Genomic DNA, 72,089 nt, shown 5'->3' with positions numbered 1-72,089 from the left:
ATAGATAGCACCTCAAGGTCCCAGTTTGCAGCTCTTGCTGCCCGATTTTAACAGCTGGACAGCTGCTTCCTGCTGGCCTCCCACCTGTTTTGGTCAGGTAGTTAGCAAGCAGCTTATTAATGAAGGCCAATTGTTAACATTGGCTGAGCAGTCTGCTGTGGCTCAGTTCATAGCACCCTCACCTTTGAATCAGAGGGTTGTGGGTTCATGTCCCACTCCCGGAAACCAAGAACTGTGAATGTACTCGAAAGAGTTACATGCGATCTGTTGATAACTTGAAAGAGTTACCACACCCAGACAGGCTGGCTACTTGCTTGACCACATTTCCCATACAAAAGTTAAAATCAAGTCATGTGCTTTCATCTCCCCAGCATCTTTTGTCCCCTTTTTCCTCCTGGTCTGTGTCCATCTTTTTTCTTCCCGCTGCTCTGCAAGGTGCTCAGAGACACTGTTTCTGCTCAAAGACCACAATAGAAATGGAAGTTATTGTTTTGTCACTTGCCTGTTCTTCTTCCACACCTGTCTTCCCACTGCCTTCAACAAGTTTTTGGAATTTGATACTTTCTTCAGATAATGGCTTAACACTTCCTGCTTTTCTGGTAATCAATTGAATTGCCTGCTGTCTTCTATGTAATCGATCTTCTAGGGCTTTCTAAGCTTCTTATTAAGCTCTCCAGTCAACACTTCTGAATGAATGAAGACACATCTAAATTTCTTCATCGTGAATGAAGATGAGTTAATGGAGCTAAAATTGTGTACCTTATAGAAATAACTTGCATTTATATAGTGCTTTATCATGTCCTTGGGACATCTCAAAGCCCCTTTGCATTCATTAAATATTTTTGAAATGTTGTATGAACAAACATGCCAGCCAATTTCTGCACAGCAAGGTCCCTTAAACGCTAAAATGGCCAGTGAATCTGTTTCTGATGATGTTGATTGAGAGAGGGATGCTGTTCAGGACACTGGGGGAAATTCTGCTCTTATGCAACAGCCCAGCACAAATTATTGGTAATTGAACATTAGCTTCCTTCAAAGGAAGCTTGAAAGATTTCTTGTATGGTATACCACTCTAGAGATTGTAAATGATGCTGCTAAGGCATTTCTAAATGTATGGGGTGAGCTAGTTGAGTTAAACCTGAACTTTTTAGGTTTTTATGAGTAAACTTCATAGCACATTTGTCAACTGATCTGGCACGCACCTTTTCATAAAAATCTGCTTCAGTGCTTCTTGACCTTTATAAGCATCGTCAAAGTGATATAGCTTGTTGGTGATGCATTAGGTAGCACTGTGCAGTGGGAGGCAGTGAGTTCAACCCACAATACTCCAAACCTCAAGTTTCAATCTTCACCTATTCCCTCCAAGCTATCTAAAGCAATGGAGGAACACAAATGTTATCACAATGTCCAAAAGATGATTTGGGGAATGTCGCCTAAACTAACAATGGCCTAGCTACCAGTTATCAAGAGGAAGAACAGACTGTAACAGATCCATAGATCACACTAAACTGTGTGGGAAAGGGTACAAACTTGGAGAGAATGGTGACCATTATTTTGAAGTCTAGCTCCTATCACGAGGGACAATTGTGCAATACACTGAAGACAGTTGATAATGAAGATGAAGAATTGTTCTGGCAGTTTCAGTCCATTCTGAGTAAATTCAAAATCTGTATCCCAATCTGTGGTGCGTTCCATCTGAGCGGACAATGGAATGGTTTTTGGATTGAATCGAATTTGAGTTTTTTCCTGGAGACTGCTATAGCTCAGTAGACTGTAATTAGGTGAGCCTGGTTTAGCAGAGGAAAAAAGCAGGGATTTGTTTCTTCTTGCTATAAGACAAGAGGTATTCAAACCCTTTCCAACCCCACCCCCCTCACCCAGTGTGGATAGATTTTGACTCTTGGGTGGCTGACCAGCCAACTGGGTGTCCTGAGGCAGCTCGCCATTTTTGGTCAACAGGTAGCTGTGGGTAAATCCTGTGAGTTGGCCAGAGTCCGAACTGGCAACAACTGCAGTATCTTTGTGGCGATCAAAGGTGCACTCCTGCTCCTTCAGGCCCCACAAAAATAATGTAAAACTTAACCAGAACCACTTTAGCTCTGTCGCCAATGGCAATAGGTGGAGCCTGCACAGCAAACCCAATTTGCATATTAAAAAGGGCCATCTACCTAACAGGCAGGCACTTCAACTGCTCAGCTTTGAGAATCATTGGTGTTAATGGGACAGTAAATCTACCAATCCTATTCTGAGGCTATTACCACCCTGTTAACACCGATTTTGGAAGGTTAAAATCAACCCCATTCTATTTCACCTTCTCTCCTATGTTCAGACTTTTTCTACCCTGAGCCATCCTTAACATAAAAGAATTGATCTACATTGTTCCCTGGCTTCTGACTATGCTGATCTTAACCTGCCCACTAGTAGGAGTCTGAGGGTGGAAATTTCCACTCCCGTTGACGTCGGGCATGTTTGGCGGTGTGAGCGGACAATATGGCGAGAAGGCCAAAAATCGGTTTTACGCTATCGTGAAGCCAGCTTGCGATAGTTCACTTCACTCCCCAATGGCGGGCTGTGTTTCCCACTGCCACACGTCAGGAACCTAATTTCAATACTTTGGCATCTCATTATAAGCCCTGTTCACCGGAATCATCCCCCCCACACTGGATCATCTGGGCACCACGCCGACGTGTTTCACAACTGTACATAAGCAACATGCACCTGGTGAGCTGCACTTCACTCAGGACTTCGAGGTTTGTTTGTCTACCTTGCTTCGGGCAGCACTCACGGTCATCAGCACCAGGCTTTGCAGGCAGCACCACATCACTTTTAGGGGGCTCACGGGCAGGTCTCTTATGAGACCTTATGTCTTACAAGACCAGATATAAAGCGGGGGTGGCTTTTCAACAGCTACAGGGCTATGGCTCACTCGGGGAATGGGGAGAAGTGGCCTCAGGCAAGGGAAGAGGCTGCAGGGTGAGGGCTGTACTGGGGAAGGGGAGGTATCCCAGGTTGTGTGTGGATGCACATATTGATCTGTGCAAGTGGCCTCAAGACAGTGAGGGCTGAGGAGGCAGTCTCCAGAGGAGGTGAGGCCAGATGGAGATGTGAGGGTGTGTGTGAGAGAGTGAGTGGTGATGTCCCTTGAGCTGGCAGTGAGTGAGATGCCAGTGAATGTGTGGTGGGCTTGTGAGTGTGTGAGTTTAGAGTGATGAGATGGTTGCCTTACCCTAGCAGCACAAATAAGATCATTCAGCCTCTTTCTGCACTGGATGGCCAACATCTTCTGTGCAATGTTGGCACTGACCACCACTGCCACTGCCTCCCAAGCCAGAGTGGTGAGATTGCTGGACCTCCTGTGGCCAGAGTGGAGATGGAGGACATCACAGCGGCCTCCAGAAGGCATTCCAGTGATGGGTCACTGAACTCTTCTTGGCTTTCAGAGCCATGTCTTCACTGGAGCAGTCCAGGGCTGTAAGCATTGAGAACTGTGTGTGCGGCTGCAGTTTAGATACGGCACCTCGAGTGAGGAAACAGTAAGCTAATGGCGTGGCGGGCAATTCAGAGGTCACCCGCCAGTGAGACAGCATGTTTCCTGTGGCTGCATAATTAATGAGGCAGGAACAATGAGGTGTGAAAACCAGCCATTGTAGCCTGCGGGTAAAACGTTGTTTTTCACACCCACTACCACACTTAGTGCAATTCTGGGACGATTCCACCCTTAGAGTTCCCAAGCTGATTCGCCCTCCGATATTCTCCCCCCTCCATGTGGGGGAATACCTGACTCCCTCCCTACATCCCCATAAGGAGATCAAAACCTTAAAGACTCATAGACGTTTACAGCACAGAAGGAGGCCATTTGGCCCCTCGTGTCCGTGCCAGTTAACAAAGATCTGACTACACTAATCCCATTTTCCAGCGCTTGGTCCATAGCCCTGGAGGCTATGGCAACACAAGTGAATATCTAAATACTTCTTAAATGTTATGAGAGTTTCTGGCTCAACCACCCTTTCAGGCAGTGAGTTCCAGACTCCCACCACCCTCTGGGTGAAAAAATTTCTCCTTAACTCCTCTCTTAGCATTCTACCTCTTACCTTAAATCTATGCTCCCTGGTTATTGATCCCCCTACTAATGGAAAAAGTGCCTTCCTATCCGCCCTATCTATGCCCCTCATAATCTTATACACCTTTGTCAGGTCCCCTCTGAACCTTCGCTGCTCCAAGGAAAACAACCCCAGCCTATCCAATATTTCCTCATAGCTCAGACCCTCCAGCCCAGGCAGCATCCTGGTAAATCTCCTCTGCACCCTCTCCAGTACAATCACATCGTTCCTATAATGTGGTGACCAGAACTGCACGCAGTACCCCAGTTGTGGCCTAACCAAGTGTTTTATACAGTTCCAGCATAACCTCCCTGCTCTTGTATTCTATGCCTCGGCTAATAAAGGCAAGTATTCTTAACCACCTTATCTACCTGCCCTGCTACCTTTAGGGATCTGTGGATATGCACACCAAGGTCCCTCTGATCTTCAATACTTTTTAGGGTCCTACCATTCATAGTGTAATCCCTTGCCTTGTTAGCCCTCCCCAAGTGCATTACCTCACACGTTTCCGGCTTGAATTCCATTTGCCACTGCTCTGCCCACCTGACCAGTCCACTGATATCCTCCTGCAGTTTACACTATCCTCCTCACTATTTACCATCCTGCCAATTTTCGTGTCATCCACGAACTTCTTGATCATAGCCCCTACATTTAAGTCCAAATCATTTATGTACACCACAAACAGCAAGAGCCCCAGCACTGAGCCCTGTGGGACCCCACTGGAAACAGACTCCCAGTCACAGAAACATCCCTCTACCATCACCCTCTGCTTCCTGCCTCTCAGCCAATTTTGGATCCGATGTGCCACTTTGCCTTGGATCCCATAGGCTCTTACTTTCTTGACAAATCTGCCATGAGGGACCTTGTCAAAAGCCTTGCTAAAGTCCATCTAGACCACATCAAATGCATTACCCTCATCAACACTCCTGGTTACCTCCTCAAAACATTTGATCAAATTTGTCAAACACAACCTTCCCTTAACAAATCCATGCTGACTATCCCTGATTAATCTGTGTCTCTCCAAGTGCAGGTATATTCAGTCCCTCAGAATTCTTTCTAGTAACTTTCCCACCACCGAGATTAGACTGACTGGCCTGTAATTTCCTGGTCTATCCCTTCCTCCCTTTTTGAATAATGGGACAATGTTAGCAGTCCTCCAGTCCTCTGGCACCTTACCTGTGGCCAGAGAGAATTTGAAAATTACTGCCAGGGCTCCTGATATCTCTTCCCTTTCCTTCCTCAACAACCTGGGATACATCTCATCCGGGCCTGCGGATTTATCAGAGGGAGGGGAATTGTAGGCACAAATCCATGTCATATCCCCTTCCCAACCACCTAAAATCTGTGTCAGAGTACCAAAATGATAAGCGCCCACATGGTTAAATCCACTTTAATAGGGATATATAATTCTTGGCTGCGTTCAGTTATATATTTTTGTCAATCAGGAAGACCACCTTAAATAAAGCTCTGGTGCAACCTTCCTGTTATTTATATGTCTTTCTCGCTATAAGCAATACTTCGTCTGAACTAACCTAGTCCATGCATTGGAGGCTTTTGAAAACCTGATTATTTAAGCCTGGAAATCACTGTTTACATGGCATGTTGGGTTGGCATTCTTTTGCCTACCATTTCGACACAGGCATGTACATATCTATTTCAGATGGGTAAGTGCCCCCACTAAAAGAGCAGAGAAATAATGTCATCTAGAACCTGTGTTGTGCTTTCATCCATTAATTCTGCCCACAGTAAATTTGAGGCTTGAATGTTTTCAGAAAAAGGGGGGCTATTGTGGAGGTGTGATCCTCATTAACTGTGAACAAGGACAAGTAAAGGGTGCTGCTGTCTCTTTAACAGTGACCTTGGGGTCGTAGGGAGACCACCTTTTCTTCTTCTTCCTTTCTCTCCTAAACCTCTCATCCATCCATCATCCCTGCACCCAGGAGACTAGAACAGACATAACACATGCACACATGAATCTGAATGGAGCGAGCGGGCCCCAGCTGAAGATAAATTGTGAACAAGCTGTGAATAAAATTTATATTTACGAGGTGAATATCGCCTCCCCTGGCACTAGCCATTACTCAGTGTCAGCTCTAGAATTCAGATTGAGATAATTGTCCAAACAACTTTCTGTTCCTGTACTTGCTGAAACTGGAAGGGTTTAGATTTAGGGTTAAGTGAGAAAAGTGCCAAAATATACTAAGTACAAAGGGAATAAAAAAAGATTCTAAGGCGAATTGTGCATGTATATAAGAGAGAAAGAGGGACAGAGTGAAATCAGTTTGCAAAGACACAAAAAGACAAGCAAGCATATGTTCCGATATTCCTGTCTTGCAAACATGTTTACAAATGCTGCGTTTATATGGGTTTGTTAAAACTAATGCACACAGGAAAATATCAGCAATAATTTGAGTGAGAAAGCTCAAAATCTTTTACATGAACTAGTAGATAAAAAAAATACAATTCACTAGATGGACAATAGAGAATGCAGGCAGACACAGATACCTGTTGGTAGATTCATGTGAGAAATAGTAAAGCTGAGAGATAGACAGATAACTAAATTAAATACCTAGCTGGATAGATAGATTGCTAAATCTCAATTGAAAGACAGTAAAACATATCTGTATATGGTTAGACAGAGAGATAGTTGAATAAATAGTAAACGAGGCAGACAGATAAATAGTAAAACATTTTGCAACAGATGAACGGATAGATAGATAGTAAAATAGATAGAAAAGGAGATGGATGACAGATTAATGGCTGGTTGAATGTAGCAATTTGTATGCCACTGGGAGTCTGCATTGAATGCTGCACAACTGAAAAACAAAAGGCTTACAATTAGATGAAACCTTGCAGTCCCTTGCACGATAAATCCCCAAGTACAGGGGATTCACAGTTCTCTTGTCTTCAGCCAACACTTTTTTAATGGAAGCATTTCTCTTTTGATGAATGAGCTTTTCTTTCAGAATAATGACACACAATCCAAATGTTTGCTCTTTGCTATTGTATTTGATGCTGTTGAAAAAATATATTCCTGCACTTAATGTGATCCTGCATGTTATATACTAAATATATTATATACTAAAGAGACAACACTATCAAATCAAATCAATCTTTTACCTTTTTTGAGGACTGCAGTAATATTGTCACCCCAGTATGCATATATAATACTCCCTTCTCTCTCCAAATTTAATATGAATTTATGGTAGGTGAAATTTAATGGAGGCAAGCATACACTATTGCATGTAGGAAGGAAAAATGGGAACATATGTACTTCATGATGCAGTTGAAAGAAACCGAGGAGTCTGTGGAGACTCAATATGTTCAGTCAACGCAGATCCAGCATTCAACAAAGCCAATAGAATGTTGAGTGATATCACCAGAACAGTAGAGTACAAGTCAAAGGAAGTTATGATCAATATCATAAAAGCAAAATACTGTGGATGCTGGAAATCTGAAATAAAAACAGAAAATGCTGGAAAAACTCAGCTGATCTGGCAGCATCTGCAGAGAGAGAAACAGAGTTAACGTTTCGAGTCCGTATGACTCTTTGTCAGAGCCATTACAATCAAACTGTACAATGCTCTGATCAGGTTGCACATTGAGCACTCTGACTAGTTCTGATCATCAAGACACAAGGGAACAAATCAAGCACTGGTGTTAGGGGTCCAAGTGATGGAAAAAGACTGGGGAAACTTCAGATTGTAAGCCTGGAAAGTAGACATTCAAACGGTGATCAGGGAAAGGTTAATCTGGAATATAATTTTAAACATTGGGAGTTGGACAAAGGGACACATTTAAACTAGTAAGAGGTAATTTTAAGGATGATACCTTAATGCAGAGATTGATCAACCCTTAGAATGGACTCCTGTGCAGAATGGTAGAGGGAAAAACTGTGGAATCATTTAAGAAGCAATTAGATACAGCAATGTAGGACTGTTCTAGATGGATGTATTAAGATGGGCTGAATGATCTTCCTCAACTGTAAGTATCTTGTGAATAAATCTGGAATCGATTCACAAAGCGCTAATGTACGCTTCTAAGAAGGTGTTTCTTGTAGACTCTAATAAGTGACAAACCCTCTGGATAGAACCATCTGTTCTCTCAAGATGAAATTCTTTTTGTGGATAACCTGAGTTCTAGTTCAGACCCAGAGCTCATTGCATTTATGGCAGAACCAAAACCCACCAAGCAGTGTTACAGTTTTATGCTATGAGGGTTCTTTTATATGGTAAATATTCTATTTGAAATAAACAAGCTAATAGATATGTAAACAACCTTTAAATCTTGATAGGACAGGGGATAATGGCTTGAAATCTGCAGTTCCCACCTGATCCCCAAAAACTGATCTTCACCCTGATTATAACTGGAAATTACAACTTTGTCAATTCATACATATTATCAGTACAAATAAGCTGTTCCAGCCATCAAAGTGACTTTAGTTTAACTGGTTTTTGAACACAGACATTTGCTGCTTTCCATAGACTGATTGTCTGCTGACTGCCATTTTGAATCTTGCTAAAGGATGACAGTTTCTAGGTTAACCAGCTACTTAACAAAAAAATATGAAATGAAGACAGAAATTTGTGTCTCTGTGTGACTGTTTTTATGCAATTCAAATGTCAGTTTAGTTTTGCCCTCAGAGGCACAGGCCTAGTTCTGAATATTCAATGTGGACCACAGAGCGCTGTAAGGGAAGCCTGATCTTTTAATAAGAGCAAAAGAAAAAGTCAAGGACAAGAAAAGGCATTCAGCCCATCAAGCATATCCCACTACCATTCCAACCCTGTTAACGCTACCATTCCAGCCATGTTAATGCAAGATGCGTTGGTAGAACTTGCATTAGTTCCAGAGGAGAAAACAATTCACACTAAGGTTTATGTCATCCTAGGACCTGGTCAAACTACCTGGAATTTTTTACAGCACTGTATTTAGGTTAATTAGTACTGTTGAATTGGTGCCTCCCTGCATGATATGTTCATACCTCTACATTCAGTTAACTTTCATTCTAATTCCCACTATGCATCTGCATGATGCATTTACAATGATCTCCCTCTGGTTCCATCTATCTTATGGTCTATTTCTCTCCCTCGCTTTACCTACGTGTGGCATATTGACTCAAAATTGTTAAACAAATAAATTTTAGGAATAGCGGGGAGAAGGCAGGGGAACAATTGTTCTATCTGTAATACTTCATGTGTACCTGCTCACAGGACCCTTATCGAGACCCATCTTTCGCACATGAGACACTTTTCTAACAGCCAGAGTGGCAGGTGGAGGAAATCACTTCTTCAGCATTCCCACATAAACGAACACTTAAGCTGCTGGGTACGAGGGATACAAAGAAGGTAAGCTCGCAGCACTAGAAACAGGAGAAATTGAGCAGTTTTGAGTTTCATTTTTGGCCCCATTATTCCTTTTCTTTTGTATTTTTTCTCCTGGCACTTAAGTTCTCACAAGACTTTGAGCCAAGTGATTATTTTATTTGGCCACATCCCCATTACTATCATCAATAGGTATTCCAATGGAAATTCCCTCTGATCTGAGATATTTAGAAAAGAAGAAGAAGACCACAAGAGGTGCTCTGTGCCAGCCTACTGGCATCTAAACCTGCAGACAGAGGTCATTAGCTCTTACTTTGGTAGACAATTAGTGCATGTGGAGGGTCCAACTCTGAAGGCGACTTATGACAACAGGCCTGTTGCTACAAATGCATGTAGGGGCCTGAGTAATTATCATGCTGGGTGGTTCTTCAGAAACACTATACTCACAGCATATCATTCCTTGTATGGTACTGCATACATGAAGATGCTAGGGTGATCCTTAGCCAGCAAAGCTTGACTCGCCAAGGTACCCATGACCATGTTTGCAGGCATTGTAATAACTACCTTGCAATTGTTTTAGAGAATTGTCTTCATAGGATCTGGGTCAGAAAAAACGTCAGATTCAAAGTAACGACACGTGCTGCTAACATGCATCATTGGGCATGCATCCAGTGACGGAACTAGTCAACTGTGGCCACACTTGAGGTTTCTTTTCCCTTCATTTTTGTCTGTCACTTCTAAATCCACTGCCCCTTCAGACTTGACAAAGACTGCTGTTGAGCTAAGTTGCCCATTGAGCCTTTCGAAAGGCTTTCAGACCGTTTACCTCTTATAGTGACACACCCCTGTAATTATTCCTATACCTTCCATTTCAGTTGCACCAAATTTTTCACTAGTGTGCCCTCTCCACCTGCAAGAGTTAATGCAACTGAGCAGACCCAGGAAACTTGAGTGCTATGAGCACATTATTATTGAAGGGGTATTTGTGCCACTTTTTAAACTTGTTTACACCACTAGAAGAGAATCAGCAGCCCCTCCCCACCTGATCACCTGATCAAACAAAATACAGACTGGTAGCAACTTGGCCTGCTCTGGTGATACATAAAAAGTGAGAATGAAGCTTGAAAGGATAATGAATATGAAAGATCTATGAAATTGCATTACTGCTGTAAACTCACTTAGCTATGTAGTCTAATGGGTTGTTTTTGGCAGGAGGTATGTAGTAATAGGAGCACACTTAAGTGCTATAAAAGTAGCAAATGTGAGTCAAACGGTAATGAAATTGTAGTATTCTGTGTCCTTAAGGCATTTGGCATCATATTTTTTATTCCTCATTTTCCCTGACTGCAAATAATCAGGAAATAAACTGTTTTATTGATCTGTCTATCTCCTCTTTTTTTGTCTGTAGTGACCAATCATATTGTTGCTTTACATGTTCTCTTGCAATGACATTGTAGCTTTGCAATTTATGATTTCTGATTGGTTGTTTTATATCCTGCCTAATTTTATGTTCAATTATTCCCTGTCTTTGGTGATATGGCGGCATTGCAATTTATGGCTTCTGATTGATTATTAAAATGACCAGGGCATATGGTTAGAAACTAGGGTGAAAACATGAGTTACAATTAGCTGGATATCACACATGTCCTGCAGAGAGGTGTCCTATTGTCCTATCGACAATACCAGAGGCATGAAAATCTACCTGCACATCTACTAAGTCCCCTTCAAGATCAAACCATGTTTAAAGGAGCATCCCATCCTGGCTCCATCAATGCAACTGAGCAGAAATTAACAGCTGAAATATTTGAGTTGAGCATGAATGCTATTTAACTTTTAATAATGTATTTTATGATTTAAATACAGTGGTTTCATAGGTAAGATCACATCTAACCAGTGACCAAAGCTTACATTTAGTAAAAAGGAAAATAACAAATATAAAATGAAATCAGATTTCTCAAGATGAGAAATGTTAGGCAACTCGTTGTTGTTTAAAGTCAAATTACCTCCCACCTTCCTCCTTCCCATTTAACAGTAAATTCCTTAATTCAAGCACTGTGCAGTGGTTCTCACTGGAATTCAGCCCCAAGTTTTCCTATTAGTGTGAGCTTTTAACAGCAGGCAAATAGGTTTTCGACAGTAAATCAGCTGGTGAGGGAATTCCCATCACTGCAATTTCTCATTGGTATTAATAACCATCATAATCGGTTACTGCTCAAGTTATTAAGATCCAATTAAAATCCTAATTAAGTAGCAGAACGGTCGTAAAACTGCCCTGTTATAGTGTTTTCAATTGCAACTGCAGGGTTAAACACTAGTGATGCATGGTACTACTTGAAATTGGACTTATTACTATTAGACCAGTATAAAAACACTCTCTAATAGACAGAAATTGTTCATGCTGTGCAGCTGCACAGATGAAGAAGATGAGGAATTACCAATGGTCATGGCCTAAAGGATTATCTTTACTTTAACTGACAGGCAAATCCCAGAGCTTTTTTAGCTCAGTCGGCAACTTTTGAATTAAATATGTTGATAAAAGCAAAGTGTGTGAATATGTCACCATTATTTCTACCATGTGTCTGGTGTCTTTAAGACCACCAACAACTCTTTTACTACATCTGTCAAAATAGATCAATCAGTGGGCAGTACACCACATCCATGAACATACAGTAAACTAGACCGTCACTCCCTCCATCGCATATGCCAGATCTCAATTGAGTATGATGTATCGCACAGCCACTATCTCTGTGTTGAGTAGACATTTATTTTAATTTCAAAAGGGAATATTGTTAAACAGTGTGAAGGAAAAGCAGAAAGTGGTGTGGTAAAAAAAATCTGAAATTAATATTTAGTTTACGCTAAATTGTCCATACTGCTGTAGGCAACAAGTTGTGTACTGTGAATAGTCCTGGTTTCCATATTATAAAAACCACTGGAGAAGCTCCACAAAAGAGTTATTAGAATGATACCAAAACTGAGGTTATACCTAGCAGGAAAGACTGAACAGACTGGGGCTCTTTTCTCTAGAAGAGAGGAGGCTGGGGAATGACCTAATCGAGGTCTTTAAAGTTATGAAGGCATTTGATATGAGTAGATATAGAGGTGTTGCCACTTGTGGAAACCAAAAGTATGGCCATAAATATAAGATAGTCACTAATAAATCCAAAAAAGAATTGAGTGAAAACTTACTTATCCAGAGAGTGGTTAGAATGTGGAACTCCCTACTCCAAGGAGTAGTTGATGCAAATAGCATAGATGCATTTAAGGAGAAAGTAGATAAGTACATGAAGGAGAAAGGAACAGAAGGATATTTTGAGGGGGTTAGATGACGAGGGGTGGGAGGAGCCTTGTGTGGTGTATAAGTACCAGTGTAGACGAATTGGACTGAATGACCTGTTTTTGTGCTGTGCATTCTGTGTAATCTATGTAATTTCTCTAGACAATAGCTCAAATTTCCATAAGATCAAGCTGCAGGTAAGGATTTTGATGCTGGAAATATGTTAGGGTCATCCTGATTGTCAAGTGGCACTGCAACCACAATATGGCACATAAGGATGTTCCATCAAACCCTGCAACAAGGATGTTGAGTGTTTTAGAAGGTGGCTGAATGGGAGTATCCCTTAGCTGTATGAAGAAGGATGGCTGCAATGACAGTGGCCAATGAACTCACTTGCTTAAACAATTGCCTCTACCCATCTTTATTCCTAGCAATCTTATTGAAAGGTTTGAAAAATATGAGACAAGCCAAGTTGGTTAGCATCCCTTATTTCTGTTATATCCACAATAAGGTGAGCATTTCAAGGCTTCCAGTGTTATTGAAATAGCAAGTCCTGAAATGCCTATTTTTTGTTTCCAGTTGGGCAATGGAACTCTGCTTTGATTTTCAAGGTTCTCCTGTGGGCATCCCCAGGACTGATTTCTCCACACTTTGGATGTGTCCAACTTCATGTTATTCAAGGAACCATACCATGCTGATGGAGGAATAAACCTCCATATAATCTGCTGAGCAGGTTGCAAAGTTCCTTAAAATGAAGAGACCAGAACAGGCTTGTTTCAGTAATTACGACAAGCAGCCACTTTTAAGATAGTCACTCATTAGTGTGTTATAAGTAACATAACAACATGTCGTACATTGTTACATGATATGATATACTTAGAGGTAAAATCATTGCATATATATTGTTGAAAAGACAGACATGTTGCCGAAGCTTTTCATCTAGCAATCATCAGGACAAATGCAAGAATGCCAAATTTCAAATGATCACATAATAGGCAGAGTACAGGCCATACTCAATTAGCCTGCGCTTGCAAAACCTGAAAGAAAACATCTACTGTTAGATGTGATTTTGTGTTTGGACAGCACTTGCTGAACAATCCTGAGTGACCTATTAGCTACACTAACAACCAATTTAAGACAATCAGTTGAGCTTGTAATGTGGCTCATTTATGCTTGCTAGAAACAACACACATTCATATGCAGGGGCCCATTCTCTGAAAACAAATGGAATATGTTCAAACCTTGAGCCTTTATACTACAGGAGAAAAGGGTGCTGACTGGTTGTAAAGTTGACTCTGATTGGCCGAGGCATTGCCATGGAGAAAGTAACAAGGAGCTATAGGCTCCCCAACCTTTCGGGTAATTCAAAAAAGGCTCAAGGCTTGAACATATCTCATTTGTTTGCAGAGAATGGGCCCCTGCATATGAATGTGTGTCGTTTCTAGCAAGCATAAATGAGCCACATTACGAGCTCAACTGATTGTCTTAAATTGGTTGTTAATGTAGGTATTAACTCACTCAGGATTGTTCAGCAAGTGCTGCCCAATCGCAAAATCACATCTAACAGTAGATGTTTTCTTTCAGGTTTTGCAAGCGTAGGCTAGTTGAGTATGGTCTGTATCCTGCCTATTATGAACAGCCAAAGGAACATGTTGTTCGATTCAATCAAAGGATGTTTGATCCTCTTTCCCTTTACTTACCTGTCCTCTTTTTTTTTATTCGTTTATATGATGTGAGCATGAGTTTATCATTACTGAATCCCCACAATCAACATCCTGGAGGTTACCATTGACCAGAAACTGAACTGGACCAGCCATATAAATACTGTGGCTATAGGAGCAGGCCATTGGCTGGAAATTCTGCAGCACTGACTCCCGAAAGTCTGTCCTCCATCTACAAGGCACAAGTCAGGCGTGTGATGGAATACTCTCCACTTTCCAGGATGAGTGCAGCTCCAACAACACTCAAGCAGCCCGTCACCATCCAGGACAAAGTAACCCGCTTGGTCAGCAGCCCACCCACCACCGGCACACAACGGCTGCAGTGTATATCACCTATAAGATGCACTGCAGCAACTCGCCAAGCATTTTTCAACAGCAACTTCTGCAAGCTCTCCCTTCACAACACAGAAGGATAAGGGCAGCAAACACATGGGAACACAGCTACCTGCAAGTTCCTTGACTTGGAAATATATCACCGTTCCTTCCCTGACACTGGATCAAAACCCTGGAACTCCCTTCCTAACAGCACTGTGGGTGTATCTACACCATATGGACTGCAGCGGTTCAAGAAGGCGGCTCACCATCACCTTCTCAAGGACAACTAGGAATGGGCAACAAATGCTGGCCTTGCCGCGATGCTCACCTCCTGTGAATGAACACAAAAAGATAACAGAGGACCAGTAAGTAAAGGGAAAGAAGATCAAACATACTGAGAATGAAAAACAAATAAAGACAGGCAGCTCAAAATAGCAAAATATGAAAGTTACATCATTGCCATCAATCAAAATAGCTTAATCCTTCTTGCATTGTTCATGATGAATTCTCACCTCTGTGAAAACCATCAAGGAAAAATGCATTGTATATAGAAAAAGCCTGATGGTGATCTGGGAGAACTGCCTTTGAAAGTAAAGTGAAGTGAACATCTCTTGTTTAACACATCTCACTGTTAATTACACAGTGTTGTTTGATTAGTGAAGTATGTGATGAGGAGGGATTTGATTTAATTGCATAATCTGCCTGACAGATAATATTGCGTAGACTAGTTTGGAGCAGCAGTGGATGCTGGGAACACAGTATATGTAATGAAACATCAAGTTTCTGGACCTTGTCTCCAAAACATGACAGAAATTTTACGCCTGGTCAGGAGACCAGCAATTATGGAGTGAATTTTTAAAACACTATTGGCCTTTTCCTTTTTACACATTTATTCCTACAAATAATTTAGGATATTTGCATGTTGTGCCTTAACCTGGAATATTCCTTTATTTACAGTTTCCCATTTGGAGAAAAGGGATATCTTCTAACAGGTGAGCAATTCTACTTTGGAATAATATAATCCAGGTCAGCTTCGTTAAATGAATGACTCGTTACTTTGACTATTATCTTCGGAAAAAGGGCATCCAATATGTGTGTTTGAAATTCCGCAAGTTCCAGAAAACATCCCAAATCAAAATCAGCCCAATCATCCTTTAGTTTCAGTCGCACAAATGGATTTGAACGCTGTTCAGTCCAAATGTTAAAAACCTGGAATCAATGAAAGGGAGCATCTGACCGACTCTCATTCACTTGGGCTTTGCTGACAACCCCAGAGATATTAATCTATTATTATTTAATGCTCTTTGATCTCTTGTTAACGTTTTAAATGCTGAATATACTAGTAGTTTGTAGTTTACATTGCATGGTAAGTGCCACTTCATGACCATTCTGTTAATGGAGATCTTTGGTTAAAAGGGAATAGGTGGTCAAGTACATATTTATTTGATGTACAATGTAATTGAATAAGTGTTGTTTTATAAGAACAGGTTAGACTTGGGACTGTGTTTTTAGGTACAGTCGTTAGGTTGACCCATTACTGGGTTATCAGGGACCAGGTCCACATTTTTAACAAATGCAATATAACCAGTCTGTTTATTCTGGCTTTTCCATAGCCTCCTCCATATTAATTGTCATTAATTTGTCATAGCCAAAGGGAAGATGTGGGAGTCATGCGACATGAATGCACAAGGGGTTACATAGCGACACCCCCTCCCATGTTTTGTGTGTGTGCAGATAAACTAACTCTTTGAGTTCATCCTTGCTGTAGGGTTGTTAATAGAAATTGGATCACACCTAAACTGAGGGATTGGGAAATACGCCACTGCTTAAAAAGGGCGAAACAAATCAAAACACCTTTCTGTTTACGGATGGGTGGTGAGAGAGAAATTAGTGCTGTTTAAATTAACCCCCCCCTTCTGTCTGTAACAATTAATGATCTGGACTTGTGGATAAAGAGTATAATTTCAAAGTTTTCAGATGATACAAAACTCAGAAATATAGAAAACAGTAAAGAGGATAGTAGCAAATTTCAGAAGGACATAAACAGTCTGGTGAAATGGGCAGACGCATGGCAGATGAAATGTAATGCAGAGAAGTGTGAAGTGATGTATTTTGGAAGGAAGAATGAGTAGAAGCAATGTAAACTCAATGGTACAGTTTTAAAGGGAGTTCAGGAACAGAGACACTTGGGGGTTTTCATCCACAAATCTTTGAAGATGGCAGAACAAGTCAATAAGGCTGCTTATAAAAAGCACTCGGGACATTAGGCTTTATACATAAAGGCAGAGATTATAAAGAAAGGGTTATGCTAAAGCTTTATAAGTCATTGGTTAGGCTTCAGCTGGAGTATTTTGTCCAATTCTGCTCACTATATTTTAGAAAGGATGTCAAGGCCTTGGACAGGGTGCAGAGGAAGTTTACTACATTATACCAGGAATGAGGGACTTCAGTTAAATGGAGAGACCAGAGAAGCAGAGATTGTTGTCCTTAGCTAAGAGAAGGCTAAGGGGATATTTAATAGACTTAGAAGGCTTTCTGCATCTAGAGACACATAAGGCAAACAAAGCACATGCTTACATCAGTTTTCCGTAGCTTGTTTTTCCCTGGAACAGGTCACTAGCCTGAAGCCAGAGGCTATAGCTTGAGCAGCACCACTCCACATCAAGCATGGCTGACCAGGAATCTCCCTCACTCTTACCACCTGCCATAGGCATGTTTGAAGGATTTGCAGGTTAATAATCAACCTGCTTGGTTGTGTTATGAGCACACCTTCTGTGGCATCAAGCCTTGGAGTGGGGCTCAAACCCAGAGCTTCCTGCTCAGAGCAGGACACTACGCACTGCACCACAAGACCTCCTCGGATATTTAATAGAGGTTATGAAGGATTTTGATAGAGTAAATAAGGAAAAACTGTTTTCACTGATAATAGTGTCAGTAACCAGAGGACACAGATTTAAAGTAATTGGCAAAGGAACCAGGGGCAGATGATTTCTTTTTAATGCAGCAAGTTATGATGATCTGGAACGCATTGCTTGAAAGAGTGGTGGAAGCAGATTCAATAGCAACTTTCAAAAAGGAGTTGGATATATACTTGAAAAGGTTAAAAAAAGTGCAGGGCTACAAGGAAACAACAAGAGATTGGGACTAATTAGATAGCTCTTTCAAAGAGACGACACAGGCATGATGGGCTGAATAACCTCCTTCTGCGTTGTATGATTCTATAATTAAGCTTTCTTCTCTTGACAAGGAAGTATTCAATGAATGGCATGGCACTAGGAACTTCTGAGGAACAAAGGGAGTTTGGCGTATGTGTCCATAGACCTTTGAAGGAAGAGGGGCACGTTAGTGGGGTGGTGAAAAAGGCATATGGGACACTTGCCTTTATCAATCAAGGCATAGCTTACAAAAGTAGGGAGATCATGTTGGAGTTGTATAGAACCTTGGTGAGGCCACAGCTGGAGTACTGTGTGCAGTTCTGGTCGCCACATTATAGGAAGGATGTGATTGCACTGGAGGGGGTGCAGAGGAGATTCACCAGGATGTTGCCTGGGATGGAACATTTAAGTTTCAAAGAGAGGTTTGATAGACTTGGGTTGTTTTCGTTGGAGCAGTGAAGACTGAGGGGCGACCTGATCGAGGTGTACAAGATTACGAGGGGCATGGACAGGGTGGATAGGGAGCAGCTGTTCCCCTTAGTTGAAGGGTCAGTCACGAGGGGGCACAAGTTCAAGGTGAGGGACAGGAGGTTTAGGGGAGATGTGAGGAAAAACCTTTTTACCCAGAGGGTGGTGACGATCTGGAATGCACTGCCTGAGAGGGTGGTGGAGGCAGGTTGCCTCTCATCCTTTAAAAAGTACCTGGATGATCACTTGGCACGTCATAACATTCAAGGCTATGGGCCAAGTGCTGGTAAATGGGATTAGGTAGGTCAGGTGTTTCTCACGTGTCGGTGCAGACTCGATGGGCCGAAGGGCCTCTTCTGCACTGTGATTCTGTGATTCTCATACAGTACCAAATTTTCTGTCACACTTGTGCAGGAGTTGCACTGCAGAGTCATGTCTGTACCACTTATGAGAGTTATTCAGTCCCTTTCCCACGTAGGATAAATTCAGGATTCAATAGCTCGGCATTGATTATTTATATTGTTTAACACTGCAGTTTTACTGCATGTTTTGTATCTATGAAAAGCATAGTGCTGTCTCAGGCTGTGCAGTATATTCTGCCCAAGCTGCATCAATTTGTGTTTTTTTCCAACTGCGCAGGACCACCTGGGAACATTGGTGGTGCAGCATCCACACAGTACACCAGCCGCAGTATAACTGCGACAATTATAAAAAGAGAAAGAATTCAGATATTCCTTGAGTTACTAGTCAGAGGAAAGACTGACAACAGTTGCTCACCTCTTTGCTCACCTCTTTTTCTAACCTCAGAAATGTTGCCACCAATCAGAGGTTGACAAATAGAGCTGTCTACATTTTCAGTTCCATAGATAGGTTGGAGAAGTTGGGACTGGTTTCCTTGGAGATGAGAAGGTTGAGAGGAGATTTGATGGAGGTGTTTATAATCATGAGGGGTCTGGACAGAGTAGATAGGGAGAAACTGTTCCCATTGGTGGAAGGATTGAGAACAAGAGGGCAGCGATTTAAGGTAATTGGTAAAAGGAGCAATGGTGACATGAGGAAAAGCTTTTTCACACAGTGAGTGGTTAAGGTCTGGAATGCACTGCCTAAAAGTGTGGTGGAGGCAGGTTCAATGAAGGCATTCAAGAGGGAATTGGATTATTATCTGAAAAGGAAGAATGTGCAGGGCCATGGGGAGAAGGCGGGGGAGTTGCACTAGGTAAAACGCTCCTACGGAGAGATGGTGCGAATGCGTTGGGCCAAATGGCCTCCTCCTGAGCTATAACAGTTCTGTGATTCTGAGATACATCTGGTTGAGGTCAAATGTCTAAAACTACGTTTAGCCGATTAAAGAGCAGAGTGAGTAGGCAGCATGACTTAATTCGTGTTGGTTCAAAATTAATACCATCATCCCAATACAAACGGTATAATTGAGGCATGTACCTGCCACAGTGCAGCCCTCTACTGGAGAAAACCTCGACTCCACAATTCAAAGCAAACAGGTACAATTTGGTACGTTAATACCTACGCCTCTTTTAAATACTCTTGATATTTTATATTAAGCTAATAGATATGGAACGTTGTCACCAGGCGGGTGTGTTACCAAATAAACTTGAAACGTATCTTTCCATACATTTTGGGCTCTTGGAAAGAGTCCAAACTGCTTTACATAGAGCAAGTATTCGACACATACTTGGAAATTGGTAGTACCATGGGATCTTTAACATTTCCCTGAGTCACTGGAAAAGAGAGGCAGGTTTAATATAGCTTCTGAAAGACATTACCCCTGATCGCTAGAGTGCTAGTCAGGATGGCATTTGAACCAACAATCTTCTGGTTCATAGGTGAGAAGGTTACCAAACTGAGCTGGTGTATAGTGAAAGGATACAGTCGCGACAACATTAGAATGTTTCTGACCTTGTGTTGTGATTGTACTTTAACATATAAAACAGCCTCTCCTAAAGTAAATCTCTCAGACATTCAGCCAGATCGTGGCGTGCTGTAAATAAATATACCTGGGCGAGTCAGTCCAGGTCCTGAAGAAGTCTAGTTGCAGTCTGACCCACCAACACTGGACAGAAGAAACAAATATATTAAAATTAAAGCTCTAACATTTCTGCTACCTCACTCATGACATTAGAAAAAACACTGCTGGAGAATTGCCCCTGGAGTCGGTGCTTCATCTGAAGTCTCCTGGGCAGAAGGGGGAATAATAGCAGAAAACTGAATGATTTAAGCCACACAATTTTAGGAGTCATGATTGTCGCAGGAAATCCAGCAAAGGGAACATCCGAGCAAAGTGACTGACCGTAACAAAATAATTTTGAATGTGCTCCTAAACACCAGCCTAACGACCAGTCAGTAATATTTGCCACCGTAGTTTTTGATTCCAAGATTTGTACCGCTTATAGCTTTTCCGCGGCAATTTAGTTCGTTAAAGATAAAAAAGATTTAACTTCTTGCCCTGCATGTGGGCGAATGTCACATCCTGCGTGGGGTCGTGAATATCCCCTACTGAAGCCACAGGCTATTCTAGATAATACTGCATGTTACTGAGCCTACTATGGGCCTACTTTGTGTAAATTGACCATAATCATACATCCAGGGAATATCCTGGGCATGGATCTGTTTCCCCTTTTTTTTTTATCAATGTGGATGTATTCTACTCAACAATAGGTCTTTTAAACCTTCAATTTCCCTTGAATCGAATTGTATGTGTTGGTGTTCGGCGCTTACACGAAGGTTGCAAGTAATATTATTGTAACATATCTCTTGAGTGTGGACAACTCTCCAGGTAAAGCGACCTTCCCAGCCTCCTTAAAAACCTTCCTTCTCTCATTGCTGCGGAGGTTACGATCAGTTTTTAATTAGCTGGGTAACTACCCTCATCTGCGCCCAGGGAAACTCGCAGACAGTCCAGAGTATCCCTAATGCTCATACACTACTGTGGCCAAATATAGCTTTCTCCTTCCCATATTCTACATTATGCCAGTTCTTGATCCCAGTTAATTCTCAACCTTGATCCTGCTTTCTGAAACGATCTCACCAGACAGATAAACAAACGCCTCTTTTTTTACCTAAAGGCAGCTGCACTTAATCTTCCAAATGTAACTTTCCAACTAAGGTCACTGTTGTCGCTAGAATACATATTTTGATTTGTAGCAAGTTCAAAAACGATCCATTTAAGTCAGCTCCACGCTTTCAACAAGAAAAGAGGAAAGAATGAGGAAATAGGAAACTAGAATAGGCAGCATACCGTCTAACTGGTGGTCTATTAAAATTGAATTCTGGTTAATTTGGTTATTTAAAAAAATATTAATTTAACAAAACTTTCTGCGTCACTTCAAATGGCAGAGCCCTGTGTTGCAGTTTGGATGCCCATGATTAATTATGGTTAGCGATTGTATTGATTGCTATCTGTAGGTCTCATTTACGTGTTTATCAAGTTAAGAGGAGAATTGATAAACATGGTACATCGTCTGCAGCGCGACACAAGGCAGTCTGCACATAATTGTCTGATCACGCTGAAACACAGTGAAATTATATTTTACTGACCATCTCAGAGGTGTGTCAGTTATATCACGGCGTGGAAGAAACGTGGTTTAATTGTTTGTTTTATGAAGCATACGCCCCTGTAGTGTTTATCTGCAGACACATAAACAAGTTGGCTGAAGTAATTGTGCATTTATTTAGAAAAAAAAGACACTGAAAGGCTCGTTCGTTCATATGCGAATTCAGAAGAAAACAGAGCCAATACTGGCGTTCAAGTATGATTCATTCAGTTCATTTTGGTGAATATTGCGTTTAAGTTCTCCAGGCAAAACAGGCAGGAGTTACATAGGGAAGAAGTGCGTATTCCCAGGCTCCAAGTTGCAAGTTGGTTTCATTCGCCTTGTTGCTATGTTAGTTGCAATTGGCGCTGGAAACGGGATTATATATGTCAATAGACTGTGTTTCCTGCGAGTCCGAATGGAGATTGTGCTATTTTTAAAAAGGGGGAAACACAGGGGAATTTCACAAAACAGTCACAAAATGAGAAAGAGAGAGAGAGAGCAAAGATCGTCTTGTTGTTGAGCTTTGTCCCAAACGTGTGTTTTTTTTTCCCCCCACTGAAACGCTTCTTGGAAACTCGGTCTCCAAAGAATCCTTAAGGTTCTGTGTAAATCAGCAGCGGCTTTCTGTTCAAATCCGAATAAAGTAATTTGGGACGCAGCATTTCTCCAGAATGAATTCATAGATCGCGCTGAAATCGAAAGCTGTGTATATATTGTAGGAAACCTGATAGCAGAGGGACATTAAACCAATTATTTGTATTGTTTCCCTCATGCCATGGTTTCAGACAAGTGCGTGTGTATTGAAATTGTACTGGGTGAGTTCAGTTTCCACAGAGGTACAGACATGCTGTGATCTGTGCTTAAATTAGTGTAACCCTCCAGCTAGCCAGAGTGCTTAAAAATTACAAGTACGTTAAATATGAGTTACAGCTCTGTTTATTTAAATGCAAACTGCAAATGGTTGCGTCACTTTTTAAGTGTTGCGATATTGTCACCAACTTTAATGCTGTGGTGGTTGCCTTACTGCTTGATCCTTAAAAAAAAAAACCCCGCAGACCTGCCCGCACTTGTGTAAAGCAATCCCAGCCTAGGGCGGCTGGCGTCAGGAAGATGTGATTTCACACCATCTGAAGGCAGGGGTCGCTCAGATTGTCCACAAAATCCCCTTTTCCCTCGTCAGACCTTCTCCAGCAGCCTCTCGGAGCAGACACTTCGCACTGTTTTTCTCACTGACGGACATTGGATCTGGCAGGAGAGAAGGAGCCTAGAGCAAAACTTTCTCTGGCAAACCCTGTTCTCTTTTCCAGAAACTCCTTGTCTCTCGACAGATCAGATTTTTTTGTTTTTTCTTTCTCTGTTGCGGTGGTCTCCAGTAAATCGTTCACCATTACTTCCAAAAGTGAAGACGATTTTTTGACGCTGGCTGCGTCCAGGATCAGCCGGAGAAAGCGAGTGATTGGAGTGGCCATTGGGGTGGCCATGGTCTTGGTTCTGCTCATCGCCATCCCTTTGCTGGTCCAAAGCTCCAAGGCGTCTGCCCACTACGAGATGCTGGGCAGCTGCAGAATGGTCTGTGACCCCTACAGCCCAAAGCCCAGCTCCACAGCGGCAGAAGCCATCCAGGACCTCGCCGTTATGTCCCCGCCGCCCTTCATCCACGGGGGCAAAGGCGACCAGGGACGCCGAGGCAAACCTGGACCCAGGGGACCTCCGGGAGAACCTGGACCCCCGGGTCCAAGAGGTCCACCTGGCGAATGGGGGGATCTGGGTAAACCAGGACCACCTGGGCCACCGGGATCCGGGACAGGGACATTCAGCACAGCCTTTCACAGCCCGAAGATCGCCTTTTACGCCGGGCTCAAGAAACCCCACGAAGGCTACGAGATTCTTAAATTTGACGATGTTGTGACTAACGTCGGAAACCACTACGAGGCTTCAACGGGCAAATTCACCTGCACGGTCCCCGGGATCTACTTCTTTACTTACCATGTGCTGATGAGAGGAGGGGACGGGACCAGTATGTGGGCAGACCTGTGCAAGAATGGCCAGGTAAGTCCGACACTCAGAAACAGAAGCTTGCAAAGTTTTGCTCAGTAAGAAAAAGTTCCGTAGTTCTAGCCAGCAAACTTCAACAGAGATACTGGAACGACCTGGTTTGAGAAGTCAAGACACACTTAACTTCATATTCAGGGAAGGTTCGTTTGTTGTAGAGCAAATCTACTGATTTTCGGGGGGAGTTGTTGCTGGGGGGAGAGGGTGGCTGCTGGATGGATTTCCAAGTTTGCCTGTCGTTCTTTAGCTATTTCTCACTCTCCTTTCTCCCCACTTATTGCCTTTCCTTCCATGGTACGGGGCGATGTTCAATCACTTAGAAGAAGCCTGGCCCCATGCATCAGACAGAAATAAGGACACAGTTCTAAAGAGAGTTCAAAGAGACGAAAGGTCCGTGCGGTTAGAAAGGGTTGTGTGTGCAGAAGTGTTGCATATATGTATCATTAGAATCATACAGTACAGAAGGAGGCCATTCGACCCACCCTGCCTTTGCGGATCTCTTAAAGAGCTAGTCCCTCACCCCCGCTGTTTCCCATAACTCTGGAATGTCCTTCCTCAATATACATCCAATTCCCTTTAGAAAGTTACTATTGAATCTGCTTCCATCACTTTGAGGCAATCAGGCAATGCATTCTAGATAATAACAACTCATGGAGTCAAAACAAAATATCCTTAAATTTCCTCTGGCTTTTTTTGTCAATTAACTTAAATCTGAAATCTGTGTCCCTTGGTTACCAGCCCTCCTGCCAGTGGGAATAGTTTCTCTCTATCACACCCATTAAATCTTCCCTTAAACTCCTTTGCTGTAAGGAGAACAACCTCAGCTTCTCTAGTTTCCCCACATAACTGAATTTCCTCATTCCTGGTACGGTTCTGGTACATTCCTTTGCACCCACTCCAAGACCTTGACATCCTTCCTAAAATGGAGTGCCTGAAATTGAAGACAATATTCTAACTGATGTCGAACCAGTGGCTTATACAGATTTATCCAAACATCCTTGCTTTTGTATTCTATGCCACTGTTTATAAATCCCACGATCGTGTATACATTTTAATGTGTGTGTATATATTATACATCATTATTATTAATATAATTATTCTGCAATGACAAGCAAGAAATATGTTCAATGTAATTCTGCGTTAAAAGTGTAAAGTGTACATCAAACCTGTGTAAAGGAAGAGAAGTGTTTGCCTTTTTTTGTATTTGTCCCCCATAATCCAACTGTATTTTAGTTTGTTTTGCATTTGGGAAATCTTGCATGAGCCCGTGGTCACTTCCTATCAAAGTAGCATTCATTCCAGGCTGGACTACACACCTGGAAAAACGCAATGCTGTTTACTACTCAGCTCTAACGAAAAGCCATGGAGAAACATCTGGACTTTTAGTTTAACGTTTCATTAGCCACAATATCCTATTTCATAAACATTTGTGGATCCATCATCTTGCAGTCTTGCTACTCAGTGTAAACCTGATGTCATGCACTTGCCGCAGGACTGTGGTGAGTGTGTGGGCTGGCATATGTCATAAGCTGCTGATGTCACCCAAAGCTGCCACCTCGGTCAGCTGCATGTAAATTGGCAGTCACCTTATGGAGATAAGATTTTGCGCTTTTTGTTTAGGTTTCATTCACTTTAGACTATGACTGGTAGGCTGCAATTACCTATCAAAACCCAGGAGTGTTCAGACCTGTGGGTTACATTCAACTCCCGAGCTCTGGCAGTCTGGTCTGCAAAACCCACGCAACTCAACGCTATTGCTCTTACATATCTTATTTGCTGCTTTGGCCGGCATGGATTTTAAGGGTCTGGAATACTGTTTGTCACATTTAAATCCTAAATAGGAACACCAAGCTCTGTTAGTATCTGTAACTTGAGGTATCTGCAAATTAATGTGTTTAAACTTCATATGTTCTGTACCTTCTCTGGTAATGCACTTCACAAAGCTTTGGATTCCCCTAACACTCTCAAGTAAACTGATGAGATTCAGGCCCACATCAAAAGCTGTCATCCCGCACAGAGGGATTTCTCCAGTGCTGCAAAGAAAGAGATTGGCACAAGTGCAAAGCTCCAGGTACTGACCAGTCTTTGAACAAAACCTTTTAAGCAGCTTTCTACATACTTTTCCCCCATGCACTGTCAAGAACTAGTTACAGCCTAAAAGCATGTGGAAATATGGAATATCTACTAAATAATAGTTATTTAAATATAAATAGTTATTATTTACTGTTGATTGGTACTAGAAAATATGTCGCCTGAAACATTATCAGCAGCCATTGCTTCTGAGCTAGAGTGTTGGAACTAACTAACTGATTTTACTGGGAGCAGTGGGTGTAAAGGGTGGGGCCCCTGACACCATTGTAGGGACAGAGCCTTGTGAGCAGCTGAGGCACCTTTTCTCAACTTCAGTTCACAACTAACAGTCAGTGCGCTTTGGATAATATCTTATTCACCCAGGAGGGAAAGGAACTGAATGTTATTTTTGCCAATAATATTACACAAAAACATGTACTGGCATTCTAACATGGTTTAAATAAGAAAAGTGTAGTTAAACATTTTTTGGTAGAGATGATAATCCTTTAATAACTCCCAGTGACTTGACTACCTTGGCATAAGCCATACTGCAAGCCCTTTGGGGAATGCTCTTAACTAAAAGTATCCTAAATGCAACAAAATATGACATTTTTGGGGTACAAACTGCAAACAGAAGTATAGTGTCACTCACTTCATTGTATAACTCAAGTAACTGCATGAGAATCACAAGTTCTGAATCTTATTCCCCTTGTTTTCTACATAAAACATAACCATCTGAATTAAATGCAGTTACATGCATAAATTATTTGTTTTCAAATTTGTCCCATTCACTTATTTAAAGATTCCAACAATTTTCTGTCCTTATTCAATGTAACAGGAGGGCAAAAATGTTGTGAATAGAGATGAGCGTAGAAATAAAATCAAGAATTAAACTGCTTTGTTGATGCTCTTCCCAACATCCTTTTTGAAACAACAGATTTGATGTAGAAATACAAATGGGATGTGGGATTAATTATGCTTAACTACATAACCTACTTGATTGCATAAAATCTTTGGTCCCTGCATCATTTCTCATATATTTGGATAGTCGTTGGTTTTAATTTCTTTTTCACCTGCTCTTTCTCTCTTTCTAGCAATGTAACAGTGCTTTTCCCATTTTACTGTGATCATTGTGTTTAGTACTATTTTATTAGAAATATTGCTTCTTAAAAACAAACAAAAGCGTCTCTGTAAAGCACTTTGACCTTCTTGCTTGTTCCTTCCCATGGCCTTCAACCTGTGCTGGACTTACAATGTCTTTTCAGGGTCAACAGTTGAACTTTGCTCTCTCAAGCATCCCCTTTCCTCTTTATTTTCTTGAAATGTGAATTCACAGTGCGTGATAGTTTCTCTGCCCTCATCTGCTCTATAGTCCTGTTTTACTTTGCTCCACCTGATTGGTTTTGTGCTCTCCTATAAAACTGACATCGCTTTAAATTTAAAATATAAATCAAGGCAATGCGACGACCTGCTTTTCTTCTCCCCCATCCTTTTGTGGTAATTTTGCTGTTCATCAGGATGAAGATTGTCAGTGATTGAAAATGGGACAATTTTCCTCTTCCGGCAGCTAGTATCCAGCATCAAGGATTTTCAGGTTAGGTATGGTTTGGCTAGATGCAGAGTAAAGCTTCCTGTACTCTGCTCAGCTATGTGTATTAACCCCAATCTGAGACGAGCAGCCTCTAGCACACCACTGTAATGTTTCCACTTCCCAACACAACCACCTTTATGACCTCTCCAAGTAAGATTGTCAATTTGATGGCAATTAGTACTCCACTTGCACTGTGCAAGCATGTCTACAAGGAACAGGGTCATGACCATCCAACCTCATTTGGTATAGGCCCCTTATCAAGAGGAACATTTCAACCCATCTCTCGTGGCTGAAGTTGAACCCACCACACAGGTGAAAGGGTGATGTGCTAACTGCCTGTGGACCCAATCCTTGTGATTGCTATTTTTGACACCAAACACTGCAGCCTTGTATTGGCTTAAAACCTGTATGTACTGCACATTCAGCAATGTTACCCTTCTCAAGGACAATTTGGGATGGGCAACAAATGCTGGCCTAGCCAGCGACGCCCACATCCTATGAAAGAATTATTTTTTAAGTGTCACTAGAAGGGAATGTAGCTTAAGCTGTTACTTGATTATTAATTGCTGGGACACTTATATTGTGGAAAGAGGTTACAAGACCCATACATCTAACAATTTCCCCAATTTCAAAAGTAAGGTGCTCACAAGAGCATTAAATAAACTTTTAAAAGAAATCCAGAGTCCATTTAAAAATGTTCAAGGTATCAAATGACAGTACCTACTACTGGTCACCCAATTAAATATAGGAATAGTCAAAGCTAAAAGTAATATGTGCAGGATATGAAATCTAACACTATTCAGCAGCTGGAGAGAAAATAAATCCTTCAAAGAAGCTGGGCTTCCAGGATCCTAAATCTACTAAAGAATTGCAAACTCGGTTAAGACTGTACTGGTTTATACCTTTTGAGAGGAGCTGAATAAGTATGTGTTAAGGAATGGGATTGAAAATAAGCACAAATGGGGATGATCACATTTTGTGTGAAATATGATGATTCCTGAGCTAATGGGACCAATTAACTGTCACATAAAGGAAAGCAACTGGTGTGAAATGTATAATGTAATGTCATTTTAAATGGTCATTTTGGAACTTGAATCAATTTACTTTTGTGGTGGGGTTGGGAGAAACTTTGTCAAATGTTTCCTCAGTCCAAGGTACAGTAGATTGAGTATGACCTGCAGAGGGTCATTTGATGGGCTGTATTTGGAATATAGCATATTCATGGAAGAAAATCTGATTTCCTCCATTCATGAAGTCACAGGAAGGGTCTTTGTAGATTGCCAATAACCAGCAAATGTGAAGTGTAAAATATGGCAACAAAGTGATAACTTGAGAAACACCAGTAAGTATTGCGGTATCTCCCTCTTTAACATCTAGGATTATGTGGCATTTCATACTTGCCTTTTATCCTTATCTCATGAATGGATATGCTGACCATCTTTATTGGTACTTTCTCTGCAATTTGCAATTAATTAGGTGCATATGTTGAAATTTGCTGCACATATGGCTTTTAGTTGAGTTAAAGGCATTTATAAAATTAAACTGTTACTTACGGGGAGTTGGACTGATCTTTGAAAGAGCTGACACAGGTAATATGGGCTGAATAGTCTCCTTCTGGTCTGTATGATCTGTGATTCTACTTTAATTAGTTAACTGCGTTGTGAAAAATTGTGGCAATGTACAGTTGCTACAACTGCCAATGTTGCAGCACAGTAATAAGGGCTTACAAGTAAATTATTCTAGCTCTGCCCAGGAACTGAGCTTTCCTCCTCCCTAACCCTCCCCATTTGACACAATCACTGAAAAGATTACCAAAAATCCATAATGTAAGACTTTAAATGATAGCACAACATGTGAGCTGTGAGATGTTTGTCACATCTCCACAATTATCTTAAAATGAAAAACGTCTTTAAAAATTATATTGCAAACATGTGAAATAATTAAAACAGATCACAATCAGCAGTGATGGTATGATGAATATCATCTCAAGACATCAACAATAACTCATTTATGACTTTGTTACCTGCAAGTTATCCCTTCAGCCTTACTTGTGCAGGTATTTATCATACCTCATTGCTGTCTGTGACATCTTCTCTATATAATAAAATGCAATTGTCTTTTATTTATGAATTGATTGATGGGCTTGTCCTGGGTGAATACAAGAGAGGCTAACTTTACATGTGTGTGGACAAGAGCTGATTGAGGGGAGAAATTTGCTTGTGCATTGAAGGGTGACCTTTCTACGCATAAACATGCTGTCTTCTCAATTAGCTCCTGATCTATAAGTTCTGTTGTACAGTTTGGCTTTTTTTGTATTCAGCCAGGACAGGTATGATCAATTGACCTATAGCCCAAGGACAATAAAACATTTTTTTCTTCAAAGCTTGTTATTTTAGTAAGTATTCCTTGGAATAGAAATACGGTTTTTGGGATTAAAACCTGCCTACTGATGCCCAGCAGATGCACAGTGCTGCACAACCATATGGGGGCACAGAAAGGTTAATCTTGGGCTCATGCTTGTTATTCGCTATATGGTGAGTTCCCAGCATCAGCTGCGCCTTCATGGTGAAAGGTGCAAAAATGGAGGAGTGTGCTGTTCCTCATGGGGAGGGAGGGATGGAGAATCAAAAACCGAGCCAAGTTGGGCCTGAAGTATCCAATTCAACCCCCGTGCAACTGGCATAGTACTAGAACTGTCCTGGATTCCATGCACTAGCATGGAGTATAACCAAATATTAGTGAAAATATCTCAATTTATGGCAATTTAATAGGTGCTGTGAGAATTCTGTCCACTTGAGTATTAGATTTTGCTGTACAATTCAGAAGTCTAGGGCACTAACCAAACTCCTTTCATTTAGGGACCTTATAGTCAGGAGACAGAGATCAGTTGGACTGGATTCAAAAACAGATCCCTGAGATGGAACAACAGCTTACCAGTCCAATGTACAAATCATAAAACACAGTATTCTAGAAGCCCACACCATCCAAGAAAGCAATGAAACTCTCATTCTCTCTTGCAGGCTATATTTAAACCCAAGTAACAACTGTAAAAGGGTAATGTTTTGGTAATTAAGCGATCTAAACCTATAGTCCCACCAGTGTGTTCCCTCTACACAGAGAGAGCTTTACTATTGAGGGTTGATTTGAACCTTTGCCTTTGTCAATGACGTAGTGCCCCATCAGATAAAATAAGAGAATTGGGTACAAAGAGAAACAAGGAAAATGTTCTAATCTACTGGACCATCAAATCTCCATTGAAATTAGACTTCCATTGTTTTTTTGTTGCTTGGATTGAACCCAAATCTCTAAGTTGATGGGAGAACATTCTAATTTCCTGTTTTTAAAAATACTAAGAAGATAGTACAAAGTGCACGAAACATGACTTCTTTGACAACAAATATAAAATTCGGATATAGTATCATGATAAATGGCTTGAGTGTGAACTTCATGGGGCATATGGAAGTTACTATTCCCCTTGCTCCCATGAATTGAAAAGTAAATAGTACAATCCACTTGACTTGGAAAAAATGGTTGGTGTATGTCCCATCCTCAGTGAAAGAGCTGAGGATGACAATGCCCAATTAAGAAAAGAGCTGGTGTAAACAGATTACTACCTGGATGCTCTTCATTTATGACTAATAATATGGTCAACTTCAATTATGTACATAGTTTGTTCTTTGCTCTACTCTGTCCTTATACATTTCCAGTATATCCCCATTATCTCCCTGCTCTGTCTTTCTTCATCTGCTGGCCCTGACCTTCCTGGATCTATCCTTCCCTATCTCTTGATATTAACTGTACACTCTCCTGGCTGAGTTTTCTATCTGCTGGCCCATCCTGCTGTCTTCCAGCTTTGTCCTTTTTACTTCCGCATTGTAGCTCTGTAATCCAGGGGTTTCAGAGCACACATCCACCAATGCTATTGCTTTAGAAAAGCTACTTTTGTGCATTGACACTTGAAAAGGTTCCTATGTACTCTGCAACTACAATGAAAGAGCATTGATGTTGATTTATGTACCAATGATTGCTGATCTCTGCTTCAGCCTAATAAATGTAGCTTAATTTCCTTTACATGTGTGTGTGTGTTTGTGCACACATGTGTCTGCATCCATCCACCCCTCTCGCTAACAAGCATGCAAGGGCAGCTAGAAATGATTCACTCTCCAATGTTCTGTTCTCCTTTCAGAAGTAATACCTCCCGGCTCAACCTGGTACCTCTTCCTGACAGCCTATCTAAGATCAGGAACTCATTGTGTGGGGGAAAATGCAGATCTGAGCCCATATCCCACCATCCAATGGTGTACACACCACAGTGGCATTCTAAAGCATGTTGCTATCAGCCACAATTCCATATTTATTAATGTGATCGATACTGATATGATAAAAAATTGCAGAAAAGTGATGCACGCTTTCAAAGCTACAAGGGCACTCAGTGGCCAAAAGTTCACATTTCCAAACGGCCTTGTAATTCCTGCAGGAGACTGACAGAACCCCCCGGAAAAAGGAAAAGACTTGGTTGCAGTGAACTTCTATCCATCCTTTACAGGGCGATGAGGCAGATCCAGCAACTCTGATGCCATAAACCAGGAGTTCCTGCTCCTTGGGCTCTAGTGAAACTCTTATGTATCAATGGTGGCCAAAAGCTGAGTGAGTGGAGGTGTGGCAGCTTCCATCAGGATGGATGTGAACCTGAGCAGTAGAGTCTAGACCTGGGAATCTTTGTAGATACTAGTAGCAAGTCAGGTGGAGTTACTGGGAAGATGGAGATGGATCTTCCGTCTTGGATAAGGACAGGTATGGGCTTAACTCTAATGCCCACTATGGCTGAAAAGGCTGCTGATGTTCACTGTCTATGGTCAGACAGGAGGAATCTAAACTTGAGCAAGATACTGGAGAAAGGAGGGTTCATGTGGAACTATAATCCAATAATGCTTTGCACCTTCCAGGAGAAGAGGGAAACAAAGGAGCAAAAGTCCAGATTTTGTTGTTTATTGGCATTGGTTTCCAGTGTTGCAAGTGTAAATGCCAAGTTCTGGTCAGCTTCTCAATGTGCTTCACCAAAGAATGGCATCAAACCAGCTGTTACTGGCACAAAATACGAATGCAATTCTTCAAGTGTAAATTGCTACTACTTAGCAAACTATATCATCGTAAATTAAAACTTTATGCAGCCATTTAAATGGAAATAAGACAGGATAATTAGGCAATTTACTCTCACTTATACATAAAGTTTATGGGATAAATATTTAACATTTCCTTGGAAATTACTTGTGGTATTTAAACAGCGACTTAAATCAGTTTAACAGTAGTAAACCAGTGCGTCTCTTATGGTTTTAATACAAGTTACATAAAGATGAGTGTTAATGTTTAAGCAGCAAGTGGATTTATGGATTTCTGCTGCGTTTCACTCCAGCTAAATGGGATGAATTCCAAAGCGGTTTCCAGATGCTAATTAAGCCAATTGAAACCCAATCCCTGTTGAATTGATTGAGATATTTAAAAATACGAATGTATTTGAATTCGGATTCCCTTCACCATTTCCAAAAAGCTCAGAATCAGTGAAGAAATTTGGATTAAATCAATGTTCAGAAGGTGACTTGATCAGATTACACAGAGGTAATAGTTCTAATAGGTGGAAACTGCTGAGAGCTCAGTGTTAACTATGGCAAGTGATTATAAGGTATTACATGTTTGAATGCTTGTTTTTTGTGCCTACATTGATAAGTGGACATCATTGTCTACTTCTAGTATCTCTCAATTAATTAGATCTCGGGCTTCAAACATGACATTCTATTGCAGCACTATGTAGGGGTTTTGTTGCATGTACACATAGGGAGCACAGCATCGAGTAACAATGTTTGTACTTCAGCATTTAATTATTGGGGAAAATAATACATAATAGTACTGATTGTCATCTCTTGTTTGTCCCATGGCTTTGATTTATTTTATTTATTCATTAATTCATGCATGTAGTGTCACTGGCAAGGTCAGCATTTATTGCCCATCCCTAATTGCCCTTGAGAAGGGGGTGTTGAGCCGCCTTTTTGAACCGCTGTAGTGCATGTGGTGTAGGTACACCCACAGTGCTGTTAGGGAGGGAGATCCAGGATTTTGACCCAGCATGATGAAGGAAGGACAACATATTCCCAAATCAGGATGGTGTGTGACTTGAAGTACTTGTCAGGTGGCGGAGTTCCCATGAGCCTGCTGCCCTTGTCCTTCTAAATAGTGGAGGTTGTGGGGTTGGGATAAACCTTGGGGAGTTACTGCTATGTATCTTGTAGATGGTACATACTGCAGCCACTGTGCATCAGTGAAGGGAATAATTGTTTAAGGTGGTGGATGGGATGCCAATCAAGTGGACTGCCTTGTTCTGTATGGTGTTGAGCTTCTTGAGTGTTGTTGGAGTTGCACTCATCCAGGCAAGTGGAGAGTATTCCATCGCACTCCTGACTTGTGCCTTGTAGATGGTGGAAAGTATTTGGGAAGTCAAGAGCTGAGTCATTCACTGCAAGATACCCAGCTTGCTGATGGTGAGGAATTCAACGATGGAAATATCATTCATTGCCATCACTGTTGGAGATGTCCACTCTGTGGTACTTGTGTGACGTGAATGTTACTTGCCATTTATCAGCCCAACCTGGATGTTGTCCAGGTCTTGCTGCATCTGAGCATGGACTGCTTCAGTATCTGAGGAATTGCAAGTGGAACTGAACTCTGCAATTACCTTGCCCCGCTTGTCTTTAATCCTTCCTCCCTCTCTCCATTCCTTGGGTACCTGTTCACGTATATGAGGTCTCCCTCTGTGTACTTCATTTGCCGAGTTCCCTTCACCATGTAATCTAAGTCACCTCATGTGCATCCTGAGACAAAATAGGAAAACAGGGCTATCTCTGTCACCCTTTTACCCTGAAACTGGTCTATTATCACTATAACAAGGTGTATTGCCTCTCAGGAGATCTCCTGGATCTGTCTCTTGCAACAGGAGGAATTCATGGTATATTACAGACATGCATCACAGGCTGAACTGCATGAATTCACAGACATTTGGGATAGGTGAGAGGCAAAACTTAGAAACACCATCAGGCAAGTGCCTTGTGCACTCCAAGTATCGTAATGCATTTTGGGTGCGTGGGGCCTGTGAATAACCCACAGCCTGTGCCAAGCTCTGTAACTTGAAAATAGAAAGATTGGAGGAAATTTTAACTTGCAATGGGGATGGGTGTAGGAGGTTAAAACAGCAAAAAAAAATGATGGTGCGTTGAAAACTCAACAATATTGTGCTCACCTCCACATTTAACCAGTGCACATTTGGAGGCCCCATGGGACTGGCAAGTTGGCAATTATAATATGTGAAGTAGCGATTGAATTAAAATTTAACCCTGTATCCTGGCGTTAACTGCAATGCAAAGGTTCCCCGCGCTGTCTAAAACATGCCAGGGTCAATAAGGCGAGAGCACAGCAGGGTTTGTTAGGGCTGTGAAATTGACAGGCTGGAAAGTCTTTAAGTAACTGAAGGAAGATAGCTCCTCCTTTGCCTAAGTGAAAGACTTTCACTCTCAGGACTTGTGCTGAGAGTGTGCTTTCATTGCTTTAGAGATGATTTTCAAGACTTTGGAGATAATTTCTGCTATAGTGGATTTTTTTGACTATGATCTGCACTTCCCTACTGTCAGCCTTCACTGCAGCATGGGCTCAGTTTATGCGCTCTGCTTTGAACCTCTCGTGAGGACCTAGAGGAGCAGCACCAGGAGCAACATCACCAGCAACAGGTACAGCCTTCTCCTCAGCCACCTGCCACTCCACAGGACAGAGGGGATGACACAGAGCTCCAGCTCGTAGGAGGTGATACACCTGACTTAGGGTATGATTCAGGCAGAAGGTCAGTTTTCTCAACATGACAAAGGCCTCAGGACGCTCAGGCTTTCAATGCAGGTCACTGCTGACATCTTCAGGTTCCTTCCAAGTGGGCCAGCTGGGCATGCATTGCCAGTGGGCATCAAGGTCACCACAGCCCTGCACTTCTTTGCCTGCAGCTCCTCCCAGGGATCTGCTGATGATATCCGCAGGATTTCACAATTTGTTGCTCACAAGTGCATCTCCCAAGTGACCACTGCCATGTTTGCCAGGGTTGCCACTTACACCCACTTTGTTACACATAAGGCCAGTTAAAATGAGAGAGCTCTCAGATTTGCTGAAATGGTTGGAACCCCACAAGTCCGGGGGTCACGAATTGCACTCATGTGGCAATCAAGGTGCCCTCGGATCATCCAGGAGTATCTGTCAATCAAAAAGGATTCCACTCCAGCAATGATCGGCTGCTATGGAGCCACCAGAAAGTATTCATGCTTGTCTGTACAAAATAGTTTGGTAGCTGCCAGGGTACCTGCAGCCGCTCACCTAGCTGCTAGAAATGCAATCAATAGACTCATACATAATTTAGCTAACCTGAGTCTGTGAAGCCATATGACACACCAGTGCTGAAGCCACTGCCAATACCTACCCCGCCATGCTAACAGCCACAGCCCGCTAACACAAAGCATTCCCAGTCAATAATCCTTTCATCTCATTGACACCCATGTCTTCTACTCTGCTCATTTCCTCAAGATTGGTGGCCATTTGCCAGGTGAAAGGCAACAATGGAGATGACAACAACAACAACTTATGTTTATATAGTGCCTTTAACATGTTAAAACATCCCAAGACGTTGCGTTATAAAGCAAATTATGACACTGAGCCACATAAGGAGATATTAGGTCAGATGACCAAAAGCTTGGTCAAAGAGGTATGTTTTAAGAAGTGTCTTAAAGAAGAAAAGCAAGGTAGAGAAGTTCAGGGAGGGAATTTCAGAACTTGGGACCTAGGCAGCTGAAGGTATGACCACCAGTGGTGAAACAATTATAATCGGGAATGCACAAGACGCCAGAATTAGAGGAGTATGGATATCTCGGAGGGTTACGGGGCTGGAGGAGAGCACAGAGATAGGGAGGGGGCGAGGCCATGGAAGGGTTTGAAAACAAGGATGAGGACTTTAATGTCAAGAATTTGCTTGATGGAAGTCAATGTAGGTCTGCAAGCACAAGGGGTGTTAGGGGAACCGGACTTGCTACAAGTTTAGACATGGGCAGCAGACTGGAAAATGGAGATTTGAAATAAAGTTTATGGTTCTTTAACATTTAAATTGACACAGTGACATATTTGTAAACACCCAAGTGATTTCTCCTTGTGAAACTACTTCTACATAATGCTACCCCTGTGCTTTCAGCAGAGCTAGAAGCAGGCTGCTCATTCTCCTACTCTGACAGCTGTGATTCTCCTGGCAGGTGCCAAAGACTGTCCTACCTGCACCTGTGCAGGGAAGAATTTGTCACCGGGACATGAGGCAGCATGTGGGGCTCTGTCTGAAGTGGGGTGAGGGCAACGGAAAGGAATGGGAGTACCTTGAGCAGAGTCCCCACTTCCATGTGACCTTCCTCCATCTTCCCTCACATGATCCACCTGCATCTCCCTGCTAGCCAAAACCTGGAGAGCGTTTTGCTGCATTTCAGTGAGATGAGGTTGCCTGCCACGCCTGATGCTCCATGCAGGTGAGCACTCTTCCCATGATGGTGGCCATCAACACAAAGGCCTGAGACATGGCGCTCATGCTTGAGACCGACCCCTCCAATCTCCCGCCAATGGCTCATAATACCTCTGGAAATTCTTACAGAAACTCACATTTTCTGCTGCTGCTCTCGAATATCCTCTTCGTAGATGACTCCAGCATCTGTGCCCAGCTGAACAGAGCTTAGAGCCTCCTGCACCTTCCGACAGGGACTCTTACTGCAATTCCGGTCTCCAACACCTGCTCCTGCTCACTTGTGATATGTGGCTCATCATGTGACAACATAACTACCTTCCTTGATGGCCTCACTGAGACGTGAGTATCTGAGCTGGTGGAGGATGTGCACGAGTTGTGTGGTGATGCTTCCTCAGAGCACGTGACCTTCTCTGAGGACTCCTTGCCCTCCTTCCACTCCAGTTCCTACATAATGCTGGAAGGGCCTGTGGGAGATCAGTGTCATGAATTAGAACTGACAAGGGAATAATTTCAAAGTCTGTGCAGATGATATTTCAGTTTGTGGTGACATCAATTCAGCATGAGTGAGTGTTATGTACCAAGTGGTAGTGTGATATCTAATTCTGCCACAGGTACCTGAGAGTTGGGAGGCTCCCAACTCTCCAAATCCGATGGTCATGCACTCCATCAATCTGCTGATCTCCACGACTATTTCCTCCACAGTGATCAAAGTGGTGATTACTGGAGGACCTGGTTCTCTACCTCTCCACGGAGTTCTGCGCTCCCTTTGCAAGAAAGGAAAGTGGATAGTTATGAATCTGAGAAATGGAATGTTTTGAGAGGATTGAAGAACAAAATTTGTGCAGGATAACCATGAGGGATGGATGTGAGGTGGCAAAAAAATGTGGGTGAGTGTTATTTGTGGCTGTTCAGATGGGGATGTGAGGAGGTGCCTTGGGAGAGAGAGGAGTGGATGGAGCTGCAAATTGTGTTGCTCTGAGGAATGCTGTGCACGTCTTCCTTCTTCCTTAACCGAGGTTTTCCACCCACGGTCGTTGACAGGGCCCTCAACCGTGGTTGACAGGGCCCTCAACCGTGTCCAGCCCATCTCCCGTGCATCCGCCCTCACACCTTCCTCTCCCTCCCAGAACCATGATAGGGTCCCCCTTGTCCTCACTTATCACCCCACCAGCCTCCGCATTCAAAGGATCATCCTCCGCCATTTCCGCCAACTCCAGCATGATGCCACCACCAAACACATCTTCCCTTCACTCCCCCCGGCAGCATTCCGCAGGGATTGTTCCCTCCGGGACACCCTGGTCCACTCCTCCATCACCCCCTACTCCTCAACCCCCTCCCACGGCACCTTCCCATGCAACCGCAGAAGGTGCAACACCTGCCCCTTTACTTCCCCTCTCCTCACCGTCCAAGGGCCCAAACACTCCTTTCAAGTGAAGCAGCATTTCACTTGCACTTCCCTCAATTTAGTCTACTGCATTCGCTGCTCCCAATGCGGTTTCCTCTACTTTGGAGAGACCAAATACAGACTGGGTGACCGCTTTGCGGAACACCTTCGGTCTGTCCGCAAGCATGACCCAGACCTCCCTGTCGCTTGCCATTTCAACACTCCACCCTGCTCTCATGCCCACATGTCCATCCTTGGCCTGCTGCAATGTTCCAGTGAAGCTCAATGCAAACTGGAGGAACAGCACCTCATCTTCCAACTAGGCACTTTACAGCCTTCCGGACTGAATATTGAGTTCAACAATTTTAGATCATGAACTCTCTCCTCCATCCCCAACCCCTTTCCGATCCCCCTTTTTTCCAATAATTTATATAGATTTTTCTTTTCCCACCTATTTCCATTATTTTTAAATGTATTTCCATCCATTGTTTTATCTCTACCTTTTAGCCTATTTTGATCCCTTCACCCCACCCCACCCCCACTAGGGCTATCTGTACCTTGCTTGTCCTGCTTTCTACCCTTAATTAGCACATTCCTTAGATAATATCACCACCTTCAACACCTCTTTGTCCTTTTGTCTGTGACATCTTTTGGCAATCTCCACCTATCACTGGCCCTCTATCCAGCTCTACCTGTCCCACCGCCCCTTAAACCAGCTTATATTTCACCTCTCTTCTATTTTTCCTTAGTTCTGTTGAAGAGTCATACGGACTCGAAACGTTAACTGTGTTCCTCTCCGCAGATGCTGTCGGACCTGCTGAGTTTTTCCAGGTATTTTTATTTATGTTTTATACTGTACATTCTGGTTTGGTCTCATGGATTGAACTAATGAATTAAACTAACTTGCTGGACTTTTTTGAGGGGTTAACAGAGAAGGTTGATAAGGGCAACACTGTTGATGTGGTGTATTTGGATTTTCAAAAGGCATTTGATACTGTGCCACACAACAGACTTGTGTGCAAAATTCTAGCTCATGGAATAAAAGGGAAAGTAGGCACTTGGATAAGCAATTGGCTGAGTGACAGGAAACAGAGAGTAGTGGTTAATGGATGTTTTACAGATTGGAGGAAGGTTTGTAGTAGAGTTCCCCAGGGGTCAGTGTTGGGACCCTTGCTCTTCCTGATATATATTGATGACCTAAACTGTGGCGCTCAGGGCTTGATTTCAAAATTTGCAGATGATATGAAGATTAGAAACGTCGACAACTGTAACGAGGATAGTCTTGAACTTCAAACAGATATAGACATGTTGGTGGATTGGGTACATAAGTGGCAGATGAAGTTCAAAGCATAGAAGTATGATGTGATTCTTTTTGGCAGGGAGAATATGGAGAGACAGTATAAAATAAAGGGAGAGACTCTAAAGGAGGTGCAGGAACAGAGGGACCTTGGTGTATATGTACATCAGTCATTGAAGGTGGCAGGGCATGTTGAGAGAGCAGTTAATAAAGCATATAGTGTCTTAGACTGTGTTAATAGGGGCATTGAGTACAAGAGTGAGGAGGTCATGTTGAACTTGTATTAGACACTAGTTAAGCCTCATCTGGAGTACTGCGTATAGTTCTGAGTGCCACACTTGAGGTAGGATATGAAGGCTTTGGAGGGAGTATAGAGGAGATTCACAAGAATGATTCCAGGGATGAAGAAATGTAGCTGTGAGGATAGTCTAGAAGGTTGGGACTGTTTTTCTTGCAGAATAGAAGGCTGAGAGGAGACTTGATAAAGGTATTCAAGACCCTGAGGGGTATGGACAGGGTAAATAGTGAGAAACTTCCCACTCAAGAGAGCATCAAGAACTACAGGGCACAGTTTCTAAATAATTGACAAAAGGAGTAAAAGTGGTGTGAGGAAAAAATTTTTCACCCAGAGGGTGGTTGGAGTCTGGAACGAACTTCCTGAGAGGATAGTGGAGGTAGGTTTGATCGAGGTATCCAAAAGGGAATTGGATTGCTATCTGAAGAGAAAGAATGCGCAAGGTTATGGGGATAAGACAGGGGAGTGGGACTAGGTAGGATGCTCTTTCAGAGAGCTAGTGCAGACTCGATGGGCCGAATGGCCTCCTTCTGCACTGTAAAGATTCTGTGATGAATGGTAATGGAGGAATGAGAGATGCATCAGGGCATGAGGTTATAGATTGTGTTAGTGGTATACAATTCTACTACTACTGATTATAGTAGAAGTAAAATGCCAGTGTTGCAGTGCAGAATTTGTTGATACTGTAACCTTACTTTTCTACTCTTATCTGTGGTTTCAAAGAGCTTGTACATTTCAATTAAATCTTATTGATGCCAAATTTTGGCCTGCTAAATCTGTGCTTAGCCTGTCTCAGCATGGTGGTAGTGCCACACAACATAATGGAGGGTACCCACATGGAGGAGAGATTTTGTCTTCACAAGGACTATGCAGTGGTCACTTCCAACAGTGCTATTGTGGGCAGACATGTCTGTGACAGTTGATACTAACAGTGGGCACCCAAAACAAGAAAGTGTTCCACTTGCAAATATTGACACCTCTTACCTTAATAACCATATCTTTCAACAAAACATGTTTTGCTTAAAGCACCACACATACTTGACAAACCACATAAAATACCCTTGTGCAACATTCTGAAATAATAGGCATTGATTTCATGTCTACCTGACTCACTAATGGAGATACAGTATATAAAACACCCTCTGTAGGACACAGTCCTCTCTATATGATCATCTGCTTTATAGTAATTTTTGATATAATACATAATATTTATCATTTCAATATAGCAGAAAAACTGCATTTAATGCCATCTCTGTATAAGTAGTTCTTACAAAAAGATAATGAGCAGGAAAAGGTGTATTGAGGATAAAAATAAATCAAAAAGGACCTTATACTGTAATTGTCAAGAGTTCAAAAAGTGTAAACTGGGTGATGCAGTGGGTGAAAATGCTCTCCTTTTGCTTCTGGGATATAGCCTTAGTCCAGACTGGTAAGGTGAAAGTCTTATCTTGCTGATGGTTGTTAAAGGATTCTAAGTGAAAGGAATTTGGACGGGCACAGACTAGTTCCCAGTAGATGCAAGTCTGCAGCAGAAAACTGCCCATCATTCAGCCCTAATTAGCACTAATTGGACAATCTCACTCAGAGAGGCTATTAGGATGGCTGGTGTGGGAAATGAAACTGCCATCTTGATTCAATGAGGGGCACTCTTTTGAGCTTGGGGGTTACGGCAATTAGGGCAGCATGGAGGGAGCTCTGAACTGCATCTAATCCATGCCAATTCTGACCTAGAGCAAGTTGCATGCTGATTCTGGGTCTAAAGCGCTGAAAAATGCTTCATTCCCTACCACTAACATCCTTGATCTGGATTGGCTCAAAACTCACCAGGAAAATGTTTTAATTTATAGGTACATAGTTAATTTGGGTGCAGTGTAACACCAGTTAGACATTTGTGTATGGTAGTATTTTTGCTAGTTAGTCCCTGTTATGCTTTATATCTCTGTACTTCGACAGATTGATGTAACCTCACGGCCTAAATATTCTTATTTGTTGTAAATTCATTTTTAGATTCTTAATATCGATTGTAGTTCATATCACTGCAATAACCAAAAACAGGAAACTGATGGAAGGGAGGGAGATTGTATGAGGACACCTTCATTCAGGTGTATTTGACAATTTAGTAGAATGCTCTTCCCCTTTAACATATAAGTCCCATATTGTGGTTAGATGTGTTCCTTTATTCATAATACTTATAATTCAAGACACCCACTTGCAGCATTTGCAGCTGTGGGGTAGGCACAGCTTCTGCAGGCATACTGTTTCAGAGATTGAACTAAGGCTAAAACTCGAGCAAGAACATCAGCAAAAACAAACTGTTTGGGAGAGAGAGGCACCTGTCCTCATATTGTGACTGCCATTTGTCCCTACCTACTTTTCTTCAAAGTGATATTTGTTCATACTTTAGAGTAAAATGCCAGCGTTGCAGTGCAGAAGTTGTTGATACTGTTTCCCTATTTTCCTACTCTTATCTGTAGTTTTGAAGAATTAGTACATTTCAATGAAATTATGTTACACATCTACTGCTTTGGAGATCGAATTAATTTCACAAAATTAGTGCTGCGATAGTATCACAAATAAGTGTCAAGCTCCCTCCAGAAACTTAAGAGTAAATACATGATATGATGCAAGTTTTTTCTGCCTTGGGAAACCCCTGGTCTGAGTTAGTTGATCTCAGATGGGGCTCTTGCATTGGCTTTAGAATCTCAGGACCATAGACAATATGAACCAGCTAGAGTTCCTCCTTTTCTTTGCCGTACTATGGCTTCTGTCAGTAAATGGATAAAATTGGTGAAGGCTAAAATTATATTTGGCTGTGAAGATCTCTGTAGTTGAATAACCTGCCAGGAGTCACTTTTAAATCTTGCACATGACGAGTAGCTACTTGAAAAAGTTACAAGAGGGTTGCTGTTGTCCGTTGAGCCATATCCAGCATGAGTTGGTGCTTTCACAGGAGGAAATAACATTAGAACAAAAAAATCTCCATGATATTTTATTTTCTAATCAAAATATCTTATAAATAGCCTAGAGTTGTCAGGTGATGAAAGAACATGACACCTTTAAAATTACAATACCTAGTCCATTTTCCCCCCATTTAACCCAAGTCAGAACCCAGTGATAACTGGGTAGCTCATTTATAGGAAATTGACCTGAAATTGACTAATAAATCAATGATAATGAGATCCTGTCACTTTAACTGACTGACAGTGGAAGCTGACATCCTTGCTGATTATTGATTTATGCTGTCTTAGTACTGGGGATGTTGGCTTTCATGCAAACAGACATCATTAAAGTTTACTTTTTTTAACCTTTGAGTAAATGATATAATATTGAATATCAACACATGTCACTTACCTAACAAGTATTGAAATGGTGTCGGACTAATTAGCTGCAACAGATGGGAAGATTTGACTGCATCTATTTCCAGTTCACAAGTCTCTCCAGTTATACTGATATTTTAGAGAACTTAGCTTTCTTCTTTTGAGGATAAGCTCGCACTCTTGCAAGGAATCCTCACAATTCATATTAGCACTTAGTATCGTTATGGGGAAAGAATTTCACTGCTCGTGATGTGTATCACTATTGTACATGGATTAAAAATGAAATTCTGTACAAAATTACTACATGTAGTAACCAGAGAAATTCTTGGCTTTGTTTCTTGTTGCGTTAGGCAAGAAAAGGAAAAGTGAAGGCAGTAGTCAGGGTTCAGCCTATTGTACTGTAAAATCACATTGAGATTCAGTTCTGGAGTACAGCAGGTCCATACCACCGTGTGGAACTTAGTTGAATGCATGCTGAATAATTTGGGTGTCATTTAAAAAGAGGTATTCTGCATGGTTTGTAATGTCAGTGCCTCTCACGTTTAACCCTTTACGGGTAACTTCTGGATCAATAGAAATCTCTATGTGAATGAGATGGAAAGAATCTGTTCTGGGATTTATAAACATCAAGGCCCAATGGAATATGAACGTCATCTGAACGCCTAAATTGGATTAGTGTCTTAGATATGCTTGGTGGTGGATAATATTACAATTAATATTCTTTGTCAAATCCATGTTGGCACTGATATGTGACATTTTATTAAACATGCAGGTCTTTTGACATCATTTACTCTCTAGGATAATAAATAACAAAATTGTATTTATACATTCATATTTAAATGAACTACACTATGTACTTACTTTTGTTATGTGTGTACTATTGCATTGTACATGAAGGTAGAGTTGAATTTCTGACAAACCAGCATGAAGGTGTTCTGGACCACATGGCAGAAGCAGTACTGCTTGCAGGTTAATTTTAACAGAAATGTAATCACTGTGTTGTACAACGTTAGCATTTAAGCACCCATCTCAATTTTTATTCAGTGAATTCTAGAAATTAAGGCATGCTCTGTGGATTTTGTCAGATTCTAATTTATAAACTCAGCAGTAAGAATGTAAGCAAAATCAATTTATTGATCTTGCAGGAAGAAACGATTTAAACGTTTTTCAGCACTCATGGGGTTAATGTGATCATATATTACTGGTGCCACATAATCCACTTTAAAGGCTAAGGGCCATTTAAAGGAACAAAATATCTGTTTAAACCTTACAAAATAAAATGAAAATGGATAGCCTTCACTGACTCTGATTTATGCTCGAGACAAACTTCATTAACACAGTGTGCCTCCAATTAGTTAAGCAGTTAATTTTGTCCATGGGAATTGCAAGTCGGGTTCTTAGCTCTTGCCTAAAATTGTCAGTGAGATCTAAACATAACTATGTCAGCCTGATAACCAGACACTGCTCATCTGGGAATCTTTCCCTTGAGTTGTGCTCTTAATCATGATTGTAAGTACATAATTTTAAAAATAGATGCTTTATAGCATTGGATAATCACAAGTTTAGATTAAATTAATGATGGCACTCAGTCCTACTTATCTGTTTACGTGTAAACAGCAACATCAAAATCCCATTTATCTACAATGGCAAAATTTTAGTAGCATACTGCCCATCTGTGAAATACTGACCCATCCCTTGATTCTTCCTATTTGATGGCAATACCTATAATTGAATTTCTGCAGATCATACAATTACCCAGTCACATACTTAAAAGTACAGTTCTGAAAACATTTTACACAAAATTCTTAAGTGACTACATTTTCCTAGTGTTGTAGGGTGGCCAAGTTTGTTGTAGGGTGGCCGAGTTGTACTATTAATGATGGAGTTGGTCTGCAGACACTTCTTGGGTGGAAACTTTAAGTTTATTTACAATATACTCAGCAGCAGCTACACGTGTGCTTTCAACTCCAACTCTATCTCTACACTGACTGCTATGGTAGCCCACGCTACTCTCCTAGTGGTTCCTACAGTTCATGTAATCTTCCTTAACAAGCATTATTCTTAAAGGTACATTACACTAAATAAAACCATAATTACTACATTCCTCCTCCTTTAACTCGTCTATACATATTATATTTACAAGTACATATTTTTCAAGACATATAATATTTACACTGGGTATAGAATTTACAAGTTCAGTCTTTCAGGTGGTTTTCTGATACGTGTGGAACGTCGCAGCTCCACAACTTCAGATTCTTTGTCAGGAGCCTCCTCTCCCAGAGTTGCCTGAACATCAGGTGCTTCGGTGGGCACTCGCAGTTCTGTATCCTCAATTCTTACAGGAACATCAGACATATCAGTCCTGGGTTGAGTATCCTCCGTAGGAAACACAGACCCGGTCATGGTCACTGGTAGTCACTTGATGATTTGTCTCTCTCTTCCTTAAATCGTCCACATGTTTACAGATGATCTGGCCTTCCATCTCCACTTGGTAAGATAGAGGCCCAGTCACCGCACTTATTTTACCTGGCAACCACTTTGGTCCTTCCTCAAAGTTTTTCACATATACCGTCTCTCCCAGGGTAAATTTCCTCTCATGCCTATGCCAGTTGTGTCTAGTTTTCTGGTTTCCCTGACTCCTTTCCACCTTCCCCTCTAAATTCGGTATTATTGAGCTCAATGTTGTCCTGAGACGGCATTTCATCAATAACTCCGCAGGTGTGACACCTGTTGTTGTGTGAGGGGTAGTCCTGTAATGAAAAAGAAAGCGTGCTAGCTTGGTTGCTAGGGAATCACCAGTTAGCTTTTTCATGCCTGCCTTGAACGTTTGAACCGCTCTTTCAGCCAGTCCGTTTGAGGAAGGGTGGTACGGTTCAGTTTTCACATGAGTGATACCATTGAGGCTGATAAACTGCTGAAACTCAGCACTTGTAAATGCTGTGCCGTTATTGGAAACGACTACTTTTGGTAATCCGTGAATGGCAAAGCTCTGATGTAGTTTCTCAATTGTAGCGGCCGACGTTGGTGGTTTCACCTCATATACGTCCAATCATTTTGAATGGGCATCGACAATGAGCAGAAACATTGTCCCCAGGAAAGGGCCGACATAGTCAATGTGTAACCACACCCAGGGTCTACCTGACCACTCCCATGGGTGTAATGGAGCTGTCACTGGTAACTTTTGCAGTTGCTGACATTGCACACAATGCTTTACTAAACTCTCTATTTCTCCATCCATCCCAGGCCACCATAGACAGCTGCGTGCTATGGTCTTCATTCAGGAAATTCCTGGATGGGCACTGTGTAGCTCAATTAAAAGTGGCTCCCTTCCCTTTGGAGGAACTATCACTCACACTCCCCACAATAAGATGCCATCCTGGCTGGTTATTTCATGACTTCTGTTGAAGTACAGTTTCATTCAGTCAGATACGGGTTCCTGTGACTAACCATATAGCACTTGTTCTCGTACCTGAGATAGGACTGGGTCCCAACTTGTCCAGTCTCTGATCTGTCGAGCACATACTGATGTGGAATCTAAGAGATTTAACAGTAAAACAAGTTCCTGTGGAACTGGGACGTGCTCATCATTTTCTTGTAAAGGCAAACGACTAAGGGCATCGGCATTTGCAATTTGATTGCCAGACCTGTGTATGAAAGTGTATTCGTTTGCTGCCAGAATTATATCCCATCATTGTATTCTTGCTGAGGTTATGGGTGGTACAGCCTTGTCCTCACTAAACAATCCTAACAACGGTTTGTGGTCTGAAATGATTGTAAAATGGTGGCCATGTACGTACTGGCGAAATTTCTTGACACCAAAGATGATGGATAGGCCTTCTTTCTCTCTCTGTGAATATCCCTTTTCCGCTGTGGTGAGTATTCTTGATACGTAACCTATTGGCTTTTCCATGCCACTGTCTATCCAATGAGAGAGCACAGCTCCCACTCGGTGGGGAAATGCGTCACATGTCAGCACCAATTCTTTCGTCTGGTCGTAATGCACAATAGATTGGACGAGTGCAACAATTGTTTCACCTTTATGAAAGCTTCTTTCTGGGCCGCCTCCCAAGACCAACATTGGTTCTTTTTGAGTAGAGAATGCAGGTGGGCCAGCACTGTAGACAAATTGGGTAAGAACTGCCCATAGTAGTTGATCATTCCTAGGAACGATTTGAGCTCTGAGGTGTTCTTTGGCACAGGTGCCTCTCTTATGACTCTCACTTTCTCCTCAACCGGGTAGAGGCCCTGTGAATCTACCTGGTGACCCAAATATATTACATCCCTCGCTTGGAACATGCACGTTTCTTTCTAGCGCAGACTTAAATCTTGGCCTTCTTTTTCACTTCACCATTGACCAGACTTCTCTCAGATGCCAGCTCAACTTGTCTGAGCTCAGTGGCTAAGTCTCCCAAAATTTCATTATCTGTCTGCTTCTTGGAAAATTCTGTAACTTTTGCTTCTAAAGCGTCTTTGGCTTCATTTAGCTGATTCTTCATCTCTTCCGTATCTTTTGTTTGTATTTGTTTGCTGCCTCCTGGAAAATTGAGCATTGTTGTGTCTTCTCTGTCAACTCATTCTTCAGTGTGTTCAGAGAAGTGCTGAATTATTTCTGTTTCTCTTCACAATTTTCCAGAGGTACAAACTTTGACCTGAGGGAATCTTGTAGTGTGTGAAAGTCTATCAACAGGTTTTCTTTTTCCCTTCGAAAGCTGCTCACCTCATCTCGAACTCTGTCATCAAGCAGTCTTTTTGAGTTCCTTCTGCTGTTCTTCCAGGTTTTGGCATAAGACAGCCTGCGTTTCTTCAAGTTGTTGAGTCCTTACACACTCCTCCTTCAAAACAGGAACGCTTCCAGCTTCCTTTTGGAATCCCAGTGGCCAATCAAGGTTAATTTCCCTTAGCCAATTTCACCCTAGAAGGCTTGGTCCGCTGCCTCTCAACATCAACACTGGTAGCTTTGCCATTTGACTTCCAGAATGGACAGTTACTCTGCTTATGCCTTTTACTTGAATGTTTTCACCCGTATATGTTTTTAAGCTTGGCAGCTGTTCGTTCCAAACTTGACGTTCACCATTATTCAAACATCAGAAGGTATGTTCCCCAATTACTGTAGTGGAAGCTCCCGTGTCTGCTTCCATTCTAACACGTGTGGCATTTACTTTCACTGTGACAAATATTGGTTCTGTCTTTCCAACTTTCAGATTAAACAATGAGTAAATGTCTGAATTTGTTGTCTCAGGCTCTTCTACATTGTAGATTTCATTGGGCTTCTACTTTTGTTTACAAGCCTGCTTGAATCTTTCCTTGCATTGCCTCTTCATATGTCCATTCCTGTGACAATAGTAGCATTTGATTTTTTTTAAACTGCCAATCGCTAAAAGTCTGATTGTTTCCACATCTATTAAAATTATTCTTTGATTTTGCTGCTAAGTTATTTTTCTTTATTCTCGGCTAGCAGGGGTTGTTTCCCGCTTCTCGACAGAGTCTCGCTTTTTCGCACCACTTTCGGCAGAAGTTTCCCACCCGATGTGGTGGGCGGTGCCATTTTACGCACACTGTATTGTTTGTGAATCTTTTACATTGCTTTCCATGGCCAGCATTATCTCTAGCACCTTCTTGAAATCCAGATTCACTTTGGACAATAATCTTTCCTGAATAGTGTCCTCTTTCACACCATACACTAAATGATCTCTGAACATGTCGTTCAGAGTCATTCTGAACTCACAATATTCCGTGAGCTGCTTCAAATTTTCCATGTAGCATGCAATTGCCTCACCTGGGGCCCTATTTCGCGAATTAAACCTGAACCTCTGCATCGTGGCTGAGGGCTTGGGTTGAAAGTGACCCTTCACAAGGTCCACCAATTCATCAAAATTCTTCGAATCTGGGGCACTGGTTGCTGTCAAACTTTGAATCAGACTGTAGGTTTTGCTGCCACAAGTACTCAAGAGGATCACTTGCCTCTTCTCTTCCCCCATAATCTTGTTCGCTTGAAAAAAGAACATGAGGCGTTCTATGTATTGAGAACAATCATCTGTGGCTGGTTCTAAAGGATCAATTCTCCCAAATTGTGGCATTTTGAGAGAGGATAACTTCTTAAATACTAACGGAGCTTGTTACTTACAATCACTGGGCGAGGTACAGGGCCGATTTCTTTTTAACTTGATTTCTTCTTTTCAATCATGTTTTATCCTCGTCGCCAGTTTGTTGTAAGGTGGCCAAGTTGTACTATTGATGATAGAGTTGATCTGCAGACACTTCGTATGTGGAAATATTAAGTTTATTAACAATATACTTAGCAGCAACTACACGTGTGTTTCCACTCCAACTCTAAATCTACACTGACTGCTGAGATAGCCTGTGCTACTCTCCCATTGGTTACCACAGAGGTGATCTTTCGTAACAAGTATTATTCTTATAGGTACATTACACAATAAACAAAACCATAATTACTACACCTAGCTGATTGTTCACCATCAGAATATATGATGAGAATCCTGTCCTGCTGAGAATAAGACTCCAGCCTTGTTTGGTTGAAAGATGCTCTGACCCCCATGCTGCCCCCACCCCCCCCAAAGAAAATCAATAATTTAAATGAGAGAAAGGTCAAATGGGTTCCTATACAAGAATGTGCTCCAACCCACCTGATTTCCACATATTCATTATGTCCAGGTAATATAGTGCACTGAGAGCCAGCTCAAGAACTCCTTCTGTTTCTAACCTTGGTACAAATGCAAACAAGAAATGTTATCCATGTTCTTCTTGTTACATGGTAGGTTGTGTGAATTGTGTTAATCCAAGTCCAAGATAATGGAGCTTAACCTTTTAATAGAACCAGTTTCTGTGGTACGTACATGAAGCATAAGTTAACTTTACTTATGCTTATATGCTGGCTCTGTTAATAGATATAAAATAAATATTATGGAGGGGCTGAATTGTTCTGGTTGCTGTATATAGGGACATTGTAGATGTGTTCTTTTCGAATGCATTTACCATGTTGCAACATACAATGACCATAGCAATTCTTCACCCTAATGTAAAAAACAGAAAATGCTGGAACTACTCCCCAGCATCTGTGTAGAAAGAAACAGAGTTAAAGGGCCAAATCTTCCAGTCTCCGGATTGTCAGAGACCGGATTCACAACCGAAGATGCGCATCAGGGCCCTGCGGAAGCCCTGATGCGCGGACCTACATGGGAATTGCCTGGCAAGTTTAAACTTCTGATGGGCAATTCCCCTGCTCCACAGGACACTGCGCAAATGCCTTCAGCTCTGAGGTAGAGTCAGAGACTTGGAGATAAATCCACGGTGTTTACCTGGGTAGTTACCCAGGAAATGTTAGACAGATTAAAACCTAGACTAATGTTTGGGTAACTACACAGCTGACCCCCCTCAATCACTCATACTGACCTCTCGACTACTCCCCACAACCCCCCCCGACAACTACCCGACTACCACTCCCAACCCCACTCGACTACCCTTCCCCAACCTGACTACCCCCTGACCTGAATACCCCCCGACTAGATCTAACTGCTCCCCCGACCCGACTATCCCCCAACCACCCATGACCAGACCTGACTACACTCCCTGACCACCCGACTAGCCCCTGACAAGACCAGACGACCCCCCGACCTGACTGCCCCTCCCAACCTGACCTGACTACCCTTCCAACCCCACTATCCTCCCCAACCTAACTACCCCTCCTGACCTGACTATCCCCCTGACCATACCTAACTCCACCCCCCCCGACCACCCGACTATCCCCCACCGACCAGACCCACATACAAACCCTACCCACTTACACAGCTCACCTATCTACCCATCTCACCCACCCTACCACCTACCCACCTACCCACTCAACCACCCACCCACCCTACGCACCTACCCACCTCAGCCATCTACCCACCCTACTCACTTACCCACTTACCTCACCCGCCCCACCCACTTAACCACGTCACCCACCTACCCATTCGTTCATTCATCCATTCACCCATTCATTCATCCATTTACTAACGTTCAGACTGGACATTTAAACTTGCCATACAGCATCTAGTGCCGTAAAAAGCAAGTGTGTCCTGTTTTCCCCCAACTCTACTCCGCTTCAATGGAGTTTCCCGATGGATGCTCACTGCCCATTTCTGGGAAAGCTAGGCTCAGAAGGTCCCTGAAGAAATGCGGAACAGCGTTGGGTCAGGGGGAACTGATGAGCAAAGTGGCAATCTGACGATTATTGCCACTGCTCGGAAGATCCATGCCAAAGTTTCAGGTCGATGACCTTTCATCAGACTTGAAAAAGTTAGAGATGTAACAGGTTTTAAGCAAGTCCAGAAGTAGGGAAATGGGGGCTGGGAGGAAAGAAAAAGCACAATCTTCTCCCTATGTTGTCTCATTCTGTGTAAATGCACTCAGAAGGCAGTTCATTCTAACAGCATTAAAGAATTGTTTGAAGAAAGTATGTATGTGCACGTAGTATTGGCATTTAAAAGTACAGTTCCTACTGAATAAAATGCAGCAAAGTTTGAAAAAAATCAGAAAGCTGGTGGAACGTTCTCAAGTGCCCAAGTTAAATATTTAATCCTGCAAGACCTCTGCAGGGTGACTGCACTATTTTTAACTTGTGGGACTCAGAATCTTTATAAATTTAGTAGGATCCTTTCATTGTGACTCACCTTCCACCCAGTAGTAAATTTCCTCTGGAAACTGATTGTTTAACACCTAAAAAACAATGTACTACTGATGGTGATTTCCAGTAACGTGCCCCCAAATGCATAAGAGCTAACTCCAGTAACTCATCTGTATCAATCTGTTTGCATTAAATACGAGAGTGTACAATTGACAGTTTGGGCTCTATCGTCTTGCAATAGCATGAATATGGGCATAAACTGTAGAGCAAAAGTAATGCTTCATTATGTCATTTAACTACACCAAGCATTTGGTCTCAAAATACTAATGTAGTGTGCCTTGATTTGCTAAATTTATTTATTTGAAATGACTTTACAATCTAATACAAGCATTTAATAAATAATAAATAATCATATTTTTATCTGTCAAATCATGTTTGCTAAACCTTGATGTATTTTTGATGAAAAATACATACCTTAAAATAGGTATTTAATAAATTGGAAATACAAAGAATTTACCAAATGAAAAATATCAGTTTTACTGTGGCTTAAAGAAGTGACTGATTATTTATAAATACTTATAAACAAGATATTGTTAAATTCAAATGCGATTAGTTCTTTAAAAATATATACCTTAAAATAATTTAATAACCCTCGACATGTAAGCCAAATTTACTCAAGTAGTTCCATTATTAAATCCAGAAGAGCCACAAGCTAGGTTTCCTGATCCAGTAATGTGCAGAAACAAAGGAACCACTTTGCAGAGCGTATGAATTTATTCAATAAACCCATCTACATTCCATATATCTTCCTCTTTCTTTTGGCAGTGCATTTGGAGATCTCTGAGCTAATTAGGCCCTAGATGTTTCCCCACTTTACTCCTGATCAGGACTTATGGGAGCCAAGGGAGCAGGTCAGTGCAGAAGACAGCTACTGTTAAAGAAGACTAAACGTAGCAAAAAGCTCAGCAGAGACTGAGATAAAAAGATTCACAATCTGAGAAAAAAGAACACATTGACACCAAAGTTAGGAAACAGATGAGCTTCAAGGGGGATCCTCTAAATGAACATCTAAGATGGCTTCTCTTGATAGCCTTTGAGTTCTATTTTTTAAATAGATGGTCTTATTTCAGGGGTTGGATCAAGGGTACATAAGTAGGGTAACTAAACTTGCCCCAAAAGCTTCCTGCTCCTTTTTAGCAAAGAGCAAAACCATCAAAAAACAGAACCTGGAAGTGAAAGGCTAAAGCCACTTAGTAAGATCAACATTTATTTCCCACATTCTCCCAGGAGTTTCTGCAATCACAACAGACACAATCAAATTCAGCAGCTTATTTTTAAAAAATGGATTAACCTTGTCTCCAGAAGCCTGGCCATGATTCCATGATAAATGGCAGCATTGTGGAAGACACAAAGCCACAAAGATGTGGGTGACTTTCTGAGTAATATGTAATGGTGCACTTCCAAACTCAGCCAAAAATCGAATTCATTTGATAATCATTCCGAAGGGCTTCTCTGTTACTCTCATCTTAAACCAATAAACCTCCTTATATTTTCCTTCAGCCGGACTGTATGGAATTAGTAGGAGAATCTTCAGTCAACGTCCAATGCATTCAGAAACTTTCACTCACCAGCTGTCACCATAGGTCTGATCTGTTTTGAAACTTTAGAATGAGGAATGGGAGAGAATAAAGTAGAATTGACAGGATCTTGAGCAATCAATTAACATATGGCAATGGCACTGACTTGTAGCTGTTTCAGAGAGCAGGCACAGGCACCATGGGCCAAATGTGCTATATGATTCTATGACTGTATGGTTGATAGTACATGCTAACAACTTGTTCATAGGGTTATCTACCATCCAAATGCTCAAGTGATCTAATTCTCAGAAGGGCTCCACTTTGTCATGTGGCAATGATACCCAAGAAGAATAGTATAAAAGTCTTGTTGAATTTGCTGTCAGTGCTGCTGGGTTGATAGGGAAGTAATACAGTGACCAGCTTCCTTGACCAGCGAATCAGTAACCAACCAAGAACAGGACAGATTTGTTAATGTCAGAAACTGAAAAAAAAAGAGTTGTGTGTGTTGTCAAAGGCACAGCTACGTGCAATGTTGACTAATTACTGACTGATTCTAGATTTTTCTATAAGTCAGCACAAAGACCAATTATCAGTTGTTTTCTTAAGCTTAAAGTGAATCTATCTTTGACTTATCCTTCATAAGAGATTTCAAGGGTTTGGAGGAAGGAAGCATAAACTTGCTGCAAAAGGATATAATCTTTTCCTGCTCATCCTTCTGCTGGCAGCTGTTGCCTTATGCGTTAGATGAGTCCCTTCTTTGTCACATTGACATATTTCTAACATGACTTTGCCATTGTTTACACTAACTACAAGTTGAAGGAAAGTGGTGTTGCCTTTACCAGCATAAAACAAATAAAATTTGGGCACATGATAAATGTACGGCCAATTCAATCCATGCCCCCAAAGATATTGTGAAATATTGTTTTGTGTCAGGTAGGATGATTTTACAGAGAAGCCTCAGCTGTTCCTTTTATGACTATGTTGTGTGATGCAGGCTTGTATCCATCAGTCTCAACCAACCCAAAAACAGACTATCTAGTCATTATCACATTGCTTATTGTGGGAGCTTGGTGTATGCAAATTGGCTATCGCATTTCCTACTTTATGACAGTAACTAGTTTTCAAAAGCACTTCATTGAATGTAAAGTACTTTGGGATATCCTGAGGTTATGAAAGGCACTATAGAAATACAGGTTTTTATATTTTTTGTTTCACTATCTTTTCATGCAGAAAATGCATGGCAGACCGGACACCATTTGAGGGATAGATGGTTAACGTTTTGAACATCCCCTCTTTTTGGTGGCATTCCCTGAGTTTACTTTGTTAGCCCTATAAAGGAACTTCTTCAACCTGACTCTGTGATTATAATGAAGGAGCCCACAGAAAACATTAATCTTTCACATGCTGACTGTACTGCTATGGATCTGCAGCATTTTCTGTTCCTATTTATTTATTTTTTGCTTTTTCTCACTTTTATTTGCATATTATGGGCCATGAATCTGTATGAATTCGTGTTTGGATTGTCAGAAATGTAGTACTAAGATTAGGTCATCGTTAACAATTTCCATTCCCATGTCCTGGCTGATTGAAACCGGATATTAAAATATTGCACCAGGAGAACAGACAAGAATTTGTACATCAAAGTTTTGTTTCTATTTTAAACTATTTCCAGAGATTATAAAAAACGTCCAAATGTTGCTCTACATGTCTATTCTTTAATTCTTGGCATTAAATGACTATTTGAGCCTCGGGGATTGTAAACCACTATTGATTGTTCCTCCAGCTCTCTGTGCAATTTTTCACCAGTGCTACCTCAGCATCAGTCAATATTTGGACAATATGAGACAGTTCTATTTGATTTAAGCCAGATTGGATTTTTCCTATTTAGTAGTCAAAGTGGATTCAAACAGTTTTCTTTAGGTATTCCCCTTTTAACAGTTCTACTAATATAACACTCTGCAGAGTACACAGGGTTCCACATGCTGGGACATATTTTTGTTATAAACACTGCCTATTTACATGTCCATTCTTTTTCCTCCAAATGTCCCTCAAATTCCCGCTTCCCTCCTTCTATCCTGAACTAATTAATTCCGTGCTGGGGTATGAATCTACAGGCTGCAATTGTCCTCCGGTGCCTCCTTTAATGGAAAAAGGTTTTAAAGTTTAGCTGTGAATATTTGTTGGCATAACAAAAGTCATTAATGTTCTCAGATATCACATATTTGCATGTTTCTCATTAGTGTACAGAGGAATTCTTTCCACGTGATGTCAGTTACTAGCCATATCACAAAAACTCAAACAACAGTTTAGCTTTGCTTTCTTGTGCAACACATGACAACAACTTGCATTTATATAATACCTTTAACATCATAAAACACCCCAAGACGCTTCACAGGAGCATAATCAGACAAAATCAACACCCAGTCAATGTAAGAGACAAATGCTTGGTCTAAGAGGTAGGTTTAAAGGAGTATCTTAAAGGAGGAGAGAAAGGCAGAGAGGTTTAGGGAGGGAATTGCAGTTGCCTGTTTGTTTAATTAGTAACATCCGCTGGTCCTCACACTGCGGTTAAACAGGATCTAACGTGCATACAAAAGCAAAATACTGCGGGTGCTGGAAATCTGAAATAAAGCCATAAGTAAATTCTAGAAATACTCAGCAGGTCTGGCAGCATCTGTGGAGAGAGAAACAGAGTTAGCATTTTGGGTCTGTGAACTTTCATCTAGTGTGCATGCATACCTTTATACTCTATCCTCTAGAAGAAATATGTGCTGTATATGTGGCAGGGATACACTCACATTCACAGGCTGCTCTACCGAGCTTTCCCATTGCTGCATGCTCTTGACAGTGACCCAAGAAGGTAAGAACAAGAGGTCACACAAGTAACAAGCAAGCTTAAAATTGGAATAACATTGAATTTACAGCAGAGCAACTGGTCTGTGCTGGTGTCTATGCTCTATACAAGCTTCCTCCCACCCTACTTCATCTAACTCTAGCAATAGAATCAATACTAAATCATAAAGAGGAAGGTTACAAGAAATTATGTTTTTCTGAAGAGTTGTTAGAATATGGCATGCCTTACTGCAGGTGGCTATTAACTCCTTCAGAAATTAAAAGGAAATTATAGGATAAACATCTAAAGAAATGAGGAAATATGAACAGCTGTAGGGAAAGAGTAGGGAAATAGGATTAAACAACTGCAATGTGGAGTTAGCACTGATGTGGGCACAATGGGCCGAATGGCCTTTTTCTGTGCTGAATTTCAATGATTCTATGGTAAATCCTGTGAGTAAATAATGTCCATGACAAGACTGTCAGTGCTGTAATGGGCAGGACACACATGACAAAACGTTTATTGATTAAAAAATCAAGATAGTATGCAGATTTCATGCACCTCCTACCCCAGTTGTTTCTATGACATTCACATGATGCTTCAATGCTCAGTGGTGGTATCCATTTTAAACTTGCAGCATATGAAAAATAGAGGTTTCCATGTGTTTGTGTTCCTAATGTGCAAATGTATCAAAATTTTCACACATTGCAATGTTAATTAGAGGTCAGAATGTCCCAGTCAATCAATCTGCTTTGCTTTTCTGTAATGCAAGACATACCGTCATTCTGCAGTGGTCAGAGTTTGTCAGTTACAAAGCTTCTTAATTATCAGCATAATTTGTGTTGCTCTCCAATATCAATGCCTTTGCTATGCCTTTGGCTCAGGAACATATGGTAGGCATTGGGTAAAGATTTGACTGTCTGCTCATGCCTGATATAGCATGTTTTGTGTATCTGTCCTGGTGTCAACTCCTCTGCAGATACATTGTTAGATGATCTAGGTTACTGTAGATATCTATTGTCATCTGGGAGATAAAGTGTGAGAGCAGAGCAAGTTATGTCAATGATGGAGGGGTTGGTATTTGACTTATCTTGTATCTATGGGTACAGCATTTTGTAAATAGTGCAATCACTGGTCTAAAAAATGTGCATCAGCATAAGGAAACAGTTTGCATGTGAGCCAAATTCCAGTGTCAGTTTTTACATTGATAGAACACAGTGAGCCACCAAATCCAGCTTTATGTAACTGAAAGGATTAAATAAAAGGGCTTGAGGAGCTATGTCATCTTAGTGACCTAGGAACTACAGCATAGCATGATTCCATATTCAGGTTTCAATACAATTTTTATCCTGGCTGTGGTGTTGGGTGTGAATAAAGAACCCATGAGAAATATGCCATGCAGTTATTTCCAAAAAAAACATTGTAGCAGCATTTATAAATTGAAAAAATGTAGATGAAGGGAAAAGGTCTTTAATACAGAAGGCAACCAAGGTTTAGAAGACAAGATAGACTGAGAAGTATGGTTTATGTGATGCCAGGCTCAGGTTTTAAAAGCTTGAAAATTTAAGGAGGAAGAATGAGGGGGATGAGTTCTATATTTTGAGGATCTGAGAAGAATGATTCCTGATATCTGCATAATGAGGATACAAGGAAGATAAAGAGCACTGGGGACAGTTTAGAGGAAACAATATAGAGAAAGCTTTAGAGTCCCCGAGGCCACAGTAGTATAGATTTTAAAAAATGATAGGAAATGTTATGATGGTGAAACCTGTAAGCTAGAATTTTTCTTTGTATGCGGTGCAAAAGCGTGCCAGAAGAACTTTCTCCTGATATGAGAGCATTATTCAGTCTCAGTTCTAAACAATTCAGTGAGGCAGTGTAGTCAGATGCCGTCTGACATGCCATTAGGTTACCCTGGATGAATTCTTAGATGCAGAAAAAGAAAATTGCTGCATCTTCTAGTCATCTTTCACCTTAACAACAGCAAACAAGACAACATGCAGGATAGTTTTCTTTATATATAGCTTTGAAGAATAGCATAATGCCTCTTCTAAGCTGCACGATTGATCATGTGTTGAGAATGTGAAGAAGGGGGGGGAAAACAACAATTGGTGCTGACAGTTGATGCCTTGGGACCTGTCAAGGGTAGACTCAGGGACACGTCATATTAGAAAGTGTGGTCCTTGGCAGTGCTGAATGTTCCTGTCACGCACTGAACAGCAGCAATGTACTGTAGAAAACATTTTTTTTAAATTAGTGCGAAAGACTATACTGTTGTGTAAAAAAGATATATTTTATCTAAAAGCATATATATTATGCTGTGTGATAAACCCATATGCAATTTAACTGTCCATTCTGGTACATTTTCATTCTTTATGATATAGTTCAAGTCCAGTATAGAAAGCCTTGTCCTAAAGGTTGGAGAGGAATTTAGGTATAAGCAGAATTCCTAAATTTTATACCTGGTATTATACTGAGCCAAACTGATCAGAAAGATCCAGTGATTCTGTTCCTGGTATGTGCTGCATTAGATGATTTCAGACAGAATGAGGTTAAAGGACTTCTAACTTTTGTGCAGAAGTTACATTTGGTGCCAGAGCTGGGAAGTGTACAGGGTGTGGATGTCAGCAACAGGACTGACTGTGGTGCCCTCCCAGGTAGAAAAGCCTGCTAATACTCAAGGTGCCTGTTGTCCATGGAGCAATTCCCCAACACAGATTAATACCTTCTGGAGAGCAGGGGAGAAAACAGACTATAAAGCTTAAATCGGTTTCACTATAAAGCTGAAATTAGTAAAACAAAAGAAATAAAGATATTGGGAGAAAATTTGGCATATTGAAGTTGTTTGGAGCCTGGATTTCTGTTTTAAAGAGCTGAAGTGAGCTGGGCATATATAACCTGGGTCATAGCCATGGGCTTTGGCATGAAGACTAGGTAACAGAAAATGTTATAACACAAAGCATTGGCTTTATTTTTATTTACTTATTTTGTGCAAGGAAAATTTCTTTCTCACTGAGATCATTATTGTCAAACTATCAAAATAATTTTGTTTTAAATTATACATAAGGGCCTACAATACACATTTGCTAGCGTTCATTGTACACAGATCTGTTCTGTTCCAGTGTATAAACTTCTGTGGCTGCCTGAGGATTTGCAGTTTTGCTGTTGTGATTCTGTAGACATCTCAAAGGATTGTGAAAACTGTTTTAAGATCTGTTTCTTAGATCATGTGTAAATTCCAAAGGATTTGTACTAAACCCTAGGACAGTTTCAAAGCTCTGTGGCCATTTCGGTACAATAACTGGTTTAAGAATTTGGTGGAAGATGGGCATTTTATTACAGATCAATTTAGAGAAATCCATTTTTAATCATGAACCTGGATGGAACACTCATGTCTGATATGCAACGTCATTCCACACAGCAGCTCATTGTGTGACAGGTCTGTGATATCCTGACTGGGATTGGCTTTACTCTGAACACACACACACACACCCTAAAAATAAAGCTCAGATTAAATCTGTATGATCATTTTTTTTCTTTTAATAGTTTGTTTTAAACATTGTCCTTGTATGCATTTTAACACCCACCTAAAACCTGCTCTCAATTAAAATTGCCTGAAGTGTGTGAATTCATTACATTACCCAATCCCTCCAATATTCCATCCAGTTTTATTCTGGAGTTGGTGTTCCACATGTGGTGTTTGCCTCAGCAACAGAAGTAAGTAATACAAATGTATTAGGGGGTCTGCTATCTTTAAGCAAGGTCGATGTTAGCTTAAATCCTCAATTGAAGGAAATTTTAAATTATCATAAGAGCTTAAATCAGCTATGCTAGTTATTGACTTGACCTTAAGATAAAATATACACTCTTCTAAGAGTACTAAGAGTATTTAGATTAAACAAATATATCCCAGAATAAAACATGCACGGTATATTAAAGAGTAACCTCTCTCAGAACTTAGAATCTTATGATTAAGCATTCTAGAAGAGTTAGGGTCTGTGAGGTTTACAGAGTGACAATACAACCTTTTATAATGGTTACTTTATAACATTTTATTATAAGCTTAGATCTTGGATTACATTATGGTAATGTTTTGAATATTGCAGAGTGTAAATGCAAGATAAACTAAGTCACCTAAATATAGTAAATGCAAACTTTAAATCAACTTAGAGAATAAAGATAGGATATTCAAACAAAAAATAATTAGTTCTATACCCACAATCAAAAGTATAAAGTGTAGTTTCTACTGTCTTTGTCTCAGCTATAAGGAAACCTGTCTAAGGTCTTGACTCAATGATAGTCCTGTGAAATCTGACTGACTTAAGTTTCTAATATTAAGAAAATCTGTTGCTTTGAGAATAACATACCATTATCTGTCTTACTGTTAGACTGCTTTGTTCTGAATAATTCTTTCGAAGCAAAACAGCATGTTTTTCTAAAAAGCAGATGCAATGCTTTGAATTGTTTGTTTGATTCCTTTACTGGGAAAGCCTGCTCTCAAGGTCTTTGCATCTTTGTATGTGTGTGAGTTTCTCAAAAGAATTTTAGCTGAGTTAAATTTTTAACCCTTTCATGGACTGAGTCAAATCCTTAACAAATGATAACCAGCCCAGTTTCTGATCTGTTTTGATGCATTTCACATGTGAACGTGTCAGAAACTGAAGCAGAACAAGCAGACACAGACCTGTATCATTCCTGATCTCTGCTTGGTTACCTTTTGGTGAGAAAGTAGGGAAAAACCAGGCCAAACTTTCTTTCAGGAGAATAATTTGATTATAGGGTCAATTGGATATGGTTCGTGGGAGGAAGAAGATAGGAATGCCAAATGGCCTTTTCTGATCACACGCTCTCTCATGTTCTCAGTGATGTTTTCAATTGTGTGATGCAGCACACCGCAATTGGCAAGTTCTCAATAAAATTCCATTTAGCGAATTTCTAGTAATGCTCGAGGAAAGATGCGCTGTGCTTTAATTTCGGAAACATTTGCAGACAAAGCAAATTGGATCTGATGGATGTGCTTCTCCAAAGAGAATAGGGAAAATCAAAGGATAAGTCAATCCTTGCTACCCTAGACAAAAAGCTCTGGCCTTGGTCACCTGTCCATTTTTTTAGTCAGAGAATAGCACAGGGGGAGATGAGAAGTGCCTGAGTGATTGTTTAATCCCACTGATATCTGTTGTATTCTGTCTTGGTTCAGGTACGAGCCAGTGCCATTGCCCAAGACGCTGATCAGAACTATGACTACGCCAGCAACAGTGTCATCTTGCACCTGGACGTCGGAGATGAAGTCTACGTGAAGCTTGATGGAGGGAAAGTTCATGGCGGCAATAACAACAAGTATAGCACCTTTTCCGGTTTCATCATCTACCCAGACTGAGCAAAGGTGCCTTTGTGTCCTTTTGCAGACCAACCAGGGAGGAATGTGTTTAGTATCGATCAGAAGGTCAAATGGAGCACAGAATTAGCAACCCCCCAACTCCTAAATGTTCAATAGATAAATGAAAGATTCTTTTGCAATTTTATTTCTTGCTTCACAATAAGTTATTTTTTATTTTAGTGTATCAATCGATCCATTGACATGATCTGACCTTTTAACAATGTGAGAAAAGTAAGTAGAATACTGTGATATGCAAAGGCAATGAATGGCGCTAAAAAAAAACTGTATTTAAAAATCCAAAGGGTTAAATAATGATGAACACCAAATAACTAACATGACACAATCTGACTTTAAGGCAAGCATATGTGCCAGAGCATATTTGATATTCACTTTGATCAAATTCTTAACCCAGCAGTGTGCTTTATACATTTTGACAGGTAAAGGCTCCATTATTTAACCTAAAGAACGAAAAGTCCCAAATCCTGATCCTGCATCTTAAATTTTCCTTCCGGCTTTATGTGTGTCATATCCCACTAGATGATGCCATGTTTGTATCAGCAATGGAAACAGCCTGGGTGTCAATCAACCCGTGACATCATCAGTGGTGATATCGTCTACTGAGAATAGGGGCAGCAACATAAACTTGGTAAGAAATCTCAAGGCCCTGTCTGCCTGTTCCAGTGGTTCAGGTGGATGTTAAAGACCCTATGGCACTATTTCCTCCCTCAGCTAACTACCACAAAAAAAACGATTAACAGGTCAATCATCTCATTGCTGTTTGTGGGATCTTGCTTGCGCAAAATGGCTGCTGCATTTGCCTATGTAACAACAATCACTGCACTTCAAAGAAGCTCATTGTGATAAGGCGCTATATTAATGCAAGGCTCTCTTTTTTTCTTACCTATTTTAAATGGTGCTGTTTTTCCAGGTATAACTATCTATGCTCCCAGCAATCATGAAGGTCAAATTTATGAAATGTTTGTTCTTATTACTGGCTGCGTCCCTGTTGCTAACATCACTTTAATATGCAAAATAAATAAGGGGTCCATGAGTTAACGTGAAAATGTTTGCTTTCAGTATTATTTAGGTTGGGGATTCACCTCCTGCAGGTCACCAGTTCTGGTCTTACCTTTATCACTCACTTGCACAACCCCGTCACCAGACCATCACTTCCACTCTTCTAGGTGCAGTGAAGTCACATGACAGAAGTCAGTTTCTGTTCGTCAGGAAGATGACTTTCTTTCATCCTTGACAACATTGTATTCACCTTGTCAGTGAACCAATAAATGGAGGGAAATTCTGATAGAGAGAAGAAATACCAGGGTGCATGTTCTTGACCAGTGCTGCTCTCGTACATTAATATGCTTGTGCTAAATTACTGTGTGCTTTTTAAATCCAAGTGCACACAGAAATTTCATACAGACACGTTGAGCATTTATATTGAGATATTTGTAGAAAACTTGTAACTCAGCAAGAGAAACCTAATTTTACTAAACCTGGCTGAGGTTAGAATTTGGCAGAATCTGGTGATACCAAAACTCCTGCAACAACTGCAGGATGGGAACTGGTCTATTAAGTGTTTCTTTCTGCTTGGAATTTCTGTACATTTGTTCACTGACAGTAAGGACATTGTTAATTACTATCGTCAGAAGGATTGTAGATGAGCAGATCTGTCATTCTTGCTGACTTCCAGGTGTTTTGCCTGCATGGCTTACCCACACAGATCTACAACGTTACTGAATTGGACTCTATCAATGAAAATGTTCAAGATGCTTAATTTGTTGACCATTCTAGTTCCCAAAATTGATTTTGCACTTGTTTCTTATGTTTGCACACATTTATGAGTTTAGCAGTTGAAATTCTTTGTTGATGAAGATATTAATTGTTGAGAAACGTCTTCTAATTTTGAGCTTGCATCCCATGGAGTGCAAGGTTACTAGTGACTACCCCTGTGAAAAATACGGCAGACAAGAACATCACTGTTTGAGGCCTTGAATGATGCCTGTTGGTCTATATATGAATACCAAACCGCAAAAACCCAATACTTTTGTTGGCTGATTCTGTTAACAAGTGCACCACCTAATTTTAGCACTGTGTCAAATTAAGTTAAACTTTTAGGTGGCCCCTGTACAGGTAGCCATTCAAAACACTAAAATCATTTGACAAATTATTTACCACAAGGATTAATCACAAGATGATACCTTCATGTAAATAGGGCCTATGTGATTGAACTGAAAGGAAGCAAATTTGCCATGCATGCTAAGTAGACTGATTCGTACAATGCACATATCACGCATAACAGCATAAGCACTGTAAGTTATTTTGTACAAAGATGTACACTCTTTTCCCAAGATTCATATGGTTTCTCTATCCATTTGAAATACTCTACAAATGAATCCAGTTTCTCCCACCACATATTGCCCTGTTCTCAAATAGCATCTCCTCTTTGATGGTGGCTGTAGGATGAATGGTGACTCTCTCTTTGCTAGCTGCAAGGATCCTAAGTGAAATGAGTTTGGACAGTCTCAACCCAGGTAATTATTTCTAACAAAACCAAAACTTGTTTTTTGCCTAAGTTTTCCTAATGAGTTTGTCTGGTAAAATGATCTAAGGAAAAATAGCTTTAGTTGCCTACCCCACAGAATCCCTTGTATCATTCTGCCACTCACCTGTGATAATAAAGTGAATCCTGCTTTTGTTCCTTTCTTTTTAACACCGCCACCCTCCCCTACTCCAGTGCAGCATGAAAGATTGATATTTACTCCTACGGTCAATTTCATCATGTTGGCTTCCAAAGACATCAGATAATAATGTGACACTAAGTAACTTGCTAGAAGGAGAATATGTGTGTGGACTTTGGGTGAGGTCAGGATTGACTCATCCATTATGGTCCTCACAGCCAAATAGATTGCTAGCACTTACTGTCTAGAAGAATGGTCATGTGGAGTGAGATACTGGAGGGCTGCTGATGCCAATTTTATATAGATATGCATATAAAAATAAATTGGGCACAGAATTATATAAGACAGATACTGTACATTGTACATAGTATGAAATAGAATTGCAGGAACACATATCGAGGAAGTATATAGGTAAGATGTACAGGAACCGTACATGATTTATATAGTTCACTATCCACTTGAGATGCTAGACAAATGTGTGCCAGCTCCTTCGTTGCCAAATCAGCGAACTCCTCCCAACAAACATTGTCCTCTCCATTGACAATGCTCTCTTGCTCTCAAATATCAGCTTGGCTTTCTTTTTATTATTCATTCACAGGATATGGGCTTCGCCGGCTGGGTCAGCATTTATTGCCCATCCCTAGTTGCCCTTGAGAAGGTGGTGGTGAGCTGCCTTCTTGAACCACTGCAGACCATGTGGTGTAGGTACACCCACAGTGCTGTTAGGAAGGGAGTTCCAGGATTTTGACCCAACGACAGTGAAGGAACGGTGATATGTTTCCAAGTCAGGATGGTGAGTGACTTGGAGGGGAACTTCCAGGTGGTGCCCTTGTCCTTCTAGATGATAGCGGTTGTGGGTTGGGAAGGTGCTGCTAAGGAGCCTTGGTGAGTTGCTGCAGTGCATCTTGTAGATGGTACACACTGCTGCCACTGCGTCAGTGGTGGAGGGAATGAATGTTTGTGGATGTGGTGCCAATCAAGTGGGCTGCTTTGTCCTGACCGGTGTCAAGCTTCTTGAGTGTTGTTGGAGCTGCACTCATCCAGGCAAGTGGGGAGTATTCCATCACACTCCTGACTTGTACCTTGTAGATGGTGGACAGGCTCTGGGGAGTCAGTAGGTGAGTTACTCGCAGGATTCCCATCCTCTGACCTGCTCTTGTAGCCACAGTATTTATATGGCTAGTCCAGTTCAGTTTCTGGTCAATGGTAACTCCTAGAATGTTGATAGTGGGGGATTCAGAGATGGTAATGCCATTGAATGTCAAGGGGCAATGGTTAGATTCTCTCTTGTTGGAGATGGTCATTGCCTGGTACTTGTGTTGCGCGAATGTTACTTGCCGCTTGCCAGCCCAAGCCTGGATATTGTCCAGGTCTTGCTGCATTTGGGCATGGACTGCTTCAGTATCTGAGGAGCCGTGAATGGTGCTGAACATCAGCGAACATCCTCACTTCTGACCTTATGATGGAAGGAAGGTCATTGATGAAGCAGCTGAAGATGGTTGGGCCGAGAACATTATCCTGAGGAACTTCTGCAGTGATGTCCTGGAACTGAGATGACTGACCTCCAACAACCACAACCATCTTCCTTTACACTAGGTATGACTCCAACCAACGGAGGGATTTCCCCCCAATTCCCATTGATTCCAGTTTTGCTAAGGCCTCTTGATGCCACAGTCGGTCAAATGTGGCCTTGATGTCAAGTCACGCTCACCTCACCTCAGGAGTTCAGCTCTTTTGTCCATGTTTGAACCAAGGCTGTAATGAGGTCAGGAGCTGAGTGGCCCTGGCAGAACCCAAACTGGGCATCAGGAGCAGGTTATTGCTAAACAAGTGCTGCTTGATAGCACTGTTGATGATCCCTTCCATCACTTTACTGATGATCGAGAGTAGACTGATGGGGCAGTAATTGGCTGGTCTGGATTTGTCCTGCTTTTTGTGTATAGGACATACCTGGGCAATTTTCCACAAAGCCGGATGGATGCCAGTGTTGTAGCTGTACTGGAACAGCCTGGCTAGGGGCGCGGCAAGCTTTGGAGCGTAAGTCTTCAGTACTTTTGCCGGAATATTGTCAGGGCCCATAGCCTTTGCAGTATCCAGTGCCTTCAGCTGTTTCTTGATATCATGTGGAGTGAATTGAATTGGCTGAAGATTGGCATCTGTGATGCTGGGGACCTCCGGAGGAGGCCAAGATGGATCATCCACTCGGCACTTCTGGCTGAAGATTGTTGCGAATGCTTCAGTCTTATCTTTTGCACTGATGTGCTGGGCTCCCCCATCATTGAGGATGGGGATATTTGTGGAGTCTCCTCCTCCAGTGAGTTATTTAATTGTCCACCACTATTTACGACTGGATGTGGCAGGACTGCAGAGCTTAGATCTGATCCGTTGGTTGTGGAATCGTTTAGCTCTGCCTATCACTTGCTGCTTATGCTGTTGGGCATGCAAGTAGTCCTGTGTTATAGCTTCACCAGGTATGCCTGGTCTTACTCCTGGCATGCCCTCCTGCACTTTTCATTGAGCCAGGGTTGATCCCCTAGCTTGGTGGGGGATATGCCAGGCCATGAGGTTACAGATTGTGTTTGAGTATAATTCTGCTGCTGCTGATGGCCCACAGCGCCTCATGGATGCCCAGTCTTGAGTTGCTAGATCTGTTCGAAATCTATCCCATTTAGCATGGTGGTAGTGCCACACAACACGATGGAGGGTCTCCTCAATGTGAAGGTGGGACTTTGTCTCCACAACAACTGTGCGGTGGTCACTCCTACTGATACTGTCATGGACAGATGCATCTGCAGCAGGCAGGTGAGGATAAGATCAGGTATGTTTTTCCCTCACCGTCTGCCACAGACCCAGTCTAGCAGCTATCTCCTTTAGGACTCGGCCAGTTTGGTCAGTAGTGGTGCTACCGAGCCACCCTTGGTGATGGACATTGAAGTCCCCCATCCAGAGTACATTCTGTGCCCTTGCTACCCTCAGTGCTTCCTCCAAGTGGTGTTCAACATGGAGGAGCACTGATTCATCAGCTGAGAGGGTGCAGTACATGGTAATCAGCAGGAGGTTTCCTTGCCCATGTTTTACCTGAAACATCATGGGGTCCAGAGTTGATGTTGAGGACTCCCAGGGCAACTGTATACCACTGTGCCGCCACCTCTGGGATGGTGGTGGTGGTGTCTGGGACATTGTCTGTAAGATAATTCTGTGAGGATGACTATGTCACGTTGTTGCTTGACTAGTCTGTGAGACAGCTCTCCCAATTTTGGTTATGTAATAATGTTAGTAAGGAGGACTTTGCAGGATCGACAGGACTGAGTTTGCCATTGTCAGTGCCTCAGTCGATGCTGGGCGGTCCGTCCGGTTTCAGTCCTTTTTTGAGGTTTTGTAGCAGTTTGATACAACTGAGTGGCTTGCTAGGCCATTTCAGAGTCAACCACATTGCTGTGGGTCTGGAGTCACATGTAGGCATAGACAGCAGATTTCCTCCCCTAAATTGATCAACAATCATTAAGCTTTTGATTCCAGATTTTTTTTTTATATATATTGAATTCAAATTCCACCATCTGCCGTGGCGGGATTCGAACCTGGGCCCCAGAGCAGTACCCTGGGTCTCAGGATTGACAATACCACTATACCATCACCTCCCATCACTTGACAGCTTGAGTCTCACTTGAGTCAGAAATTTGTGGGTTCCAGTCCCAATCCAGCAGCTGAGTACCTAAGATGGGCTGTCATCCCAGTACAGTATTGAGGGAGTAGTGCAATGTCAGAAACTCCATTCTTAAACCAAGATGATAAACCAAGATCCTGTTCAAGTGGATGCTAAAGTTTCCACTGACACTATTCACCCAGTGTCTCAGCTAATAGTCCTTCCTCAACCAACATCATCAAAACAGATTAACTGGTGAATCATTTCACTGCTGTTTGTGGGATCTTGTGCGCAAAATGGCTGCCACCAATGCCACAACAACAGTCACTTTACTTCAACAAAATGTATGAAACACTAAGAGATGTGTTTTTTTTTCCTTTCAAAGAATGTGGGTGTTGCTGGTAACGCCAGCATTTATTGCCCATTGCTAATTAACCTTGAGAAAGTGGTGGTGAGCTGCCTTCTTGAACCGCTGCTGTCCATGTGGTGTAGGTACATCCACAGTGCTGTTAGGAAGGGAGTTCCAGGATTTTGACCTAGCGACAGTGAAGGAACGATGATATATTTCCAAGTCAGGATGGTGAGGGGAACTTGCAGGTGGTGGTGTTCCCATGCATCTTCTGCCCTTGTCCTTCTAGGTGGTAGAGGTCGAGGGTTTGGAAGATGCTGTTAAAGTCTGTGAGAAAAGTGATAAGACACTCTATCAATGCAAGCCCTTCTTACACATCAAACTGTTTGAATATTGCATCTAAACAGTACAGTTCCTCAAAACCACTTGGTGCTGCCAGCACCCCCCAAGATCAGTTTTACAAGGCCTTGTTACTGGTTTCATTCTAATATGCAAAATAAATCAGCGATTCTATAGGTATCAGAGTTAAAAGCTTTTTTGTCAGAAGCTAGGCAGGGAAATTTGTTCTTGTAGGTTCCTCCAGCTCAGTTCTGATCTTTATCTTGCCTTTATCTTATGTGTTAACATCTTAACAATGAATTAAAGTTTCCCTTGACACTACTGGAAGTGCAGTGAGTTCCCCAGTTTCTTGGCCAACATACCTCCCTCAACCAACACCATGAGATTAACTGGTCATGCATCTCATTGCTGCTTGTGAAATCTTGCTGTGCGCAAATTGGCTGCTGCATATGCGTTTCTGTGAATAGTTTCAGTTGTTTCTGAGAGATGTGATAAGATAACATATAAATGCAAGAAATTTTGATTTTTCTCTCTCTCGAACAGGAGCTTCTCTGCTGTGGCTACATAGTTTAGAGTGTGTGTATGTTTATGAGTCAACAGAGGACCTACACTAACCAAACAACATGAGTATTTAAATTTTACCTGATGTGCGTTATCCAGTGGTATTCATGATATGACTCAAGAGCCAATTATCACCCACTACTTCTGTGGCCCCCAGCAGAGTCTCTTCTCAACGTGTCTCGACGTTGCCATTCCCAGCCTGTTCCACTGTGGCATGTTGACAAAGTGGATTTCAGTGTCATTCCCACTCCCTTTCTTGCTCCCCAGCAATAGAAAGCAGTTTTTTAATTCTTTCATGGGACATGGGCATCACTGGCTAGGGCAGCATTTATTGCTCATCGTTTATTGCCCTTGAGAAGGTGGTGGTGAGCTGCCTTCTTGAACTGCTGCAGTCCATGTGGTGTAGGTACACCCACAGTACTGTTAGGAAGGGAAATAGATGCTATCAGGTGGTTGGATATCCCAACAATACAGAGGAAAATAAAACGACTGCATTGAAACTAGCTCCCATCATTCTGCAATGCAGTGTGTTGGAGACTATTTGAAAGTGGCCCTTGAATAAGACAATGTTTAGCATTGAGTAATACCAGTAAATGTAAATTATGACACTGGCTCACATTAGCTTTTACCTTTATTTAACTGATTAAATGACAGACACAAGGCAGTGCCTTACAAGGTCTTGCAAACAATATAATTGACTATGAAAGTGAAGCAGAGATTGGACAACATTGTCATTCACTGCACCACTGTCTGGGAACTAGAATTTCTTTGAAGTTAGTGACTTTCATTTCAAAAATGTTATGCTTTTTTTAAAGTAATCACTTTAGCATTATATTGGTGACACACCACATGATGAAGGACCTCTGAGGATTCTGGTCTTTTTTGTCTGGTGAATAACATAAATCCTTCGCTGGTCGCCAGGTGATACAAAGTTCTTGCCATTGGTCTTGGCTCCTCCTTCACATCACTTGATGTATTCCTAAACTTCCAACTTCAATATTCCACAGAGAAGCAGCAAATTAATCACAGGCGTTGATTAAAGTCCACGGTTTCTGCAAGTGATTGATTTGTGGGATTTTGTTGTTCTGCTTGGATCACCACAGCCTAGCTTCCCTGTGAACAGAGATGGTCATTAGTAAGCAGAGCATCTTGAGGAGGAATGTATTTCAAGTAGCGCAATGTGAACAAAGTATTGTAAATTCTCACTGCAGCAAGTCTACTTGAACCACGGGAGGGGAGCTGGTCAATGTACTCTACAATTGTGAGATGATAACAACCATTTTTTGCTACTTGGACAAACAAGTTACATTAAGAAATGAGCAAGGTGTCTGATTGTTACTTAGAATCATACAGCACAGAAGGAGGCCATTCGGTCCATCATGTCTGTGCTGGCTCTTTGAAAGATCTATCCAATTGGTCCCACTCCCTTGCTCTTTTCCCACAGCCCTGCAAATTCTTTCCCCTTCAAGTATATATCCAGTTCCCTTTTCAGAGTTACTTCTGAATCTGCTCCCACCATCCTTTCAGGCTGTGCCTTCCAAATCATAACAACTCGCTGCGTTAAAAAAATTCTCCCCATCGCCCCTCTGGCTCTTTTGCCAATACTATAAATCTGTGTCCTCTGGTTACCAAACTTCCTGCCAGTGGAAACAGTTGCTCCCTATCTAGTCTATCAAAACTTAAGGGGAAGAATTCTATCAGCATCCCCAAGTTGCTCTTTAGAGTATGTCTTCTTTATTTATGTTTCAATTATATGGTTTTGAATGCCCTGTATTAATTTAAAGAAGCAATGTCCTTGTGAAAAAAATGTTCGGTAAAATGTTTCTTTGCTTGAGGAGGAAGAAGAACTGGCAGATCTGTGTTGTTTTTAACACAATAAAGTCAAGTGCACGTGAAGTGTTTCAACTTAATGGATATCATTGCATATCTTTTAAGTCTTCAGTCAGAAACTGCTTTAGGCAATGATGCTTCAGCTCACAGTTCACTCCCCAAAGCAAGGCATTGTGATGGCGTTATCACAGAGTGCCAGTGCGTCATCGGTTATGTTTATGTTTTTTCCATTCAATGTCACAAACGATATTAGAAAGATGTTACTAATGGCAACAGTTTAGGCCTGGGCAACTTTTTGGATTTAATAAATGGTTTAAATTTCCAAAGCCACATCACGAGCGTTTTAAAACATGCTTTCAAATCAAGTAATGTGAGGTATCTTTGTATGTCATTTTTCTATCCATATTTATTCATTAAATCTAGCTTGACGCCTCAGCTGAAAGCGCAGGAATTTCCAAGCCGTGGACTTTTCCTTAGACATTATCAATCCAACTCAGATCTGTATTGGCCAACAGGAAACTTCCTCCATGTATTTTAGCATACCGCAGATCGCAACATATAAGTCAATCTTTGAAGCTTTGAGAAACCCTTCCAAAAATGGGGGTCAACTTATGCGCCAAGTTTAAAATATGAACCTCCAGTGTTGGTGTAGGTAGTCGCCATTTTGAAATGTGAAAAAAATAAAAATGGTAATTCAAATTAAATCATTGCCACATTTTGCTGAATGAATTAATTCTATAAGGATAGTCTGAACCACAATCAAAACATTTTAAAAACTG

At 41.5% G+C, this 72,089-nt stretch overlaps 1 protein-coding gene across 1 annotated transcript; it reads left to right on the top strand.

The window, feature by feature from the left end:
* The first annotated feature begins 23,384 nt into the window (after positions 1–23,384).
* LOC144672730 (complement C1q-like protein 2) lies at positions 23,385–63,601 on the top strand. The gene is made up of 2 exons (XM_078534681.1): positions 23,385–23,960; positions 61,728–63,601. The coding sequence occupies exons 1-2, from the start codon at positions 23,391–23,393 to the stop codon at positions 61,905–61,907; spliced, it is 750 nt and encodes a 249-aa protein (XP_078390807.1). The 5' UTR covers positions 23,385–23,390; the 3' UTR covers positions 61,908–63,601.
* The last annotated feature ends 8,488 nt before the right edge of the window (positions 63,602–72,089 follow it).

Source organism: Cetorhinus maximus, chromosome X (assembly GCF_964194155.1).
Source record: "Cetorhinus maximus chromosome X, sCetMax3.hap1.1, whole genome shotgun sequence".
Lineage (NCBI taxonomy): Eukaryota > Metazoa > Chordata > Chondrichthyes > Lamniformes > Cetorhinidae > Cetorhinus > Cetorhinus maximus.
Note: the sequence above shows the minus strand (reverse complement) of the source record. Positions and strands in the feature narration are given on the sequence as shown.

Excerpts from the sequence above, each read along its gene's own strand:
- LOC144672730 (XM_078534681.1), top strand. The coding sequence starts at position 23,391 with ATGGTCTTGGTTCTGCTCATCGCCATCCCTTTGCTGGTCCAAAGCTCC. Across the intron at positions 23,961-61,727 it reads ACCTGTGCAAGAATGGCCAG|GTACGAGCCAGTGCCATTGC; the intron begins GTAAGTCCGACA and ends GTCTTGGTTCAG.